Source organism: Trachypithecus francoisi, unplaced genomic scaffold (genome assembly GCF_009764315.1).
Source record: "Trachypithecus francoisi isolate TF-2019V2 unplaced genomic scaffold, Tfra_2.0 Lachesis_group11, whole genome shotgun sequence".
Lineage (NCBI taxonomy): Eukaryota > Metazoa > Chordata > Mammalia > Primates > Cercopithecidae > Trachypithecus > Trachypithecus francoisi.
The window spans coordinates 41,147,973-41,220,061 of NW_022681456.1; the positions used below are offsets into that span (position 1 = coordinate 41,147,973).

Genomic DNA, 72,089 nt, shown 5'->3' on the forward strand with positions numbered 1-72,089 from the left:
CAAAGTGGAGCTCTGGGTTGTGGTTGAGCTCGGGAGCAGATGCCCTCATCCCTCTTCCCTCTGAGAATGCAGTGGGGAAATATCTGGGCTGCTCCAGTGAAACTGTGGCATTTGGGTTTGATCTGATCGATCTGAATGTGCCTACTTTGAATCCAGACGAGGTTTTGGCCTGATGTTTTTGCCCAAACCTCAAGTGTGTATAAGCAAGGGAAGCCAAGTTCCCACTTGTATCCTCTGACTCATTCTACTAGAAGTCCGTTGCCCTTGTAACAGTTCGTGTTGTTTATTGGCTTCTGCCTTAAAAAAATTTAAAATATAGTTGAACTGAAAATTGATAGGTTATCATTTGAAGGAGGAAGTGGAAAGTTCCAAAACAGACAACGAAAGAAGCAAAGCTTTGATTTTCATTGTGGCTGTTAGGACCCGCCCTTCCTCCTGAATTTTCAGTAGATCAGAGGGATTTTTTGTTTGTTTGTTCAATTTAATGCTTCAATTTTCAGGAAGGAGCCAGATGAAGCTTTTTAGGCATTATCTGCCTGGGACGTGATGAATTAATTGCAGGCCTCATTTTGTAGCAGTCGGTATCAATGGATGGGGTGCTAGCTCAGCCCTTTTGAAAGTATGTAGCAGACGGAGGTGGCTCCAATAATTACATTAAGACCGTGGATACACACTTGCCTTAGGGATTTGGAGTTGTGCTTAATCAAATCTGGATTTGACATTTCACAGCCCACATCAAGGATTTCTACAAAGGAACAGCAGAGCATTGCCAGCTCTTGCTCTTCCTTAGCATCTCCTCCTGAGTAACTGAACAGTCCTTGTGCTAATCTTATTGATGCTTTGGCTGTATTTCTGCCCTGCTGCACAGCACACAGCTTCTGTAGACCATCTTTTCTTTCAGTCAGTGAAAAAGTGTTTATTACGTGCCCATCACGTGCCAGGGTCCTGGGTTAGGAGCTGGGGTAGGATAGATAGGGTGGTGAAAAAGGCTGGATTCTGAGCTCCTGCATTCGTAAAAAGTTACACCTAAGGCCAGAAGCAGTGGCTCATGCCTGTAATCCCAGCCTACGCAGGTGGATCTCTTGAGCCCAGGAGTTCGAGACCAGCCTGGGCAACATGGCAAAACCCTATCTCTACAAAAAAATACAATAATTAGCTGAGCATGGTGATATGTACGTGTAGTCCCAGCTACTCGGGAGGCTGTGGGGAGATCACTTGAGCTGTGATTATGCCACTGCACTCTAGCCTGGGTGACAGAGTGAGACCCTGTCTCAGTTTTTTTTTTTTTTTTTAAAGGTTACACATAGCAGGAGTTACAGAAGGCTAACCCGTGGCTCAAAAGCAATGAACTGTTTTTCAGTTCATTACCTACCATGTGCCAGATAGAGGTAATACAAGGAAGAGTAATAGATGATGCCTGCCCTTGAGGAGTTTAAAGTTCAGTGGGGTGGTTTCCAAACTTTAGTAACCCCAGAGGACCCAGGGATGCCTATTTAAAATGAGGACAAGGAACCCGGGAGGTGGAGGTTGCAGTGAGCTAAGATCGCACCATCGCACTCCAGCCTGGATGACGAGAGCCAAATTCCATCTCAAAAATTAAATAAATAAATAAATAAAAATAAAAATAAAATCAAATGAGGACAAAGAATTTGCATTTTGATAGGCAGGTATTTCTGAAGTAATTGTGCTTTGAATCGTATTTGGAGAAATACTGATAAAAATATAAGTAAAATAAACAAACAGTTGCTTAAAATAGCCCCCGTCACAGTAAAGGTGCAAAGGTAGAAGAGCTCAGTTCTCCTTGGGAGGAGGCCATAGACGGCTTCCAAGATGAAGATCTAGATCAGATCTTGTAGAATGATGTACAGTTAAATAGGTAGACAATACCACAGGTAAAGCAGTCAAGGGAGAGAAAGAATTTCAGGCAGAGACGAGAGCAGGCGCAAGACACCAAGGTAGAGAGAATGTACCTATTTCGGTGCCCTGTGAATACAGAGCAGAAGTACAGGGGAGTTAGGTGATTAAATCTGCATTTTAGGTAGATCATTCAGATGGCAATGGGATATTTGGTAGGAGACAAACAGGATAGGGGGCAGGGAAAAGTTAGGAGTTTCTCTATTAGTGTTGTTAATGGTAAAAATAATAGGTTTGTTGTCAGGATAAATATGCAAAGTATTCATTGACTGTAAAGGCACCTGTGTATTGAGCTCCTACTGTGAGTTCAGTATTCAGGTGGGGAGAACCACGTGTGAATGGATAATTACAGAGTGATCATAACAATGATAGACATCCACACAGGGTATTTGTGTGGAAACCCAGCCACAGGAAGAGCTGGAATCACAGAGGAGCCAGGCTGCCAGCACCTTCACTTGGGAGGTCCACCATCGGCATTTCATCGGCCTGTTTCTGCACCTGCTTCTCACCTTTCTTCTCATTCACTGGCTTCCTCTGTCTTCTGTATCTCCCTCATAACTTCTTCCAACTCAAAATTTTTACTCCCTTAGAACTTCACTTTCCCATCATTCCTCCGGGCCATGATTCTGTCTCACAACATTCTTTTGCTTTAATTCCCACTCTATTGCCTCATCTTCTCAGTATTTACTATTTGGAATTCCAAGAGAAAGAGTCCAATGGGCCCATCCCATCTCGTCATGCCATGCTTTCTAATAGGTCACTGGCCAGTCCATGGGTTGCTGTGCATGTGGAAGGTGGCAATCCGTGGCATAATCATCTGTGGCTCAGTAGAAGGGGTTTATAGGGCACAAAACATGACTGCTGAGGGCTGCTCATGTTGCGAGGGACATAAGAATGTTATATTCCCTTAGGAGAATATGTACTTGTCATGCTTGGGAAAACAGACCAGTGTGATCATCGAGGTGACACTGAGCTGTGTAGGGTTAATTTTTTTATAAGACATATTTAAGTTTTGTGACGTGGCTGATCAGAAAGATAATGCAAATATTTCCAATTTGAATAACTAAGTGAATGAAGATACCATTAATCAGGAAATGACACACAAGAAGAAAAGTTTGTTGTGATCATGTGTTCAGTTGAAACATGATGACTTTGAAGTGTCTACAGGTTCTGCAGCTGGATGTAAAGACAACAGTGATTTTGCACAATTATCTGACCTCACATCTCTGCCCAGTTCCTCTATCCCTAAAGTCTCACCAAACCAGGTGAATTCCTTCTGGCATGCTCTGAAAAACCCTGTGTGGTATCTACTATTGTAATTATCACTTTGGAATTATTCATTCAGATGTACTTCTCCCCAACTAAATACTGAACTCACAGTAGAAGCTCAGTAAATGCTGGTTAGTTGTATCCTAGTTGTATACAGAAGCAGACCCAAATCAATGGCTCAAGTATGAGAAGTTTACTCTGGAGATAAAGATGACAGTACAGTAGGAAAGTGGGTTAGTGAGCACAGAAGGGAAGGCAGTCAGGAAAGAGTGGGCCGCTGGAGCTCAGTCTTACTGGGTAACCAATATTAACACACACTCCAGAGTTATCCCATTCAGTGGATATTTACATACCAGTTCCATCTCTCACTGCTTGAGGGCTTCTAGGGTAGGGTGGGAGGATGCTAATTCTCAGCGCTTTCAGCCGTTCCATGGAGCAGTCAAGCAACTTTGGGGCCAGAGAAAGGACTCAGGCAAAGAAATGCAGGTTCTGACAGTTAGAAGTCCCACAGGCATGCACTCAAGTGGCAAGGACAAGGGGATGTGGCCAGGCATCAACAGCATCTATATAAGTTGAATGAATGAAAGAATGAGAACCCAGTATAGTGGAAAGCAGTATACTTTGGACCAATTGTGAATCCATGAAATCCCTCTGAATTGTTCTGCCCTAGGTGCAGAGCCTGCAAGTTACCCAGTCAAGTTACATGATCAGGAGAGGACAGAGGAGGACCTGATTCTCCATAAAATAGGTATTTGGATATTTATATGTATAAATTTTAAAATAGAGCTTACATTGAGATCCTGGCACCGTTCTTTAAATTCATTGTCCACTTGACAGCTCTTTATTTCACCTGCAATCACTTTCTCCCTCCTGTTATAACCACTCTTTTAAAAAATACATGAATGGATACATGAAGTATTTCTTTTTAAAGATCTTGGCCGGGCGCGGTGGCTCAAGCCTGTAATCCCAGCACTTGGGAGGCCGAGGCGGGCGGATCACAAGGTCAGGAGATCGAGACCATCCTGGCTAACATGGCGAAGCCCCGTCTCTACTAAAAAAAAATACAAAAAACTAGCCGCGCGAGGTGGCGGGCGCCTGTAGTCCCAGCTACTCGGGAGGCTGCGGCGGGAGAATGGCGTGAACCCGGGAGGCGGAGCTTGCAGTGAGCTGAGATCTGGCCAGTGCACTCCAGCTTGGGTGACAGAGCGAGACTCCGTCTCAAAAAAAAAAAAAAAAAAAATCTTTCTTTGAGAATTATGGAGACCCCAAGAGATACTATACCAAAAATCAACTTACTGCCAGTGATCAAATTTGCTCACTGATTTTTGAGGAAAACCAGCATTCTTTGTGGAGAGGAATTGGTAATCATCCCGGAAACCTAGCTTCAGCTCCTGGAACTGATAATTATTTTTTAAGTTTCTTTGTGGATTCAGTCCTTCAGGAAAGGTTGATAAACTCCCTATACTGACAAGTAGAGTCTAGGGTGGCATGAATCTGAATCAAAAGTCAGCTTAGAATGCATGCGAAGCGGGTGAAGGTCATTACTGGAGTGCAGGGTTACCAATTGAGGCCAAGCAAAAGGAGAAAATTCAGGTAAAAGCCAAAGAAAATGTTTATGACAATTTTCTTTTCCCTTCTCCTTCTCCTCCTCCTTCTTCTATTTTTTTTTTTTTTTTCCAGAGACAGGGTCTTGCTTTGTCACCTAGGCTGGAGTACAGTGATGTAAAAATAGTTCACTGCAGCCTCCAACTCCTGGACTCAAAAAATTATTCTGCCTCAGCCCCTTGAGTAGCTGGGACTACAAGGAGCATGCCACCACACCTGGCTTTTTTGTTGTTGTTGTTGTTGTTGTTAGAGACAGGGTCTCACTATGTTGCCCAGGCTGGTCTCAGATTCCTGGGCTTCAGCCATCCTCCAGCCTTGGCCTTCCAAAGTGGTGAGATTACAGATGTGAGCCACTGTGCCCAGCCAATGGCAGTTTTTAAATCCAGCTTCTGTAATCCCTAGTGTGGGCATGAGAGAACTAATGAAAGGAAAGGATGGTAATCAAACACATGTGACATACTGGGGCAAGTGTAGGAGAATATCCGGAATCCATTAAAGCTGCCCCTTCGTTCTGGTGATGGCCCTGAACAAGGTCTTTTACACATTAGTGATTCATTTGTTAGCAGACTTTAAATTTGTTTATACAATGACAGTCACTGACAATTTGAAAAAAAGTATCCTTTTTCTAATGGAAAAGCCTATATGTGATGAATTAATGCCAAGTAATTGGTTTTGTGAGCCACAGCTGGAAAGGACTACAAAGATATATAAATGCAGGCTCATTTCTCTAGTGAGACTTCATCAATTCAGAATGATTGGGAGAAAACAATTACCAGCATAATATGTGAACATTCGGAATTGGGGAACATTATAAAGCATTCATTTTTCTTTTCAAGTATAAGAATTCAAACTCGGTCCCTGTGAGAATTAGACCCTTGAGGGCCTGCTTAAATAAATTATGGAGAGTAACTTGTAATTGACATATCAATTTCTTCCTATGTAAACAGTCTTTCCACATTTTGTAGCGTATTATTCTACCCAACTGTAATATTCTCCCAGCTACAGTTTAAGGCATCATTCATTTCTTTGGCAAACTCATTGCCCCATGAAGGGAAAGATAAATTTAAAACTCTGCCTAACACCAACTGTTATAGATTGACAATCTGTCTTACTACCTAAAATTAAGAGGAGCATATCTTGTAAACCAAAATTCCTAAAAGACGGAGTAAGTGAGGATTTTCTGTGTTCATGATTACCTCTTTCCACAGGTCATTATCTGTGTCACCAAGACTTTAGGTCAGCTTTGAAATCAGATTTCAAAAGCCTTCAGTTCTGCAAACATCCAAAAGTCATGAAAAATTCCCATTAGCCCATTGGCAGTGTTCCTTGTAAACAGCAACTTCCATTCCTTCCCACACACAGAGCTAAGAAAACGGAGGAAGCTGCCTGTGGCAACTACACACCCTGAGTTCTCACCATACACACATATTCCCATGAAAAACAAGTAAGAACGGGGCTATCAGGAGAGGCAGACACAGAGATGTCTACTCATTCCCAGTGCTTCTTTGGCCCAGTTCTGATTTTTTTTTTTTTTTTTTTTTTGGTAGGCTAGCGTTGATTTTCAAGCATTGGAAGCAATTGGTGAGGGCTTTTGCTAATTAGCAGGGAGGCCAAGCATACCGCTCTTGGCTGCGCCGCAAGGAGGTGGTTGCCTGTGGTTTGAGATATTCTTTCCTCTCCACTGCAGCCTCTGGGATGGTGGGTCTTGTCTCTATGCAGCTGGAATGAAGGCAGAATGTATATCCAATCATTTGGAAGCAGCATACATTCAGGTTCTCCTAAATTATCTCTAATAAACATCAAGGCGGGCCCCATTCCTGCGATGTGTATCAGTTTGGGTAAATAAATGCATGTCCTTCAGGATTTCATAAATTTTGATCATAGCACTTCCTGGGTTTGTCAAACCTAAAAGTTTTAATTATTCTTTTCTATTTTTACAGGGCTATCTCTTCATCCACTTCATCCATGTAGTGACCATTTCCTGTACTTTTCAGCTCTCTTTGATGAGTTAAAGTGAGAGGGCAATGGAGTATAATGGGTAACTTCAAGATCCTAGGAATATGCAAGTTCAGAGCTTGTTTCCTCATCTTTAGAATCAGAAGAATAACAACATGCTCTTTACTGGATTGTTGTAAGGATTAAATAAATTAACACGTGTAGCTATTAGAAGAGAACCTAGTCTATACAAGCATAAGCGTGATAATCTGAAAACACAAACAACTAGATAGCTGAGTTTTTCTCCTCTTTATACAAACGTTTGGGAAACTGTAATCTATGTATTTGATAGAAATGTGATTCTAGAATCACATTTTCTGAATCTAGGTGCAGTTGATCCCATCTTCCAGGAGGAGCTATAGTAACCTCACCGTCTAGCCTTAAAGTGGTAGCTGCTCTAACATGTTGACTTTGCACATCATATGTAAAGAACCACATTATAAATCTTACCGAAAACACATTCATTGTTTATTTAAGCCTGCTGTCATCCAGGTACTTCATTAGGCAGTGAAATTTCAAGAACAAACCAAAGTCTTCACCTTTAGAACCTTACAGTCCTGTTCATAGTAATGTACTATTTATTGCTGTGTAACAAATTACCCTAAAACTTAGCTACTTAAAACAACAAACATTTATCTCACACAGTTTCTGGGGGTCAAGAATCCAGGAGCAGTTTAGCTAGGTAATTCTAGCTCAGTGTTTCTCACAAAGTGGTACTCAAACAATTTACTGGAGCTACAGGATCAACTAGGCTGGAAAATTTTTTTTTCAAGCTTCCTCATCTGATTATTGGCAAGCCTCAATTTCTTGCTGGCTGTTGGAGGCAGGTCCCCATTCCTCACCATGTGAGCATCTCCACAGGCTGTTAGAGTGACCTCAAAACATGACAGCTGGCTTCCCCCAGAGAGAGTAATCTAAGAGAGAGAGAATGAATGAGAAAGCACCCAAGATGAAAACTGCAGTCTTTTATAGCTCAGTCTTGGAAATAACATCCCATCATTTCTACCATATGTCATTGGTCACACAGATCCTGGTAGCATGTAGGAGGTGGACACACAAGGGTATGAATACCAGCAGAGAGGGACCATTGGAGATTGACTACCACACCATGATTAAGAGTCATAGTTTATTGTGAGTCATTGGTCAGAGGAGACAGATGGGTCAGAGACTCTGTTCTATGCTTTTTATTCCAAAACCCAGCCTCCCATCATCAAGAGGCTCCTCTAGTGCCCTTGATGCTCTCCACCTGATCCTCTGTATCTTGCCAGAATGTCAGGAGCAAGGGAAAAGCACAAGTATAGGGAATCGCACCATAGTTTCAAGGGGCTAGACTTGGATGGAGATTGTAAGCATTATTTTGCCCACATTCCATTGGCCAGAAATCATCTAATTGCAGAGGAAGCTGAGCAATATGGTCTGTATGTGTCCCCAGATTAAAAAGGAATGAAATTTGGTGAATGCACAACACTCTGCCACACCCTGTAGCTGAAAAGAGGCTGTACATTTAAGCAGTTCAGATTTTTTTTTAAAAAGGATCCTGTTCAGTTTTAATACAACAAAAATATGATTGCTTGCCATTCTGCAACAAAGCAACTGATTGATTGCATATTTTCACTTTTTCAATACATTGTAAATGCAGCCCCTGTTAGGGGCCAGTAAGCAGGTGGTTGAGAGTAGTTCCTGAACCATTAAGTTTGCTGCTTTTTCAGGAATACTATTAAGATGCTGGCAGAAACAAGTCTTGCCTTGTTTCCCAAGTGGGGAAAGAAGAAAGTCTTTGTTCCCAAGCAAATGAAAATACAAATCACAAGACTAAAATTATGAATGCAAAACAATATATTAAAATGTGGCTTGTGTGTAGCATTTGCATGCATTTTAATATGCATCTGTCATTCCCTTTGCTAAATTCAGTAGGCTCTGAAAATATTAAACAATGGAGTACAATTAATGATTAGAGGAATTGTTTTGGAATGTATTTTAACCTATTTATGTTCCTATTGCCAAACCTCTTGCTCTTTAAAGGCTCTGAGATGTCCAATGAGATCGTTTTATTGGTCAGATCTCATATCACTGTAGCCTAAAAACAATTCACAAAAATACTTTTTATAAACTGACATGATAACACTCAAATGATTGTAACATGATTAAAACCAGTCCCAGGATAGAAAAATCAAATCCAAATTTGGAACCTGGAAAAGGCTTTAGAGATCCTTTGGATTGGATATTCTCATCCCTCCTACTCATTCCAAAGTCTGGCTATATTTATTTCCAAAGAACCCATAAGAAGTTTAAGATCACTTTTTTTTTTCCCCCCAGAAAACCCAATTTGCTGCGCCTTCTGCTCCAGTTATCTTTGCAGCTGAAGTTTTCAGAACTGGTTTTGCCCTTTTCTGGGTTTGTTTTCCTTGCTTTCTATTTGAGCAAACCCCCAAAAGGGAAATCACTTTTAGGGCAGTAGCAAAAATGAGCCAAATTTCAACCACACTCAGAATTCTTGCTCTCTGCCCATCAAGGCTTCTGGATCAGAGGAGAATATATTTCATGAGAACCCAGCTCAAAGCCATAAACTTGAAATACATCAAGCTCTTTGTTGTTAATTGGCGCTTACCTCACCTGAAGGCCTTTGCCAAGAAGAGCAGAGGGGTTTAATGGGGAAGGAAGAAAGGAAAAAGCCTGAAGTCCTGGAAAACACTCCAAGCCACATGTGATTTTAGCTGGGGGGGCTCTCCACTCCCCAGCATGCTGGCGCAACAAAGTGGCCTATGTGCTCTCTCAGCCCTGGGCTGTTTGTTTGGGGGGCAATGCGCAGACTGGGGTCTGAGTGATAACTGCTTCGTGTAATTACGAAGACAGCTTGAAAACTATGCTCCTCTTTGTTTCAGCCTCCAGATGACGGCTGTCTGACTGCTGTTTGTGCCAGTTTTATTTCAAAGCGCTTTTCTTTCCATATTTCAAAGGTCAGTGTGTTTACTGTGGCCAAAAAGAGCCTGTGTGTAAGAGAAAGAATCCATGTGGCTGAGTTGCTGGAGAACCAGAAGAGGAGTCAGGGAACTGGATTCGAATCCTAGCTCAGCTTCTAGGTAAGTCAGAGAACTAAATGAGTTGATCTCTTCTCCATTAGCATTGAAAGGGGAGGAAGGAAGTAGTACTAGTGGCCTTATTTTAGATTTAAAAAAAAAAAAAAAATGCCGGGCTTGGTGGCTCACTCCTGTAATCCCACCACTTTGGGAGGCCGAGGAGGGTGGATCACAAGGTCAGGAGATCGAGACCATCCTGGCCAACACGTTGAAACCCCGTCTTTACTAAAATCGCAAAAAAAAAAAAAAAAAAAAAAAATTAACCGGGCGTGGTGCCGCGGCACCTGTAGTCCCAGCTCCTGGGAGGCTGAGGCAGGAGAATGGCGCGAACCCGGGAGGCGGAGCTTGTAGTGAGCTGAGATCCGCCACTGCACTCCAGCCTGGGTTCCGTCTCAAAAAAAAAAAAAAAAAAAAAAAAAAAAAAAAAAAAACATAAAACAGAAACAACCTACAAGTGTGGTTTTCGAAGAAGACATGTAGTTAATTCCAGTAAAGAAACACTATCAAACACTCAGCTGAGAAAATGTCCACTTCATCTCCTTGAGATGCAAATATTTTCTCCCTTAGAGAAAGCAGGCTTGATATTTTGGCCACCCTTTGAAATCTTGAGATTGTTTTTGGTGCAGGAATTTTAGCACTGGGAACTAATAGCAAACCCCAAACCCTTTCTCAGGACTCTCAGTTGGCTTTCTGACGCCATTACTTAGAAAAACAAGGCTGGTCAGAGTGAGTTACCTCTCCATATTTAAGACATTAGTGTTTCTATTATGAGTATTTGAAAACAGCATCAGATTTCAATGGTGTAAGCTCCATACCTGTTTCTCTTTTTTATTTTCTAAATTTTTTTTAATTAAGTGGGGTCATTTGATCTCTTATCAGTTGGAGACTTTTTTTTTGTTGTTAATTTTTTCCTTTAACTTTTTTTTTTTTTCTTTCTTTCTCTTGAGACTGGGTCTGGCTCTGTCACTCAGGCTGGAGTGCAGTGGTGCCATCTCGGCTCTCTTTTGCCTCCACCTCCTGAGCTCAAGTCATCCTCCCACCTCAGCCTCCCAACCCACCACACCCAGCTAATTCTTGTATTAATGTTTTTTGTTGAGACAGGGTTTCACCATGTTGCCCAGGCTGTCTCGACCCCCTGAGCTCAAGCAATATGCCCACCATGGTCTCCCAAAGGGCTGGGATTACAGGCGTGAGCCACTGTGCCCGGCCCATACCTATTTCAGATGCTCTTCATGATTCATTTTCTTCTAATATGTGTTTTTCTCATCTATCTTGCTCAATTTTTACAGAATGAGCTCCTGGGAAAAGGAGGTAAATAAGTTTTTGAAGTGTTAGAGAGCCTGCGTTCTGAAGCTACATTTGCCTAGGTTCAGATCTTAATACTGCCACTTTGCTATGTGACCTTGGATAATTTGCTTAACTTCTCTGTGCCTCATAGTTTTCTTGTCTACTAATATAAGTACTTACTTTAGGGTGTTGTGAGGACTAACTGGATTAACACATGTGAAACACATGGAACAGTGTCTGGGACTTCATAAACATTAAAACGTTGAGCTAATTATGAAAAACACTCCTTTCTGAAATGAATTCTGCACTGGGAAAATTCTTCTCTTTTGTGCTACCATTTCTCTTCTTGAATCGATCCACCTACATCTGCAGAAGTGAAAAAGTAAATTTGCAAATACCAAGGGAACAGTGCCTGTGTTGTAAAAGAAAGGAGAAAGTAAAACAGAAAAAAAGGACAAAGGAAATATCTTAAATGTTATTCTCCAATTACTGTGAATTTTCAGCCTCCTACGAAATAACAATACTTTCTGCCTTGAGTTTGCACAAGACAAAAAGAATTTTCACTCTTTGACCAGAAAAAAAGCATGATCATCCTTGGCTGTGACTCCAGAAGGAATGGAGGAAAGCACAGGAAGAGGAACTAAAGTGTGTTGAAGACTTTGTCTATACCCTGAATTTGAATTCATGAGTTGAATATCATTGATTTTATAATCAAATCAAACTTTGATTTTATAATCAAAGAATCAAAGAAAAAAAAGGTTCAGGGAGGTGAGGAGACTTTTCAAGGTTGAGCCAGTCAGTGGCATGGCTGGATTTAAGCCCACTTCTACATGATGCCAAGGCCCCTCATTTTGCCTCCTTCTTACATCCTGTCCTTAGGAGGAACCTGGCTAAGATGGAGTTCTGAGAGGCTCCTGGGAGTGTAGGCTGAACCTAGACTCAAGGTAATCCATTACTACACATGCAGTATTATAGGCAAGATGCTCTTGTATTTGTTCTAAGTCATTTGTATGCCTGTTCAAATGAGAGACTCATAGGAATCTTTGTTTTGAATCATGTAATTTTAGGCATCAAGGAGAGGATGACTTTCAGAAAGTTCATTTCCATTCACTGCTAAAGTTAGAATAGTTAAGTTATACCCACTTTAAAGATGCCTTCTAGCTCTCACTTAAAAAATTATATGTTATCCAAAGTAACTTATGAATAAGGTACTGCCTCAATTTCTTATTGCTGCTATATAAATTAGTTCAGACTTAGTGGCTTAAAACAACACAGATTTATTACGTAAAATTTATGGTTCTGGAGGTCAGAAATCCAGAATGGATCTCCCTGGACTAAAACTAAGATGTCATCAGGGCTGCATTTTTCCTCTAGGCTTTAGGGGAGAATCTATTTTCTTGACTTTCCTAGCATCTAGAGGCTGCCTGCATTGCTGGGCTCATGGCCTCTTCCCATCTTCAAAGTCAGCAATGGCCAGTCAAGGTTTTCTCACATTATACCACTCTGATATTGACTCTTCTGCCTCCCTCTTCTACATTTAAGGAACCCTTGTGATTCCACCCAGAAAATCCACATTAATTTTATTGTAGGTCAGCTGATTAGCATGCTTAATTCCATCTGCAACTTTAATTCTCCTTTGGCGTGTAATATAGTATATCCACAGATTATGGATATGGAAATCCTTGAGGGGCCATTACCCTGCCAACCACAGGTACCTACGTGATGTTGTCAACAGGATGCATTCTTAGTATTTGAGCTCTGCCACATTCTAGTGGCCTAATGTGGACAAATTACTTAACCTCTCTGTGCCTCAGTTTCCTCACATGGGGATAATAGCAATATTTATGGGGTTGTTATGAAGATTAAATGAATGAATACTTTTAGGACACTGCTGGACACTTAAGTCCTAGCTCTTATTATTATCTTTGTGATTATTGTTTTGAAGATGATGTGGACAACCAGGACATAATTTATGTAATTTATGCAGCTAGCTGATACATTGATCTCAAGATAAATTGTTTTGCTATGTGCCAGAGGCAGTTGCTATCTGTGACTTCTCCTTGTCTCCTCTTTCCTTCTATTGGCCAGCAATCTGAAGGCCACTCCCTCTGAGAACTTCTGCCATTGATTCAGCCACTGGAGTGGCCCAGAGAGGACAACAGTCTAAAAGCATGCAAACATGCATCAGAGATGTTATGCTAACAGAAATAACAGTAGCAGTGACATAGGCATTGTCTTTTGATTCATTTGGGAGTTTCAGTCTGAAGAAATGTAGAGGTCAGTATCAGACTAACTTAATGTCAATCCTCTGGTTCAAAGCTTCAACACAGAAATGCTAACATTGTCTCCTCTCTACTACAGGCAGCGTAAGCTTTAGATTGTCACCAAATTGGCTGGAGTTCAAATCCAGGCTCCAGCTATTGATAAATTTGTGTCCTGGTGTAGATTAATGTGGGCAAGCCCTTAAGTATAAGAGAACAAAACATTCCCATAGAGATTTCTTTCTTTTTTTTTTTTTTTTTTGGAGATGAAGTCTCACTCTATCTCCCAGGCTGGAGTGCAATGCCACGATCTCAGCTCACTGCAGCCTCCGCCTCCCGGGTTCAAGCAATTCTCCTGCCTCAGCCTTCTTAGTAGCTGGGATTACAGGCGCACATCACCATGCTTGGCTGAATTCTGTACTTTTAGTAGAGACAGGGGTTTCACCATATTGGCCACGATCTCGAACTCCTGACCTTAGGTGATCCACCCTCCTCAGCCTCCTAAAGTGCTGAGATTACAGGAGTGAGCCACCGCACCTGGCCAAGAGTATTTTTATATGAAGAAGTTCTCTTCTGTCAATGTGAGGGGAGTTAACTCAGGTGGGTTATGAGTCAGTGCCATGTCTAGTCTTACAAACCATTATTTTCTTTAGGGTAAAGCCCATAGGGGGTTACACTTCAGGTTTTTTTTGTTTGTTTGTTTGTTTGTTTTTTTAATTCAGCTGATGGATTCAAAATGCTCCTTGTGAAGTTTTGGGGCTCACCTCAATTGCGACCCGGGTAAGCTGCAGGTTTGATAGACTACTAAAGTTTGGCCAAACCCTATGTAAGCCAGAACCGAGCCCAAACTCTAAGTAAGCTGCAGGGATTCTGCTGTCCCGTCTTTACCCTCCCATAGTCTGATGAAAAGCTCTTCAGATTCAGTCTGAGTCCATTTTCCTCATCTCTAGTTGCGGAACTTCTTCATGGAGATAAAAAGAACTTGGGCACATGAATTCCATCTTGGTCATGACCTTGACACCACCCCTACTCCCTTCTTCACTGCCTTGGAGCAAATGTGGGCCATATGGATAAGAACCTCATAAAGAAGCCCTATTATTTTCCACATCCCTAATTATTTCATTGAATCAACCAGGTTTTCTAAACCTGTTTGTGTGTATTTAGGCATACGGTGTAAGTAATTTGTGAGCATTTACCGAGAAGTCTTATCCAAATTCCTTTTAAGAAAGATGCCAGGACCTCATTCTCAATTCTGTTACTGAAACTGTGATTTTTCCCATTTTAGAGTTGAGATGCTAAAGCTACACAGGAATACGAATTTCACTTTCAATAAAATCACTGGCTGGTAAAACCCAAATTAAAACAGAGCATTGGAAATCAAGCTGCCTTTTTCTATTAGAATTAACAAGAGCTGTTTCATTTTCTAAATCAAAAGTTTTGGAGTCTGAAATCCTATTTGTAGAGAATACTAGGCGTTATGAAAAATGCAGATAGTTGTCATGAGCTGGTCTGTTTTCCAGTGGTTGCCAGGATGCTGTAAGGGCAGGTACACATAATACATTAACATTTTAATCAAAGAGTAAAGAACAAGGAGAACACATGAAATGCTCCAAAGCATTTAGGAAACATAATGCCTCCTCTTGAGACTCAACAGTGACTTCACTGTTAGAAAAAAAAGCTGTTTGTATAATGCACCCCTGTTTTAACTAACGTTTCCTACCTGTATTTCCCTTCTGTCTGTAATTCCCCATCTTAAAATAACTATAACAATAATAATAATGATAACAATAAAAACTTTGTTGGGCTTGGTACCCCTTTTAGTTCCTCTAAAAAGAGGACATTCTAGCGTGGGCTCCGTACAAAACTTTATATGTACGTTTCTAGTGGTATTTTTCTGAGAATTAGGTCCAAAGCTTTCATAAACATGCAAAGAATTTATAACCTCCAGTAGAAATTAAACAAGCCAACAAAACAAATGTGGAGTATATGGCGTCCTCTTAGTTCATCTTTTTTCACTAGCAATTTGTTTCAGCTGGGCTTTGAACAAAGCTAATGAATAGTCAACTCAAGGGTTATATTGACCCTTGAATTGTCATGATCAATTATGTAATTGTAATATAATGTAATTGTAATTGTAATGGTGCTGCCCATTACTTTGTAAAGCGATAGAATCATTCAGATATCCTACTATCCAATTCAATTGAAAACCATTTTCCTCCTTAAAACCATTTGCTGTCCACCATTTCCAAGATTTCTGTCATGACTTTGCCATTCTCTCAGGCAATCTCCCTCCTTAGTTTGTTGTAGAGTCTTTCTTGACCTTTCTGTCTCCTATTTAATTAGCTGGCAATTTTCTTAGTGGAACTTCAGAAGTCTCTTACATACAGTTTTTTCTTTTAGTTGTTAAAACAAAAAGAAAAACTACACTGATGGTTTTTACCACTGGATCACCATTAGGATCACATGAAGAGCTTTTTGTACTGAAGCTTAGACCCTAGACCCAGACAGTTTCGTATAACTGTTCTGGGATAAAGCCTGGACGTCAATTAAAAAAAGAAAAAAATCTCCTGAGGCGGCAGCCAGTGCCGAGGGTCACTTGCCTACCCTACCTTATTCAACTACGTTTTTGCTATGGAAACCTCTAGTTGGCGATCTTGTATCCAATCTTCTTACTCTCCGCTTTATTCCATATGACTTTCCCCTCCCTTAGATTAAGCTCAGCATCTTCATGTCCCCATAATTTCCATTGGTTAAGAAACTCCATTGCCTTCCATTGTAGTAGACTTTAAATTGTTCTGTGGGGCTTTAAGGGTTTCCCAGAATCCCATTGGAACCTTTGACTGGAGGAGGATGAGGAGATAGTCCTCTCAATCATCTCTTCCTTAGTTTTACAACTAGGGCCCTCAAAAATAAAGTGAAATGAGTTTCTTAAAGACCAATAGTAAAGTTAGATTAGAACTCAAATCCCCTTACCCTTGGCCTCTTTTTCTAATTCAGAAAGCTACCTATCCCAGAGCTATACTAGTTGGTGCTGGGCCTTTGCCATTTTTTTCTATTTGCTAGCTCTATCCTGCAGTCTTGGCTTTCTTGCCTGGAACATCTTTGGCAGGTATATCTGTGTCTTCAGGAAAATCAGATGTGACTGAAAGATTTTTCTTGTTCAATTTGTCATGACTTGTTGACGGTGGCCCTAGGAACTGTGGGACCAGTAGCACTAGAGCTTTGATGCCATGCCTGTCAACCTAATAACATTGTGTTTAAGCACAGTGTGTTCCACTTTAGCCCCAAGGTCTGTCTATAACCCTATGTATTAAACAGTTAACTCTAGGACAAGCTCTGTGGGTTGTCCAAATAGCAGCTTATCTGTGATTCACGGAGAACCAAATATCCGACCTGCCCCAAAATATCATACCTACTCACCCTGCATGTTACCTATTCAGGTTTGTGGCTTCTCCTGGTAATAAGGTAATCTTTATTTTTAAAATGAACATGGACTATCTCAAAAGCATAACATTAACTTGTCAGTATTCATTAATACCTTCAAACAAGTTTGATTGATATTTTTTTCTCATCTGATTCAGAGCAAAAGTCCTCAGGGAACAGAACCGGCATGGGTGAAAGTTGATTGATGAGGGTAGGTGTGAAGGGGAGCACAGAAAATAATTTTGAGCTTGGATGCAGTGTTACAGGAGGAACTTGGACACTCACAGGAGACAGCAAAATGGAGAGAGAATGCCAAAGAATCTGAGCTACCTGATTCCCAGTTTTGCCAAATTCAGCACTTTCCCCAGAGTTTTTCTTGGTTAGCTCCCTTTATTTATTGATTTTGCCTTTACTTTGGCAGAAGTGCAAAAATTTGGGAAAGAATAATAGCGTCACTATAACAAACATTTATGGAATACTTACTCTGTGCTAAGTGTTGTTCAAAGCGTCTGATGTGTATCAACTTGTTGTATTAGTCTCCTCAACATGTAGAAATAGATGCCATTATGATATCCATGCCACAGATCATGAAACTGAGGCCCAGATGTTTGAAGAATTTCCCTAAGATCATCCACCAAGTAAATCAAGGAATCAGGATTCCAACCCAAGCAGTCTAGCTCTAAAGCCTGTATTATTTTACCTTATTTTATTTGTTTTATTTATTTATTTATTTATTTATTTATTGTATTCCCTAGATCTCATTGTATTCCCTAGGCTGGTCTTGAACTTCTGAGCTCAAAATATCCTTCTGCTTCGGCCCCTCAAAATGCTGGGATTAAAGCCGGCATTCTTCCAGGCTGGAAGTAGAAGCTCATGCCTGTGATCCCAGCACTTTGGGAGGCCGAGGCAGGTAGATCAGTTAAGCTTAGAAGTTTGAGACCACCCTAGGCAACATGGCGGAAATCCTCTCTTTACAAAAAAAATACTAAAATTAGCCAGGGGTGGTGGCATACACCTGTAGTCCCAACCACTGGGGAGGCTGGGTGGGAGGATTGCTTGAGCCCGGGAGGTTGGGGTTGCAGTGAGCCATGATTGTATCACTGCACTCAAGTCTGGGTGACAGAATAAGGCCTTGTCTCAAAAAAAGAAAAGAAGAAAAGAAAAGAAAAATAAAGGAAGGGGAGAGAAGGAAGGAAGGAAGGAAGAAAGAAAGGAAGGAAGGAAGGAAGGGCGGGCTGTATTCTTAACCTGTCTCATCTGTTGTTTCTCAAATTTACAGCATTTGTAAGTGGTAGGAAGATTCTTCAAATCCAGAGAGTCTGATTCTAGTTCATCCCACTATAATGTCTCGGGAGCTACAATGCGTTTTTCAAATATATTAGACTTTTACATTCATGGTCCAGAAAAAGTTACTTGGTTTAGGATCTTCTTGAAGTTGTAGCAGTCTGATGTCTCGATAACAGTGCTCTATTGGTTTAATATAAAATAGCAATCTGAAGAAGGAAGTTGAGTGTAAACCTCACAAAGTGTTCAGCAAAATCCCTGCCCAGCTGTTAGTGTCCCAAACTGAAACAGAGAATTCAAACAAAATCACTTCTTGTCTCTGTAAAGGTCAGCTAAAATAAAAATGGTTTAATATTTTCCCCTCCTCTATATGACCAAAACATTGCCAGTGTCCAGAGAACATCAAACAAACAAACAAACAAACAAACAAAAAACAAAACCAGAAATCTTGGATATAGGAAATCACTACATGGTCTTTACATGTGTTTTTTAGGTTTTCTAAAGGGCTTTTTGGATATCAAATGAATCTTCCCAGCTTCTAGGAAATAAGCAGATGGCAGGTATCATATTAATTTTAAAATGTGGTTATAATTTGAAGAAAGATCTGCTCAGGTCTTCTCTTTCCCCATCTCCTCCAAAGATGGAACTAATTCTAGTAAGAGGGTCCATTTTGAAGCAGGGGAGAAAAATAAAATGCCTTTTAAGGCCAGTGTTACTGGATGAAGATCAGCTTTCTTTTTTTTTGAGACAGAGTCTTACTCTGTCACCCACGCTGGAGTGCAGTGGCGCAATCTCAGTTCACTGCAACCTCTACCTCCTGGGCTCAAGCAGTTCCGCCTCAGCCTCCCGAATAGCTGGGATTACAGGCACCCACCACCATGCCTGGGTAATTTTTGTATTTTTAGTGGAGACGGGGTTTCACCATGGTGGCCAAGCTGGTCTCGAACTCCTGATTCCCTCTGATCCTCCTGCCTCGGCCTCCCAAAGTGCTGGGATTACAGGTATGAGCCTCCACACCCGGCCCTGAGCTCAGCTTTCTGATGACTTTTTAGGAGCTGAGAGTATGGAGAAGGAATTGCTGAAGAAGGGGGGATGGGATCAAAGGCAAGTTCACACAATGTGTAAGCTATGGAGGCGGGGTGGGGGTGTGGCTCCATCTTAGAAATCCTTTCTTCTTTTCATCTAGTAATTAGCTATTCTCATACCCAAATTAAAGTATTTCTCCCTAACATTCAGTAAATAAATGTGAAACAAACAAAATCCAACAAAAAGATACTGTTGGTTTGTCAGAAAAGGTTCTTTTCTGCTATTCTCCAGTTTTCAGGAGGGAAACGCCTCACCCACTCTCTTAATAGATTTGACCTACCTTTGCTTGAGAACATCTTTCATTTCCATGGAAGCTTTAAAGAAACAGTAACACATCACAGCAAGGGTTCCTAATCTTTTTGTCAAAGAGAAGCTGCTTTTCATTTTCCTTAAAGCTTTAAGGTCAAGAGATGGGGGTGGGGAGTTCCCAGTAGATTATTCCATTCCTCCTGGGGGAACTTATCAACCCCAGGCCACTGACGTGAGCACTGTCAAATCAGGTTTCAAGATCTACCCACATTTGCTGGTTAAGAACTTCCATACAAGAATTCTTCCTTTCAATGAGAAATGGAAAAACTCATTAAAAAAAAAAAAAAAAAAGCAATTGCTTGCTGTTTCACTTTCCCAGAAGATGTTCTGAGCACCAGTTAACCTCATTTGCCATCAGAATCAGCCAAAACAGTGAAAGTGACATAGTTTAGCCTCTGAAAATTCTTTCTTCTTAGCTGGACACCATCCATGTATATTCCCCAAACCAAGTTTCCTGTGAATGCCCTTGTTGCTCTAGGCAGAGTTTCCAGGCTTGCCCTTCCCCATTGAATGGGATGTTCAGCCAGGTTTCTATCCCTTGGAGGGCCACTTTCCTGCTAAGATAAGAATTTGTCTGGAAATAAAGCACTGACTATAGGTGCTCACAATCTCACTATCCACTTACTCTTAAACCAACTCACAATTCTTGAGTTTTCAGAGTAAAAACTATGCTTCCCTTCTGGGTTGGAGGACATGCAGTGTGGAGATGAAAAAATTATTTAATCTATCTACATGGCCATGTTAGGATGGCTCCCTAGGACTGTCCTAGGCAGGACCCTATAGGCAACAGAAATCAACCTTGTAGAGTTGTAGATTTAATAGTTGAAAGAAATTTCAATGGATCATTTGATCCAGTTCAGACATCTTGGGTAGAATGACCCCATTTTACTGAAGACAAAGTAGAGGGCCTGAAAGGTGAAAAGCATATCCAAGGTTATCTGGTCACCTTGTGGAGCTAGAGAAGGCAGGATACTTAGGGCCCTTATCTACTGCCTCCTACTTCATTACACTGCTTTGCAAATGCTTAAAGGACTGTAGGATGCCAATACCTAATGACATTTTCATGCCCATGAGGTGTTTGCAAGGGAGAAAGAGTAGAATACTTCATAATACAATATAGGAGGTCCTATGGTATCAATTCCTTCTGAGGTCTAACTTAATCTGACCCAAACCCAGCTGGGCATGGTGGTTCACGCTTGTAATCTGAGCACTTTGGGAGGCTGAGGCAGGAGGATTGATTGAGCCCAGGAGTTCGTGACCAGCCTGGGCAACATGGTGAAACCCCCATCTCTAAATAAAATAAAAAATAAAAGCCTGACCCAAACTTGAGCAAAGAAATGCCCTGTAAAATATTCAGTATTTATGGATTTATGGACTATTTTAATTAATTATTTTTTTAGAGACAGGGTCTCCCTCTGTTGTCCATGCTGAAGTGCAGTGGCATAATCATAGCTCACTGCAGCCTCCACTCCTGGGCTCAAGTGATCTTCCCATGTCAGCCTCTGGGGTAGCTAAGACTACAGGCATATACCACCATGCTCAGCTAGTTTTTTAATTTTTTGTAAAGTTGGGGTCTTACTGTGTTGCTCAGGCTGGTCTTGAACTCCTGGGCTCAAGTTATCCTCCTGCCTTGGCATCCCAAAGTGTTGGGATTACGGGCATGAGCCATGGCACCCATGAGGATTGATTTAGATGCCTGTCTTCATAACATAGTTCCTTACCCATTTTTGTGAACTTTATTACAAACATTGTCCTCTGCTAATGTCTTCTCTTGTTTTTCTCATGTCTTGCCACCTTAACTCAGTTTTTTGATATTGTTTGGGTCTTTCTTTCATCACAGAATGATTCTTCCAACATCAGATAGTTGGAGCTGGGAGTGGGGGCAAGTGTCAATAATTTGAGCTACTTGGAGGCAGAATCAGGAGAATCACTTAAATCCAGGCATTTGAGAACAGCCTGGGCAACACAGAGAGGCCTATCTCAAAAAACAAAACAAAAAACAAATAAATAAACAAAAGTCATATAGGTAATGCTATTCCCGGATCAACCAGATTCCCAGGGCTTCCGTTTTATATGTTGCTTGTAGATAGACACCCATCAGACATTGAGGAGTGGTGAAATGGTTGGTACAATTGTTATGTCTGTGGTTGTGGTTGTTACTAGCTCCACAGCTATATACAATCTATACAAACTGCTTTTACCATAACTGTAATAAAGATAGGCAGAATTTAGGAAGAGTGAGAGGGGAAAAAAAAAGAAGCAGGTAGTAGGGGTTATTTGTGGAGTTCCTATTTAGTGCGTGTCGATGCAATAACCAAGTACTATCTGGAGCTCTAAATATACAGTGGAAATACAGATTCTGCACTTGACGTATGAATTTTGAATTACTGCAGGCTGAGATACCAAGAATGTTCTGCAGTTGAATAAAAATACCCATTCCCACACAAACAAATGTGGGAAAGGGAACCATATGGAACCTGAGAGAAGATGGTCATATTTTAGAGAACTAAATGAAAGCAAGGAAAGGATAGAAATAGGATTAGGACATAGACATTTTTCTTAACCTCAGTAGCTAACGATTCCCCCAATTGCTTTGTGGAAAGGAGTAGCAGTCCATTTTAGATAATTATCATTATCTAACATTATAAATTTATATTATTCAACATTATTGTGAATTTGGATTTAGAGAGTTATTTATACTGTATTTGATTATCTATTGCCATGTAACTGATTATTCCAAGATTTAGTGACTTAAAACAACAAACTATTATCTCACAGTTGAGAGTCAGAAATCCAGGAGTAACTTAGCTAGGTGGTCATGGGTCAGGGTGTCTCATGAGGTTATAGACAAGCTGTCAGCTGAGGATACATCATCTGATTTGGATGGGCTGGGAAGTCCTGCCTCCAGAAAGCTCACAAGGCAGTTAACTCGAGTCCTCAGTTATTCAGTGGTGTTGTCTGAAAGTCTCAGTTCCTTGTCATGTGGGCATCTCCACAGAACTGCCTGGGTGGCCTCAAGACACGGTAGCTGGTTTCTCTCAGAGTGAGTGGTCCAAGAGAAAAGGAGCAGGGTAGATTTAACATGAAAGCTTAAGCTTCAATCTTTTTTATTTTTTTTGGAGAGGGGGTAATTTTTTATTGCGGTAAATATATATATCATACACACACACACATATATATGTGTATATATAACTTACCATTTTAACCTGTTGTAAGTGTACGATTCAGTGGCATTAAGTACATTCACACTGTTGTGCAACTATCACCACTTCCTATTTCTAGACCCTTTTAATCATCTCAAATACAATTTCTATACCCATTAAACAGCAATAACTCTCCATGCACCAAATCCCCAGCCCCTGGTATCTTCTACTCTACTTCTTGTCTCTATGAATTTGCTTACTCCAGGTACCTTTTTCTTTTTATAAGTGAAATCATACAATATTTGCTCCTTTCTGTCTGGTTTATTTTACTTAGCATGTTTTCAAGACTCATTCATGTTGGCCAGGTATGGTGGCTCATGCCTGTAACCCTAACACTTTGGGAGGCTGAGGCGGGAGGATCACTTGAGTCCAGCAGTTCAAGAACAGCTTGAGCAACATAGTGAGACCCCACTTCTAAAAAAAAAAATTAAAAAAAAAAATTTTCAAGATTCATTCCCGTTGTTGCATGTGTCAGAATTTCATACCTTTTTAAGGCTGAATACTTTTCCATTCCACGTGTATACCACATTTTATTTACCCACAGATGGATTGATAAATAAAATGTGATATATATATGCAGTGAAATAGTATTATGTTGTTTCCATTTTTTCTGCAGTCATTTCTAAGCCTACTATGGAAGTGGCACCCCATCATTTCTACTGTAATCTATTCCCTGGAAACAAGTCACTAAGTCTAGCCCACACTGAAGGGATGGGGTAGGACAGAGGTACCAAAGAATTTGTGGGCATATCTCTAAAATGATAGCAGATACCTAAGTTAATTTTAGTATTTGCACAAAATTCTTTTCAGAACGTGGACTCAGTCATTATTAATTCTCTTGGTGAATTTATAAAATCCTGAGTTTAAGAATCTTTCAGCTGGGCATGATGGCTCATGCTTATAATCCCAGCATTTTGGGAGGCTGAGGTGGGTGGATTGGTTGCGCCCAGGAGTTCAAGACCAGCCTGGGTAACATGGTAAAACCATGTCTTTACTAAATATTAAAAAGTTAACCGGGTGTGGTGGCATGCGCCTGTCATTCCAGCTACTTGGGAGGCTGAGGTTGGAGGATGGCTCGAGCCCAGGAGGCAGAGGTTACAGTGAACCAGGATCATGCCACTGTATTCCTGCCTAGGTGTCAAAGCCAGAGCCTGTCTCAAATAAAATAAAATAAAAAGAGTCTTTCCAGGGACTATACCTGAAGTAACCCCTACCACAGTATAGTGCTGAAAATGGGCAAAACAGAAACATGACATGACTTATAAATATTACCCTAACAAGGCTTATTTTGGTACGCAGGCATTGTAGATACAAACCTGATTTATACTCTGCTCTTAGGCCTGGGTTTCCTAGCAGCAGGAGTGAGAATAGACCTGCCTCGTGTGTTATTCTCCTGCATGTAGTGGGTGCTATTTCAGTAGTGGTAGTGGCTGTGGCATATGTATTTAAAGCATATTCAGTTATTCCTGCTGGAGTCTGTCTTTATATGGAGTTGACAGAAGGCTTAGTCTGTAATGACAAAAATAACAACAAAAAAGAATAATCCCCCAAATGATTATCCTTTTTATTAATTCCGTCACCATTCTTATTTCTTTCTTTCCAGATTAGGACCACAAAGCTAAACCCTTTTGCCTTTTTAATTTATTACACTAGTTCAATTTTCTATTTTGGGATGAATGTAAGGGATTTGGAAGTGGTTTGTGAAGATGAAGGCAGGAAGTATGAAAAAAAAAGCAAAACTATTACTTCATGCCAGTTACATCAGGAAATAGTGAAGGTGCCTTCCTCTGGCATTTCTGCCCACTTTTCTTCATTACTATAATGGCGGCTGCTCTCCTCATTACCAGCATATTTCTCTTCATTACCAGTGTGGTGATAGGGGGATGATGAGTGCTATTTACAACCAGCATTCTGTGAAAGGTCCAGCAGATGAATAATAACTGTTTGCACAGATATGCGGAGGCCAAAAAAGGCAAATGGTTAAAGTGAGGCTGTTGTGTTTCAGAAAGGCAGGGAGGCAATTTCCTGTGAAGAGAGAGGGGGCTCATATTCCTCAGTGAAGGGATGGAAGGGACTGCCTTACAGAGCTGGGCTGGAACAGTCCAGGCACTTGAGTGTGTTCTCATAAGAACTGGCCAGAAAACAGTGATGTATTTAACCTTTAAATGTGTGTATATCCATCAATACAGACCCATCCTGTTGGTTATGTTTCTGGAGAATCCTAATGCAGGTAGATGGATGGATGGATGGATAGATGGATGGATGGATGGATATATAGATAGATTGATAGATAGACGGATACACACATACATATGTAGACACACAGATGGATAGATGATGGTTTTTATCTATCTGTATGGAGAGAGAGAGAGAGATTTATTTTAAGGAATTGGCTCACATGGTTGTGAAGGCTTGGCAAGTCCACAATCTGATAGGGGAGGCCAGCAGGCTAGAGACTCAGGGAAGAGTTGCACTTGGAATCCAAAGGCTGTGTACTGACAGAATTCCTTCTTACTTGATGGAGATCAGTCTTTGTTCTATTCAACCCTTCGACTGATTGAGTGAGGCACACCCACATTATAAAGTTTAATAAGCTGTTCTCAAAGTCTACCATTTTAGATTTTAATCTCATCCAAAAAGCACCTTCCTAAAGACATTCAGAATGGTGTTTCATTATTCTGAGCACTATGGTATAGTCAAATTGACATGTAAATTTAAAAGTCACACTATTTATCTGTCTATCAATCTATCATCTATCTGTAATCTAGACTAACAAGGTATAAATAACTTGCAAACCACACATAAAGATGCTAAATTGGATTCTTACCTAATGACAAGTCTTTGAACTGGGCTGTTGGGATTCTTTGTAGGGTGTGGCCAGTGGCAGCTAGCCAGGAGTGGAGCATTGCGTTTCATCAGGCATGCTTTCAGATGCTTGAATTGTGGGCAATAATGACTCCAAGGGCAGAAGAGGGTCTGTAAGTGGGTTTGGAGGAGAGGCACAGTGTAGATACGATTGGAAAGTGAGGTGAATTATTTATTAAAGGGCACTGTTCAGTTTCACTATCTAATTGCTACTATTGCTTTTTCTCGCTAGCAATGGCTCTCACACTTGGCCCACAGCTCCCCTGCTCAACTCAAGAAGGTGTTGAAATAGGCTGCAGAAGTTCCCAGCCAGGCAAGTAGAAGCAGGCCAGCTTCCCAGAGATGGGCTTACGGGTGGAACTCTAGTTAACCCCTGCGGGCCTGGAGCATTTGGGAAAGAGGCCCTGAGAAAAGATTTCCACTAAAAGGGCACTGTCATTTGCCGTACTCTGAGGGTGTGTGCAGCCTGTTAAGAATGATAGAGGCAGCATTCCAGCACAGCAAGCTTGCAGTATGAGACAGAGGGATGAAAGGAATACAATATGAAAGCAGCAGGTGAGAATGGATGTATCACACTGGGAAAAGATGTTAGAGGAATATTGAGGTATATTAATTCTCCCCAGGTCCCCTCAAATTCAGTAGCTTTAGTGAAAGCAAAGATATGCTCTTGAATTAGGCCCAGGCTTCTAACAAGTGCCACAGCACCATCTGATTTGTAGAAAAGTCACAGGACGTGGGAAAGACAGACCTGCATGCTATCTGATGATAATTTCTTTAATCATCTCTATTTCCTCAGGAGCCCTCACAAGCTGTTGTATGTGGACAAACTCAGGGAATTTGATGTCCCCCAAGTGATGCTTCTCCAGGGTTGGGCGACTCCTAAGGGCAAGAGAGCATTTGCCTGGTGGCCTTTGGGATAATCTGCACATGTTTAAGGGCTTGAAACAAGCAACAGAAGCAACTACTTTGCCCCTAGCAAGTTTTTCCTAACAGGGTCAGGAGAGGCTTTTGAACTTACTATCGGAAAGTTGTCGGATTCTGTCCTTGAAAAATCATTTGCCATTGAGAAAGGGCACGGTCTTGTACATTCACATCTATCTCACTGTAACTTCAATGAAGCAAAACAAATTAAAGTTAAATATCCTGTAGGGTGTAAATCACCTAGATTCCTGAGAGATAGAATGTGGGGATTTCCTCAAATATCTAGCTATAGGCTTTTGGATTGGGTCCTTTGATTTATTTTCCTTATTGCTGGAGCAACTTGCTATGTCTCGAAACCAATTTCCCGAACCCCTGAGCAGAGCATGTTATGTCAGTCTCTCATATCCAGACCCAATTAGCTTGAAGCCACCTGGATTTTGCCCTAACTTGTCACCAGACATCCATTTGGAAAATTTGGACTAGCTAATCTTGCCATGCTTCTTCCTGTTGTCCCCGGGTAACCTTCCCCAGTTTCAGAATTTCAACTACCCGCTGTAGTCTGATGAACTCCAAATCTCTATCTGTAGCCCCAAGCTCTCTTCTGAGCCTTGGCCTAGACTTCTCAATCTGAATGTATGGTGGACACCTCAGACAACATGCCCCAAACTGAAGTCAACATCTTAGCCTACAACTTGCTCTTCTCTTTGATTTTCTAGCTTTGTTAGTGGTGCTACCTTCACCAGTCACTGGAACTGGTTACCTTTTACTTTTTCATCTCCACCCACCCTCACACATATCCAATCTATCACCATGTTGTACTGATTTTACATTCTAATTAGTTTTTCTTTAAATATATCTGTTTCCTTTCATTTCTACCCACTGCTATTACCATAATCCAAGCTCTTAGAGTCATCCTGGTTTGCCCATAACTAGTCCTTCTGCCTTCTGCCTTAACTAGTTAAGACTGTACAAGACAGCTTGAATAATCTACTTAAAATACTTAAAGTCTTCTAAAATTCCCCATCATTTACAGAACTAAAGACTAAACTAATTATCCAGCCCCTCCTTGAATGCCATCTCCAATGTTACCTCCCAATAACTCCCTCTTTCCCTTTATAATGCTTGTAATACTCTTTTAATTTCCCACGTGTGCTTCCAGCCCTATGCCTCTGCAGGAGTTATTCCTTCAATCTGGAGTGCTCATCCTACCCTTCTTCACAGGCTAATTATGTCTGACTCATCTTTTAATACTTAGCTAAAGCATTATCTCTTCCAGGAAACCTTTTGTGAACTCCCAGAACAGAACAAGTACCATTCCTCTCTATTATTCTCCGTAACATTATGTAGATATCTCTGCTATTATCCCCTTTGTTTATTTTTCTCACTGGACTTTAAAACTTTTTTTTTCATCTTTGCCCTTAAAGTGCCTAGACTAGAAACTAAAATGGATGCTTGATTTTATTTTTCACTGAATTCCTATGTCTTTATATTTTTGGACCCTCATCTATGGAATATTGATTCTACCAGCAAATTTCTTTAATTCACTAAGATGCCATAATGTATCTAAACATTTTTAAAAACTATCTAAAACCTTCCAAGGGTTTTTGAATATCGTGTCTTTTTTTTTATTATTATTATTTTTTTTGACAAAGTCTCACTCTTTCACCCACCCAGGCTGCTCACTGCAACCTCTGCCTCCCAGGTTGAAGAAATTCTTGTGCCTCAGCCTCCCAAGTAGCTGTGATTACAGGCGAGTGCCACCAAACCAAACTAATTTTTGTAATTTTAGTAGAGACGGGGCTTCACCACGTTGGCCAGGGTGGTCTTGAACTCCTGACTTCAGGTGATCCTCCCACCTCAGCCTCCTATTGTGCTGGGATTACAGATGTAAGTCACCACACCCGGCCGAATATCTTTATTCTTGAAGACCCACATCTTCTCTATAACCCATAACACCTACTTCTCCAAAACCACTGACCTCTTGGAAACGTGACTTGTGGACCAGGTATCTTCTGAGGTGCATGTTTCTAGTGACTGGCATGTTGGTCTTACTTTCTTGACTGCAGTTTTGGGGGTCCTCAGACAATCACAACCACATTCAACAAGCCAGAGCAAGCTAGCAAAATAGCATCACAGGTTAGGTTAGAGACCCAACAGAGGCATTGCTGGGACACAAGGAAGTCTCTAGAGAATATGTAAGATTCAGGCAGAGATTCTCTGCCACTTTACCTATTTAGAAATAAATGCCTGGCACTTCATTATCTCAATGAAATCTTTTCGTCCGCTTGCTGGATACATCACACTATTGAAGATATCATTGTGATTAAGATATCAGTCTCTGTCTGTATGTCAAGGCTGGATATGGTGGCTCACACCTGTAATCCCAACACTTTAGGAGGTCGAGGTGGGTGGATCACTTCAGTTCAGGAGTTGGAGACCAGCCTGGCCAACACAGTGAAACCCTATCTCTTCCAAAAATAAATAAATAAACAAATAAAATTAAAAATTAGTCAGGCATGGTGGTATATGCCTGCAATCCCAGCTACTCGGAAGCCTGAGGCAGGAGAATCACTTGAACCAGGAGGCGGAGGTTGCAGTAAGCCGAGATCACACCACTGTATTCCAGCTTGGGCAACAGAATAAGACTCTATCTGGAAAAAAAAAAAAAAAAAAAAAGAAAAAGGAAAAGAAAAAGGATATAGTAGTCAAAGAAAGGAATTTGAAAGATGCAAATTTTCTTGGAAGCATGATCTAAATACACAGATTATGTTTTGTTTCTGTTTTAAAATTATTCCTATCTCCCCTGGTTACCTTTGGGATCAAAATCCTTACGACACAATATCCCTGAGAGTCATTACAGCACAGAAGATAAGAGTATGTGTCCTAGCACCAGACTGGGTTGAGATTCCAGCTCAGACTCAATAAGTCAACTCCCCATCTTTCAGTTTCCTCATCTGTAAAATGGAAATAATAAAATAATAGTATTTACTTCACAGGGTATTGTGAAGATGAAAGCAAAGATACGGCAAGAGCTTAGAAGAGTCCCTGGCACATAGTTAAGTATTCAGTACAATTCAACTATTGCTGTTTGATACAAGACATGCTCCTTTCTCCATCTGCATTTGTCCATGTACTTCAGCTATATTGAACTTGAAGTTCCTCTCTATTGCATCATTCTCACATTGCTTTGTACCTGCTGCTAGGAAAGTTTTTGCTTTTTGTTTTGGCTGATTCCTACCACTCCCCACTGCCCCCACCCCATCAGTCTCTGTCAAGGGACCCTCTCATATATCCACATAGATCTCTGTGCTTCCTGCTCCCACTATCTGTCCTAATGTTCCTGTGCATGTCTGTCCCCCACACTGTACTCTAAAGCCCTCAGTAGGAAGGATTTTTTTCCTTTTATCTCCCAATGTATATGCAATCATTGGCTCATAAGACATGCTCAAATATAAGACATGCTCAAATATATCTCCTAAAGGATCTATAGACTACACACCAAACGCATGTGAAAAGTGAAAATAAAAATGTATCTAATAACCAAATGGAAAAAAAAATTTCTAAATAAGTATTGTTATCTTCAGTGCTTATAGCACATACTTTTGAATAGCCAATGATTAATATGTGGCCTTAAGAAGATGGATTTAATTTTTTGGCAACTCTCAAAAGGAAACCAAAATTAGGTTTTTGGTAAAGATGAGCAATGAAACTTGTTAATACCACTTTAGATCAAAAATAGATACAGCTGGATAAACAAAATTGTACATCTATAGAATGAAATACTATTCAGTGACTAAAAGAAATGAGCTCTCAAGCCATGAAAAAGCATAGAGTAAGCTTAAATGCATATTGCTAAGTGAAAAAGGCTGTCTAAAAAGGCTACATACTGTGTGATTCTAACATTCCAGAAAAGAAAAAACTATAGAGACAGTAAAAAGATCAGTGGTTGCCAGGGCTGGAATAATAAACAGGAAAGGGATGAGTAGGTGGCAGACAGGGGATTTTTAGGGTGGCAAAACTATCTTGTATGGGACTGTAATGCTGAATGCATGACATTATGCATTTGTCCAAACCCACGAAACTGTACAACACAAAGAGTGAACGCAAATGTAAAATATAAACTTTAGGCTGGGTGCAGTAACTCATGCCTGTAATCCCAACAGCTTGGGAGGCCAAGTCAGGTGGATTACTTGAGGTCAGGAGTTCGAAATCAGCCTGGCCAATATGACGAAACCCCATCGCTACTGAAAATACAAAACTAGCCAGGCGTGGTGGTGCATTCCTGTAATTTCAGCTACTTGGGAGGCTGAGGCAGGAGAATTGCTTGAACCCAGGAGGTAGAGGTTGCAGTGAGCCAAGATTGCACCACTGCTCTCCAGCCTGGCCAACAGAGTGAGACCCCATTTCAAAACAACAACACAACAACAACAACAAAAACTATGAACTTTAGTTAATAATAATGGACCAATATTCGTTCATCAATTGTAACAAATGTACTACACCAAATCAAGACGTTAATAATAGGGGCAACTGGGGCTAGAGAAAAAGGGATATACGGAAACTCTTTGTACATTCTGCTCAATTTTTCTGTAAACCTAAAGCTGCTCTAAAAAAATGTCCAGTAATTTTAAAAAATAGATACAGCTACCAACAAAGAGTTTGATGATTTCCTTGTGTGATCCTCAGGCAGTTTCCAATAGCAATTTCAAATGAAAAATTCCACAGGAGTTTTCAGCAATGACAGCATCATTAGTGTAATAACAATAGTTAACATTTACTGAGCACTTACTATATCCCAGTCACTTTTCAGAATGCCTCACATGTGCTAACTAATTTAATCCTTGTGACAACTGTGTGGGTAGGGACTATTATTGTTCTCATTTTGCAGATAAGGAATCAAAGGCACAGAGAGTTTAATCACATTACTAATGATTGCAAGGTTAAGAGGTAGCACTGACTTTAAACCCTCACAGTATAACCTGGATTCCAGATTTTTAACTGCTGTGCTATTCTGACAATTAATCCAAGTAGCATTTCAAGCAAAAGATTTTGAATGGCTAATGCTAATTGGCTTATGAATTGTAATGTGTTTGGCTGAAAGTTACAGAATGCATAATTTTTTTTAAACAGTCTTACTCTGTCACCCAGGCTGGAGTACAATGGCACGATCTCAGCTCACTGCAGCCTCTGCCTCCCAGGCTCAAGTGATCCTCCCATCTCAGCCTCCCAAGTAGCTGGTATTACAGGTGCATGCCACCATGCTCAGCTATTTACCTTAAATTTTTTTTTGTAGAGGTGAGGTCTCACTGTATTGCCCAGACTGGTCTTGAATTCCTGGGCTCAAGCAATCCTCTGCTTTGGTCTCTCAAAGTGCAAGCACTACAGGCACTAGCCACAGAGCCTGGCCCAGAATGCACAACTTACGTTGGGCTAAAACATGCAAACCATTCATTTTCTCACTTAAAAATAAGTCCAGGGCTGGTAGTTCCTCGGTTATTTCCAGTGACTTTGGGTTGGCATTGTTGAGACTTTTTGGCCTAACTCTCATGGTTGCAGGATGACTGAGGAATCCTAAGCATCACCTCTCACATGACAGTGTACAAAGCATCTCTCTTCCTGTGACGAAACACAACATTTCCCAGGAGTTTCACTGTGTCACGTGGTCACCTCTAAAGAGAAGTCAGGGAAGCCAGTAGCTGGCAAAAAACACCAACATTTTAAGCTGGCTGTGTTGTCTCCTGAACAAGGTTCTGCTAACACTGAGGATGGGCAGATGATTTTGAGGGTGCATTGCAAGTGTCTGCCACAACGTCTTTAAAAGAAAACCAATCGGTGCTGCTTTATCTTAGTATCTTGAGTAAGAGCACAAGGATGGTTGCCTAAGAGGCATCATTTCTCCAGTTTTATACACCCCACCATGCCAAGGGGTATGACACATCCCTATCTGTAACAGTGGCCCCCGATGGCAGTCATTCCTGGGAACCTGCCCAAATCCCTGAGTTGAGGACTTGAGAATTGAGGGAAAAATCATAATCCAGACAAGGAGACAGGGTCCCACATCAAGTAGACCAACTCCTTTTTTCTTACTTATTTGCTGTAAGACTTCCATTGAAATCTGGGATCCTTGTATGCATCAATTTCTTTAATTATGAAATGGTGATAAATCTATGATCACAGATATGTAGAGGGGCATATAATATATAATCAAATCATAGTATTATTTTAGAAGCAAGTATTTTGGTTTATTAGATCATCCAAACAAATAAGATATACATTTTTAAGTTTCATAAGCATAGATGTTTTTTAAAAAATCTGAAACCTGGCTGGGCACAGTGGCTCATGCCTGTAATTCCAGCACTTTGGGAGGCCGAAATGGGTGGATCACTTGAGGTCAGGAATTTGAGACCAGCCTGGCCAACACAGTGAAACCCCATCTCTACAAAAATCACACAAAAATTAGCTGAGAGTGATGGTGCGTTTCTGTAGTCCCAGCTACTCAGGAGGCTGAGGCACGAGAATCGCTTGACCCCAGGAGGCAGAGGTTGCAGTCAGCCAAGATCGCACCACTATACTCTGGCCTAGGTGACAGAAAGAGACTCTGTCTCAAAATAAATAAATAAAATTTAAAAATGTAAAACTTGTCAATTCCAATCTAAGTATAAAATTCTAATGAGTTCCACATTATGCCAGAAGGCTTAAACACCTTGATTTTCTGTAGAAGAGTGATTTGAAATTTCATTTCTGTGTAACCAAAACAGTGATTGAAAAGAAAATGTTAGGTCAGTCTGAGTGAATTACAAGTATATTGAAAGCCAGTTAGAATGATTTTTATATTATATATTTTTGCCTTAGCAGAGGTAGCTTAAGTCTACTTCTTCCCATTTGGTTGGGGTGTCAACTGTCCTGACAATAAGCTCCTCTCTTATGTAGGTCAGAGCCCTTTAAAAACATGTAAGGATTTACACTGAATGCTATGGGAAGATGGCTGTGGTTTAAAGATAATCCTTCTATTGATCTACAGTGCTGTACGATAGCTACAGCTTGCCTTAATTAGATTAAGTCCATGATTGCGTTCCTTTGGAAACAGGGTATGATGGCAGATCATTTGGATCAACTCAATGGTAAAATAAAAGTGGTAAAATAAAATCACAAACTATTAGAGCTGGAAGGAATCTTAGCAAACACCTGGTCAATATCCTCATTCAATGTAGATGGTCCTTCTTAGTATCTTGTGTTGATCTCTTCAGGGATGAAGAACTCCTTTCTTTCAGAGGTAATTCGCTCGATTTTTAGATATTAATAGTTATTAGAAAGCTCTTCCTCATCTGAAATGATTTTAATCCTGTTTTCTGAGGCTCACATGATTAGTTCTTACACCTAGCTCATCAGTTTTTAAAAGTTACCTTTTCAATTTAACCACCCCAGTTCTTCCCAGTATTCATATAATGTGGTTTGCCTACTCCTTGTTATTTTTTTTATTTTTCATTAAAACTATTCTGATTTCTCAATATATCCCTCTTACAGCATGCACACAGACTTATGCTAGGTAATGTTTCTTTCCATTATGTTCCTGGGGCAAGAAAGGGGGTGTTTAATTCTAGAAAATATAACAACTAACTGTCAAAAGTTTATGAATGTATAAAATTAGCTATGTATTTTATATGGTAAAACATAAGAAAGTAGCTATATAAATAGTGAAACATAAGCTACTTACTTATTTGCTCTCCATCACTGTAAAAATAGAAGAATTTTCCAGAAAGAGAATAAGAGAGAAACAAAGAAGGAATTAAAAAATAATTTTATACACCATGCCTTAAAGGGACTTGCCACTATTTTGTCTAAGAAATCCTGCTATCTTTTAGTCATTCTATACCCGTGGTCCCTAAACTGAACCCAAAGCCCAGTGTGGATTAATGAGCTGAGACTGTAGTGCAAATATTATTTATTGTCCTAGAAACTCGGTAACAGTGATTCCCAAGTGTGGTTCATGGACTTAACCTTTTTAAAAATGGAGACTCCTGGGCCCCACTCTTAGAGATATATCTGGGATAATGCCAGAAAAAATTGTAGAGTGATGTCTGTGTGCATTCATGTGTGTGCTTCATTTTCCAAGTGATTCTGATAGGTACTCAACTTTAAGAATCATTGTTTTCATCTTATTATGCAGCCCAAAACTCCATTAGAATTTTGAAAACAATTAAATGTTGTCTCAAACTGGTCAATAGTTAACCAATGCCTGTCTTTTTCCTGTAAATCCGGCTAAACCGGATTCTGTCTACTTATACTAGACTCATGAGACTTTTTTTTACACCTAAGCTCAAAACTTTATGTTTATATCCTTTTACATTTCATCCACTAATTTGGGACATTACTTCCAGACTTCTCTTACATTATAAATCTTAAATCTTCCATAGAAGACCTTAACTAAGCTGTATGTACTAATTTAATCATTAAATCCAATATTCCTGCAGAGTTCTTATCTGAATTTCAGGTTAAAATGATTAGAACTGAATCAAGCTTAGATCCAGCTTTCTCCCACCTCCCATTATCATTGATTTAGCCACATAGCAGTCTATGATCTTTTAAAATAACAAATCAGTGACTACATAGGCACAGAATTAATAAAAAAAAATCAGGTCGCATCATGCTCCAAATTAAAATTCTCTGTTGAATGCCCTTGCATTCACTATAGCCTTCAATATTGCACTGACCTGGCCTCCTGGACTTCATCTGCCTCTTTACTGTTCTGCCAACATGTCCACCTCATATTTCCAGCCTCAGGTCTTCATATACCTGCTAGTTCCTTGGTCTAGAATGCTCTTACATCAGATCCCTTCATGGTTACTTCTGTCTTAACAGTCAGGTCTCTGGTCAATGTCAACACCTCAGACAGGCTTCCCTTCCCACCCTAGATAATGTGCATGCTTATTTTTATTTAACATCTGTAATTGTATTTATTTGTTTTGTTGTGAAATTTCATGAGAGCAGAATATTATCTTGTTTGTCACTGTATCTCCAGCACCGAGAAGAGTACTTGGATTATAAGAAGTCCTCGATAAACATTTTTGAACAAATGAAAGAATATAGAACCATTTTGTTTGTTTGCAATAATTGATTAACCAGCCTCCTTTGGATAGAATTATTCCATTAGCTACCAGTCCTCTCCATGGGTCTATGTTATCCACACGTGCATCATGACTTTACCAAATTTGATTATTGATGCTAATATCCATGTGTGACATAACTGTGATCATTTCCTGATATATATGTGACAGTCCAAAAAAGAAATCAGGTTAATTTTATAGAATGCTTTTTTTGTTGTTGTTGTTGGCACAATCTCAGCTCACTGCAACCTCTGCCTCCCGGGTTCACGTGATTCTCCCACCTCAGCCTCCTGAGTAGCTAGAATTACAGGCGCACACTACCACATCTGGCTAATTTTTTGTATTTTTAGTAGAAACGGGGTTTCACTATGTTGGCCAGACTGGTCACGAACTCCTGACCTCGTGATCTGCCCGCCTCGGCCTCCCAAAGGATAGAATGCTTTCTTAATGAACCCACTTTGGTTCTTTGTGATCATTTTGGAATTTTCTAACCTGGGACTTGCCATGAGTTTATATCAGTTACACTGGTTTTTAGCCTGTTGATTCCTCCTCCTTTAAACATGAGGACAAGCTGTTGAAAATCCTGTTTTTTGTCTGTCACTGATTTCCTTCTACCCGTCTCATACTTGATGATTCCCAAAAGGTTATATGCGAGGACCTGCTCTCACATTCACTGTTCTCTAGTGTGATGGAGGTGGCAAAGCATATGATTGCAGGTCAGTGTATGGGCTCCAGGACGGTGCTTCTTCAACCACGGTATACATAAGAATCACCTGGAGATCTTATTAAAATGGAGCTTCTGACTCCATCGGCCAAGATTCCACAATTCCAACATGCATCCAGGCAATAACAATGCTGCTGACCTGTGGCCATCCACTGGCTAGAAGGCTCCAGAGTCAGACTGTCTGGGCTCAAATCCCAGCCCTGCCATGAGCAAGCTGTTTTAACTGCCTGGGCCTCAGTTTTTTCATCTGAAAAATGTGGATAATAGAATCTACCTTCTAGGTTTTTTTCCCTACTATATCTACATATATATATTGACACTTAAAGCCCTTGCATCTTATAGTCAATATTTGCCATGATTATTACTATCTTGGAATGTAATTCATCCGGACTTGAGCTCATAAAATGGTCATGTACTTCCTTATCTGCACATCTATCTCTAGCTTTTGCTCCCTCTTTAAACTGACCTCCTATTTTTTATATTGTCCCGTTTAGTGTTTTTGATGGTAAAAAGGAAATCATATAGGAATGAATGACTTTTACTTGTTTTTTTCACAGGTGAACAATGTGTTATGTACTCCAAGTAATCAGCTTATCTTTCCATGTTTTGCTTCTTATTTCAATATACTCTGAAATATCCTATTTAATATTCTTGGCATTTTGGTAAGCTTCAGTTTATTCTGACACTATGTCAGGAATCCATTTAACAACAATAACAGAATCATTTTCCATTAGTTATTCAGCATAGCTAAGTGATTCATTCAAATGAGGCGGTGTGGCTAAGCAAACAAGAGTTTCTCACACTCAGTCTTGCTTTCCAGTTGAGGAGACCAAGGTGATAACAGGTGAGCCTTCAATAACTGCCGAGGTCGGACAAGTAGGACGGGTTGTGTACTTTATTATCAGTTCTCCAGGAACTCACCACACCCTTGTTTAAAGATAATTTAGAAAATTGGAATGGTGATGAATGGGATAATTGCTGAGGTGCAAATTACATCAATTTCTATAAACTTGTTGCCAAATTTCAGTTTATTTGGATAAAAAACAACTTAGAGTTGTAATGTTACCAACATGCCTGATAAATCACATGCTATATTGAGTATTATAAAAATTAAAATGATAAGCCTGCACTTCTCATAAGAAGGCCATCATTAGACTAAATGATAAATTAGAAATGATCCACACCTTGGCCAGTGGCAGAACACAGGCAGAACCCAGGGCAAACCATGCTTTATGAACTTTAACTAATGACAACTTGCACTTGCATTTCATTTAAGAAATTATAACATCTTCCCACATATTTTCTTTGTTCCTCTCCGTCAAATGTCAAATAATCCCACAGAAATACTTTTTCTCTTTTTCCCACGTTCGTAGTGGTGTTCAATAGCTTGGGCTTTTACATCAAATTACCTGATTGTATTAATCGGGTCCTCCAGGAAACAGATGATAAGATGGGATAAAACATACAAGGATTTTTTTTTTTTTTTTTTTTTTTCCAGGGAAAATGCCAGTGTTGGAGAAAATGCGAGAGGAAGCTGGAAAAGGCTGGGGGAGTCATCATCAGTGATGCATGTCTGACTGCAGGTGAAGGAGGGAGGGAGGGAAGGTTGGATTGAAGTGTCCTAGACTATAGTAAAGTCCAGGAGAGATTTGGCAAGGATCTTGAGGAGTTCTTAAAACAGTTAGCTGTCAGAGGACCCTGCGTTATCAATGAACGAACTTATCATAATATTCCCAGCAATGGGTTTCAGTGAGCAGTAGCTGAGTCCCTTAATCAATAATGCATCCTGTAGTTGGAAGTCTGTGAGGCATAATCTCAAAGGTACCCCATGGTTTCTATCCTAGCTCTGCCATTAATTGGCTGTTATTCTAGCAAGTTACTCTGCCTCTCTTTAAGTCTCATCTTCTTCATTTGTAAAATGGTAATGCTAGTAGTACCTTCTCTGTGGTGTGGATTAAATAAGATAAAGAATATATTGTTGTTTTTCTCTGGGGCCCCTGGATCCTCACTATACCAACTGCTTTCAACTGATTGGTCTGTGTTTGGGCTGAAGTCCTGGGCTGAAATTCATAGATGTTGTCTTCTAAAAGGAAATGCTTACTAATCTCATTCATCAGAAAGAATCTGAAATATGTTATGTTTTGACTTTTGTATATACATCTCTCATTTTAAAAATGAAAGAAATAAACTCACAAAGAACAAAGATATAATAGATTGGAAACAAAATAAACAGAGCCTCAGGAACATGTGACACTATACCAGAAGATCTAACATTTGTGTCATTGGGGTGCTAGAAGAAGAGGAGAAAGAGTTTGGGGCTGCAAAAGTACCAGATATAATGGCCAAAAACTTCCAAAATTTGGCAAAAAATATAACCTATAGAATCAAGAAGTTGGGTTAACCCCAAATAGGATACACTCAAAGAAATCTATATCTAAGGCACACCATAATCAAACTTCCAAATATTAAAGACGAGGAAGAAGTCTTGAAAGCAGTTACAGAGAAACAAAAACTTACCTAAGGAAGAAAAACAACTCAAATGACAGTGGAGTTCTTATCAGAAAGCATGACAGAAGGAAGTGGTACAACATCTTTCAAGTGCTGAAAGAAAAGAACTGTCAATTCTGTATCTAGTGAAAATATCTTTAGAAATGAAAGGGAAATCAAGATATTCTCAGATAAAGGAAAACTAAGAGAATTTTTTTTTTTTTTTTTTTTTTTTTTACCAGCAGGCCTTCTCTAAAAGAATGGTAAAAGGAAGTTCTTTAAACAGAAAAGAAGTAATAAAATATGGACCTTAGAATGTTAGGAAGAAAGAGAAAACATGAGAAATATTTATTCATAAAATGTGTGCAATGAGCAAAAATATGGTTAAAGACAATGGATTGCTTCTTTTCTTGAGTCTTCTAAACCTTGTTTGATGGTGGAAGCAAAAATTATAACAGTGTCTTATGTGTTCTAAGTGTATACTGATGAAATATTTAAAATAGTTATATTTTATTTTATTTATTTATTTATTTATTTTTTGAGACGGAGTCTCGCTCTGTCACCCAGGCTGGAGTGCAGTGGCCGGATCTCAAGCTCACTGCAAGCTCCGCCTCCCGGGTTCATGCCATTCTCCCGCCTCAGCCTCCCGAGTAGCTGGGACTACAGGCGCCTGCCACCTCGCCCGGCTAGTTTTTTGTATTTTTTAGTAGAGACGGGGTTTCACCATGTCAGCCAGGATGGTCTCGATCCCCTGACCTTGTGATCCGCCTGTCTCGGCCTCCCAAAGTGCTGGGATTACAGGCTTGAGCCACTGCGCCCGGCCAATAGTTATATTTTAAACAGGTAGTGAAGGACATACAGCTCAGAAAGGAAGAAATAACACTTCCCCTATTTCCAGGTGACATGATTTCCTGCGAAGAAAATGCCATAGAGGCCGGGTGCGGTGGCTCACTCCTGTAATCCCAGCACTTTGGGAGGCCGAGGCGGGTGGATCATAAGGTCAGGAGATCGAGACCACGGTGAAACCCCGTCTCTATTAAAAATACAAAAAATTAGCTGGGCGCAGTGGCAGGCGCCTGTAGTCCCAGCTACTCAGGAGGCTGAGGCAGGAGAATGGCGTGAACCCGGGAGGCGGAGCTTGCAGTGAACCGAGATTGCGCCACTGCACTCCAACCTGGGTGAGGGAGCAAGACTCCTCAAAAAAAAAAAAAAAAAAAATTACTTATGTATACGGAAGTTATGTGTTGAAAAATACAAAATGCTGATGAAAGAAATCAAAGAGCTAATTAAATGCAGAGACATACCATATTTATGCATTGAAATATTTGACATAGTCAAGATATCAGTTCTCTTCAAATTGATATAGAGGTTTAATGCAATTCCTATCAAAATCCCAGCAAGAGTTTTGTAGATTGAGACAAGACTATTTCTAAAATGTAGATGAAAAAACATAGGAATTAAAATAGCTAAACCAATTTTGAAAAAGAAGAATAAAGTGGGAGAAATCAACTCCCTGATTTTAAGACTTACTATAAAGCTACCGTAATTAAGACTGTATAGTACTGGCAAAGGGCAAACACATAGATCAATGGAACAGACTAGAGAATCAAAAAATAGACCCACACAAATATGCCTGATTGATTTTTGACAAAGGTGAAAAAGCAATTTAATGATGGAAAAATAGCATTTCCAACAAATGATGCTGGAGCAATTGGGCTTTCATGAGCAGAAATTCAATCTTGACCTAACTCACACCTTATACAAGAACTAACTCAAAATAGATAATGGACTTAAATGTAAAACACACAAAAAGTTAAGTCTTAGACTTGACACCAAAAGCAAAGTCCATGAAAGAAAAAAATAGGTAAATTAGATTTAATGAGACCTACTCAGAATTAAGCCTTTTTTTTCTTTGAACGACTCTGCTAAGAGGATGAAAAAACTAACTACAAACTTGAAGAAAATAGTTGCAAAACACATAGCCAACAAAAGATTAATATGTGGAATAAAGAAATTTCAAAGCTTAACAGTAAAAGACAAACAATCTAATTAGGAAATTGGCAAAAGATATGAAGAGACACCTTACTAAGAAGATACACAGATAGAAATTAAGCACATGACGAGATCTTCAACACCATTAGCCTTTAAATGAAATCAAGACCTCAGTGGGATATCACAACACACCTATCTCCTTATATGTCACATATCAACTCTTAGTCTAATAGAGAAATAAAAGTATGGAACATTTTATAAGATGTATAGCATATGATAAAAGACAAGTACATAAGCCTGCACTAAGCCTGTAGTGAGTGTGTACTATTTGCCAGATATCCTATGTGTTTTATCTCAGTTTACCCTGACAATCCCTTGAGGCAGTAATGTAGAAGATACATACTCAATATTTTCTGGTTAACTGATTAAATAATTTCATCTTTGAATGGTTGAATGAGTGGATAAGTGAATGGATGTTTGGAATCAGTAAAGGGTGGAACAATATAAAACATTTTAAGACATAACACAGGCTGGACATGGTGACTCATGACTGTAATCCTAACACTTTAAGAGGTTGAGGCAGGTGGATTGCTTGAGTTCAGGAATTCAAGATCAGCCTGGGCAACATAGTGAAACCTCATCTTTACAAAAAAATGCAAAAAAAGTAGCCAGGCATGGTGGTGTGCACCTGTAGTCCCAGCTACTTGAGTGGCTGAGATGGGAGGATCACCTGAGCCCAGGAGGTTGAGGCTGCAGTGAGACATGATCGCAACACTGCACTCCAGCCTGGGCAATGAAGTAAGACCCTGAAAAAAAAAAAAAAAAAAGACATAAGGCATTTAGAAGTATGAGGCTAAGGGAGCTTATTTCAAGAGATTTCTGATCATAATACCAACACCATAATACCAACTTACAGGACCAGGGAAGAAAGATGCAGGAAAGTCAAACAAAATCAGAAAAATTAGTCATCCCTTGAAGTTGTACATTGTAAACAAGAACTCCTCAAAGTAGGATGCATCCTTGAGAATAGCACATGTCCTCCTGGTATAAGTACATGATAAAGACATTTCAGTTAGAACGTTTCTGTTAACCGCTGCGTGATCATTTGCAAGGCTGTGCATCTTTGATCTCTCAGATACCTGGCTAACCTCCCCTAGGAAATCAGCTATTGTTTCAGGGTAGCCGGGAATCCACAATAAGCTTCCTGACAAGGAAGGCCTCTAATGGAGCTGTGCGTCTACTGGCATGACCATTTGCCTGCCTTTGACCCTTGGCAGGGATTTAACTTTCAGCTTCTGAGGTTTCTATTCCCTAGCTTTTGACCAGAGGTAACCACACTTGACCTGTGGCCTCAGTGTAATCTCTGACTCCCAACCCCCAACTTGGCTTTCATTGTTCTGCACAATCTGTAGTCCCTCAGGGTCCAGAAAAATCGCTTCCACTAGCTCCCACCAGCTGTTACCACCTTTGTTCTCTTTCTCTCCTGCAGTCCTGGCCAACTGAAATCTTCAGCCCCTAACAATGGAGGGGCCCCTCCACAGTGCCTTGTGTGCTGTCTCTAATCGATTGCTAATAATTATCATGATGAAGTCCCCGTTTTTCAAAATCCTAACCATGCTATGACATGCACTATCTCATTTAGCACTGAAGAATCCCATGGGGAAGATATTATTTATCCCCGTTTTTGAAGATCAGGACACTGAAGCTCAGCAAAACTGAAAGTAACTTGTCCAAGTTCACATTGCCAGAAAGAGTTAGGACCTGTTCTTTTTATTCCAAATCAATTTCCCAAGCTTTCTATTCGTTAAAGATCCTCCTTTGGATATCCAGTATTGGTTTGGGTACTGAATATACTCACTGTGGAAATCCTCTGATTATTTTAGTTTCTGTTATATTTTTCAATATACCAGAAAATTCTTGGGCAAACTTTAAATCCTTTCAACCCTCTTATCTAATAAGAGCTGTGACAACCAGTTCTATGAAGTTTTGACCAGCTTTAGCAGGTGCAAGCTGGCATAATTCACCTCAACTTTCTGACAGTCAGCTTTGGATGTTTGTGGGAGTCCACATCACTCGCACTTGCACAGTCCAAAAGTACTGGGGATCTAATACCCACGAGTTCACCCTTGACCACTGTGGGGTGGGAGCCAATGAATACCACTTGCCCTTACATCACCCAGTGGATAGCTCCCAAACACATCTGCTAGGCCTACTCAAACGATCCTGCAACAAAGCTGGAAGCATTCCCCTTGAAAATTGGCACAAGACAAGGATGCCCTGTCTCGCCAGTTCTATTCAACATAGCATTGGAAGTCCTGGCCAGGGCAATCAGGCAACAGAAAGAAATAAAGCACATCCCAACAGAAAGAGAGGAAGTCAAACTATCCCTGTTTGTAGACAGCATGATTCTGCATCTAGAAAACCCCAATAGTCTCAGCCCAAAAGCTACTTAAGAGGATAACAACTTCAGTAGTCTCAGCACACAAAATCAATGTGCAAAAAATGACTAGGATTCCTATACACAAACAACAGTCAAACCAAGAGCCAAATCAGGAATAAACTCCCATTCAAAATTGCCACAAAAAGAATAAAAACCTACAAATACAGATAACTATGGAGGTGAAAGATCTCTACCAGGTGAACTACAAAACACTGCTCAAAGAAATCAGAGATGACATAAACAAATGGAAAAATATTCCATGCTTATGGATAGGAAGAATCAATATTGTTAAAATGGCCATACTGCCCAGTGCTGCTGTTTGTAGATTCAATGCTATTCCTATTAAACTACCATTGAAATTCTTCACAGAACTAGAAAAACTATTTTTAAATTAATGTAAAACCAAAAAAGAGCCCAAATAGCCATGTCAATCCTAAGCAAAAAAGAACAAACTCGAGGCATCAGGCTACCAACTTCAAACTATACTACAGGGTACAGTAACTGAAACAGCATGGTACTGGTACAAAAACAGACATCTCAACCAAAAGAACAGCGTAGAGAACCCAGAAATAAGACCAGAAACCTACTATCTGATCTTTGACAAACCAGGCAAAAACAAGCAATAGGGAATTCAATAAATGATGCTGGGAGAACTGGCTAGCCATATGCAGAAGATTGAAACTGGACACCTTCCTTACAACAAATACAAAAATTAACTCAAGATGGATTAAAGACTTAAATGTAAAACCCAAAACTATAAAAACCCTGGCAGTACAACCTAGGCAATACTATTCAGGATGTAGGCACAAGCAAATATTTTATGATGAAGATGCCAAAAGCAATTGTAACTAAAGCAAAAATTGACAAATGGGATCTAATTAAACCAAAGAACTTCTGCACAGCAAAAGAAACTATCAACAGAGTAACAGACAAACCACAGACTTGAAGAAAATTTTTGCTAACTGTGCACCTGACAAAGGTCTAATACTAGCATCTATAAGAAACTTAAACAAATTTATAAGAAAAACACCCAATAACCCCATTTAAAACTGGGCAAAGGATGTGAGCTGACACTTTTCAAAATAAGACATACATGTGGCCAACAATCATATGAAAAAAAGCACATCATTAATTATTAGAGAAATGCAAATCAAAACCATAATAAGATAGCATTTCATGCCAGTCAGAATGGCTGTTATTAAAAAGTCAAAAAATAACAGGTGCTGGCGAGGGTGTGGAGGTAAAGGAAGGTTATACGTTGTTGGTGGGGTGTAAATGAGTTCAACCATTGTAGAAGACCGTGTGGCAATTCTAAGACCTAAGGACAGAAATACCATTCGACCCAGAAATCCCATTATTGGGTATGTACCCAAAGGATTATAAAACATTCTACCATAAAGACACATGCGTGTGTATGTTCACTGTAACACTATTCATAAAAGCAAAGACATGGAATGAACCTAAATGCCCATCAGTGATAGAATGGATAAAGAAAATGTGGTACATATGTACCATAGAATACTATGCAGCCATAAAAAAAGAGTGAGATCATGTCCTTTGATGGAGCTGGGAAACCATTATCCTTAGAAAACTGCTGCAGGAACAGAAAACCAAATACTGCATGTTCTCACTCATAAGCAGGAACTAAATGATGAGAACACATGGACACATAGCGGGAAACAACAACACACACTGGGGCCTGTCAGAGTGTGGGGGGTGGGAGGACGGACAGGATCAGGAAAAATAACTAATGGGTACTAGGCTTAATATGTGGATGATGAAATAATCTGTACAACAAACTCCCATGACACAGGTTTACCTGTAGAAACCAACCTGCACACGTACCCCTGAACTTAAAAGTTAAAAAAAGAAAAGCTCCTGCAGCAACAAGCACCAGCTAACCATTTATCTGTGAATGATAGTTTTCTATCTTACATGTCTGCATGCTTATGCTCAAGGATTAATCAAGTTTTATTTGGTTTCTTGGCTTCGACAGTGGTTTATAACATGGCAAGCAGATACCCTTATGCAATGTATTACCAACATATTTATGTGAAACTTACTTGTTTTGCATTCATAAGGGAACTTGAGTTAACTGCTAAGTAAGGTGGCTCAAGTTGGTTCAGAAGTTTCCTGACTGACTGTTAATGATTCTTACGTAAATGGTCAATAAAACTCCATCTGATGATAAAAATCTATACTAAAAAATTCCCAGCTAATCTTTTCCATTCCTGGACTTCCTTCCTGCTCCCTATAAACACAATTTTCGACAAGATGTGTAATGTTGACATGGGAATGGTTTAAGCCCTGAGCTCTATTTAGAACACACCCATAGGTCATTTTAGGCCATTTGTCTATGAGTTCTGCAACTGATTGGAGTGATGAGGAGTGCTAAAAGTGATGTACACTTTGGGAAAATTTCCTGGTGATTCAGGTACTCAATCCATTTACCCTCTGTCCACTTATACCGCTTAAAATCTCAAACCTGTGGTATAGGGCAGTTGTAGACGCTAACAGTACAATGGAACAGTAAAATCATTTCTATGGGGCACTGCCTTTAGAATCTCTATGGCTAAAAAGTCAAAATCAGATATCAGTGGAGGGAGCAAACCCAGAGATCTAATGCCTTTCTTTCATTTTATGTAAACTTAAGAGGCCCAGAGTTAAACTGCCTCTTATGAAATCTCCTTAGCAAGTAAATCTGTTTAGGAGCAGATAAGCTGAGAAATTCTCACATCTTCCACAGAACCAAATATTCCAGTGATTATGATCTGAGGATCTGGAGAATTGATGGTTGTGGTTTATTCTGAATGTCAGACAATAAAAATATAGGAACACAGACGATGTACAGGTTATAAACCATGGCTGATTTTTATTTTATTCTATTTTAGTTTTTCTTTACATTGAAAGGCAGTAGGTCAGGCACAGTGGCTCACACCTGTAATCCCAGCAATTTGGGAGGCCAAGACAGGAGGACTGCTTGAGCCAGGAGTTTGAGACCAGCCTGGGTAGCATAGCAAGATTCTACCCCTACTGATTTTTTTTTTTTTTTAATTTGCCAGGCATGCTGGTGCATGCATGTAGTCCCAGCTACTTGGGATGCCAAGGTGGAAGGATGGTTTGAGGCCAAGAGGTCAACAATTCAGTGAGCTGTGATCGTACCACTGCACTCCAGCCTGGGTGATACAGTGAAGCCCTGTATCGAAAAGAAAAAAAAAAAAAAAAGGCAATCATCTAAGCTGTATAAATTATATATTACAGCTGCTTTATTTGACTGAACAGCAAGATTAGTCACATCAAAACTAGTTATATCTTTGAAAGACAGGATTCCATTAGCTGCTGTGTCGCCTTTTGTGATTGGTATAAAACCTAGTATCAGTGTTCATGTGGGAGTTAAGTCAGTGAGCAGCAAGCTGCAAGAAAAGACTTTCCAAATTATAAAGTTGACAAATAAATTAGAAAAAAATGCAAAAATACACACGTAAACACATGCATGCATTGCACATATACATACAGGGATGGCGAGATGATTCCATGATAGCTGAATCCTTTTGTTTTTTAATCTTTACCAAGATCATTTATTAAATATCTGCCTCTATGTGACTTTTCAGGAACGAAACAAATTTCTTCCTCCCATACTTTTCTCCAGTCTGTTATAGTATTTATGATATCATATTAACATTTGCTGCATATCATCTTCACAAGTAAGTCAGCCTTAATGTGCATATAGCACATGATAGGCAACAAAAGATGTTTTATTGCATGAATTAGTGAATGATTAAAAATTATTTGGTTGTCAAATTATACTAGCAGTAGCAAAGCTTTCTTTTTGGTGTAAAGACACACTCTTGGCTCATGCCTGGGAAAGCTGAGGTTCCATATATATCCAGAGTCTCCTTGCAGGATGCCTACTCTCACCACTTGTATTTTAACATAGTATTGGAAGTTCTAGCCAGAGCAATCAGACAACAGAAAAATAAAGGGCATCCAAATTGGTAAAGAGGAAGTCAAACTGTCACTGTTTGCTAATGCTAATGATGTGATTATATACCTAGAAAACCCTAAAGACTCCTCCAAAAAGCTCCTAGAAATGATAAATGAATTCAGCAAAATTTCAGGATACAAAATTAATGTACGCAAATCAGCAGCTCTGCTGTACACCAGAGGCAACCAAGCTGAGAATCAAATCAAGAACTCTACCTCTTTTATAACAGCTGAAAAAGAAATAAAATACTTAGTAATATGCCTAACCAAGGAGGTGAAAGACCTCTACAAGGAAAACTACAAAATACTCCTGAAAGGGATCACAGACAACACAAACAACTGGAAACACATCCCATGCTCATGGAAGGGTAGAATCAATATTGTGAAAATGATACTGCCCAAAGCAATCTACAAATACAATGCAATTCTCATCAAAACACCACCATCATTCTTCAAATTCTTCATCATTTTTCACTTTTTTTTTTTTTGAGATGGAGTCTCGCTCTGGTGCCCAGGCTGGAGTGCAGTGGCATGATCTTGGCTCACTGCAAGCTCCGCCCCCCGGGTTCAAGCCATTCTCCTGCCTCAGCCTCCTGAGTAGATGGGACTACAGGTGCCCACCACCACGCCAGCTGATTTTCTGTATTTTTAGTAGAGACGGGGTTTCACCGTGTTAGCCAGGGTGGTCTCGATCTCCTGACCTTGTGATCTGCCCGCCTCAGCCTCCCAAAGTGCTGGGATTACAGGTGTGAACCACCACGCCCGGCCCATCATTTTTCACTTGAAAAAACAACCCTAAAAGTCATATGGAACCAAAAAGAGCCTGCATAGCCAAAGCAAGACTAAGAAAAAAGAAAGAATCTGGAGGCATCACATTACCTTACTTCAAACTATCCTATAAGGGCTTAGTTATCAAAACAGCATGGTACTATTATAAACATAGGCACATAGACCAATGGAATAGAATAGAGAACCCAGAAATAAACCCAAATACTTACAGCCAACTGATCTTCAGCAAAGCAAACAAAAACATAAACTGGGGAAAGGATGCCTTGTTCAACAAATGGTGCTGGGATAATTGGCAAGGCACATGTGGAAGAATGAAACTGGATCTTCATCTCACCATACATAAAAATCAACTCAAGATGGATCACGGACTTAAACCTAAGACCTGAAACCATAAAAATTCCAGAAGATAACATTGGAAAGACCCTTCTAGACATTGGCTTAGGCAAAGACTTCATGACCAAGAACTCAAAAGCAAATGAAACAAAAACAAATAGATGGGACTTAATTAAACTAAAAAGGTTTTGCTCAGCAAAAGGAGCAATCAGCAAGGTAAACAGACAATCCACAGAGTGAGAGAAAATCTTTGCAATCTTTACATCTGACAAAACACTGATATCCAGATTCTACAAGGAACTCAAACAAATCAGCAAGAAAGAAACAAACAATCTCATCGAAAAGTGGAATAATGACATGAATAGACAATTCTCAAAAGAAGATACACAAATGGCCATGAAAAAATGCTCAGCGTCACTACTGATCAGGGAAATACAAATCAAACCCGCAATGCAATACCTCCTTGCTCCTGCAAGAATGGCCATAATCAAAAAATCAAAACATAATAGATATTGGCATGGATGTAGTCAAAAGGTAACACTTTTACACTGCTGGTGGAAATGTAAACTTGTACAACCACCATGGAAAACAGTGTGGGGATTACTTAAAAAACTATAAATAGAACTACCATTGATCCATCTATCCCACCAATGGGTATCTACCCAGAGGAAAATAAGTCATTATACGAAAAAGATACTTCCACACGCACATTTATAGCAGCACAATTCACAGTTGCAATATGGAAGCAGCCCAAATGCCCATCAGTCAGTGAGTGGATAAAGAAATTGTGGCATATATATATATATATATATATATATATATATATATGCCACATATATATTTTGAGATGGAATCTCGCTCTGTCGCCCAGTCTGGAATGCAGTGGAATGCAGTGGCACGATCTCGGCTCACTGCAAGCTCCACCTCCCGGGTTCAAGCCATTCTTCTGCCTCAGCCTCCCGAGTAGCTGGGACTGCAGGTGTCCGCCACCATGCCAGCTGATTTTCTGTATTTTTAGTAGAGATGAGGTTATATATATATCACAGACGGGATATATATATATATATCACAGAATACTACTCAGCTATGAAAAGGAATGAAATAATGGCATTCACAGCAACCTGGATGGAACTGAAGACTATTCTAAATGAAGTGACTCAGGTATGGAAAACCAAACATCCTATGTTCTTACTCCTAAATGGGAGCTAAGCCATGGATGCAAAGGCATAAGAATGATACAACAGACTCTGGTGACTCAGGGGAAAGGGTTGGAGTGGGTGAAGGATGAAAGACTACACAGCGGGGTATAGTGTACACTGCTCGGGTGATGAGTGCAACAAAATCTCGGAAATCACCACTAAAGAACTTATTAATGTAACCAAACATCACCTGTTCCCCAAAAACCTCTTGAAATAAAAATGAAAATAAAAAAAGATTCTCCTTGCATATAATATCTACACTGTTAGTAATATATAAACAGAAGTATGGAAAATCTTGCAAAATACACAGCATACTGTAAATACTTTTATACTTTATAAAATAAAGTATAAAAATATAATAAAAAATAAATACTTTTATACTGTAAAAGAAAAGTGCATGGACCATTCCTGGGCCCTGTATTGTGCGTGTACTATCTGCTGGATACTTTTATGTGTGTTATCTCACTTTACCCTCATAAACCAAAAGTGGCCTTCATTTCTAGATCAGGAAATGGAGATTCAGAAATCTCAAGTAATCTTCTCAGAGAAACAAAGCCAGATACAGCCACAGGTTTTGGACTCTAAGTTGAGGGCTTATTTTACTGAAGTTCAGCTGCTTTCTTCCTTTAAGAGTATTTGTTTAGACAAATATTCCAAAGGAGGAAATAGCCAAACCAACTGGTTGGCATTGCATCAGTTTAACACGAAACAACCTGTTGATAAGCAGAATTATTCACTCTTCACTTGATTATTTTGTCATCTTGTACACGCAGGCATACTCTGGTTAAAAATGAAAAATGTCTTTCATAAGACAGTTGTTCAGTTCTGGCCCCTGGCATGTTCTGTTCAGTACAATAGTGTTTTTATTTTTCTTTTAAAATTTCAGACTTCTTCTTCCAAATGCAAAAATGACCGAAATTCCCTTGTGTTTCTATTCTGTAATTTATTTCTTGGGTTTATTTCTCATGTTTTATTTAAAAAGTTGGGATTTTTGCTCTTAAAATGCAATTGTGATACGTGTATGAGTTTTAATATGTGGCGATCAGTATTTTCTGCCTGAAAAACATACATTTAATTTTATAGAAGTAAATAGATTACTGTGGTTTGCTACAAAGAAATTCATATAGGCAACATTTTAAAAACATGACTTTTCTGCAAAATACACCTGTCCAGGGAAAAGAAAAGGTGCAATTACATAAAAATTCATCTTCGAGCACTCTGAATTCTCTGATCAGTCATTTCTTTTCTCATAGCCGTTTTCTCCCATCACGACATTTCTGAGACTCCAAGCGGGGAATTATAATTCTGGAAAGTGATGGAATGAGCTAAGCTCCACAGATGCTGAGATGGCCAGTTTACTATTATATTTCAAAGGCAACCATCCCAAACTGATGCCTGTGGAGATTCATTTTTATTTGGATAACATCGTACTTGAGATGAATGAAATGATAGCAGTTCAAGTGCTATTGAGAACTACCATGTAAATAAGTAGCTTACACAGCCAGACGTAGGGATAAACAAAGGAACACATCCACTGACATTCAAATCTCGTTATGGTATTAATGGAATCTTCCTGGGTATGGGTGAAATAATTTATATAAGTGTGTATGGAGGAACAGAAAAATAAACCACCAAATACAAATTTTCAGCGTGTTATCCAACAGTAGAATGCACAACAATACATGCTAAGAATACCTGTTAGGGCAACTTTTCACCCGATGCCTTTATTTGAGCAACTAGACAATCTGATGACTTACTCATCTCATCAGACTGTGGTGCAGCTGACCTCATCCAGCACAACCAATTGTTCATAATTGGGTTTTGTGAACTGTGCTCAGTGTTAGGTTCTTTCTATTGAAAGTGTCTTCGTGATTCTTGGCAAGTCCTATCCATTTCAGCTTTTCATTTCTTCCAGTAAAGTGACCGTGCTCAAGAGCTTCAGAATCTTTACAACGTGAAAGAGGATGGAGTATTGCCATTACCGTGTATAAGAACACGCTCCACTCTGGATGGGGATCTGTCTGCTCTTAGACGCAGGGGTTGAAATGGCCTCCCTAGCTATGTGCATTTAATTCACATAGGAAAGTTTGGTTATTATTTAAAGCAGCTGATGCCAAGTACTGGTCCCCACACTGGTTCGGTTCTGTGATCAGATTCTCACCCGTCTACTGTGAAAGAGGAGAGAGAAGATTAAAATAGTGAAGTTTAAATAAATCTGAATTGTTTTAATTCTAAGATTTTACTTTTTGGTGTCATTTGAATAAAATGATGGGGTTAGTAGATGGAAATATTTTGGTTTTGAAGTCACTAGGTGGATAAATTAAAGACTGACAACTGTATGTCAGCTCTACAAATACTTAAACTTTGCTGGTCTATAAAATCCAAAGGACTGAGGCGTGTTGGTAATACAAGTTATTCTTTGGATGAACAAACAAAAGTCTTCTAATAAAAAAATCCTCTAACAAAATTAGAGAACTATTAGTTGGTGCCAAAGTAATTAGTTTGCCATTCAAAGTGATGGCAAAAACCACAAAAACTTTTGCACCAACCTAATATATTTCACAGATTAATCCCAGATTAAGTAAATATCTAATTATAAAAGGCAGAACAAGAAAACCTACTGGAAAAAATAAATATGAAAATATTATTGCCAGGCTGGAAAAAAACTAAGCATGGCAGGAATACCAGAAGACATGATGGGAAACAAATTGTAAAATAGTAGATTTTACTCTAAGGGTGCCAGTTTTCAGAATATTCATTACTGAAGTTCCTTTAGTTTCAGGAGGTCTCAGTGGTCATAATTTTAAAATGCTCATTTCTACTTCTGTGATTAACACCTATTTTAACTCATTGTGTTAATGAATTAATGATTGTCTAATGTTGGAAACAATGAATAAACAATGCAATTTAAATTTCATATAAATTTTACTTGTGAGGTTACAAATCTCATAAATATCTCAGGATGTCACCAAGTTGATAGCAATGATCATGGAGAATTGTTTTTATCATTGAAAAAGTCACCAACAAATGATCCAGAAAAGGTGGGCCAATTAACAACTGCTATACAGGACCTTAGACAGAAGAATAAAGTCCTCTCATATTATTGCAAAATATATAGTAATGATTATACTGGGAAAGCATTTATATTGTGTCAGTCTTTTTAAAGTGCTGCAAAACAAATTTGAACTATATCATATTCATTATCAAACTAAAATAGTTGCATTTGCATGTTTTAACAGTTAACTAAGTTTTAGAATTAATATAAGACAAAATCAACGTAATTCCTTGTTTTCCATTTTATTTTACAAGGTAAAGAGTAAATGCGTTGAAAAATAGATTTATTATGACATTTTGTTCCATTTTAAAAGCAGACTTACTTAAAATAGAATTATTGTATCAGTTCTCCTTGGATAATTGAGACCACCTGTTTTTGAAAACACACACACACACACACACACACACACACACACACACATACACGAAGGAGAAAGACAAAGACTAGGAAAAAGTGCTTGTAACGTCCTCTACTGATAAAGAGTTGTCATCTTCAATATAAAAAGAACATATACTAATTAATGTGTTAAAGATAAATATCTTGTATAAATACTAATGAATATTATAAATTCAGAGGCAATTCTCAGAAGAGGAAATATAAATGATCAATAAAGTAATGAATATATTACCAATTTCACTAGTTATCAGGGGAAAGTAAATTAATTAAAGTAGTAAGCTAATAGTTTCACCCATCAAACTGGCAATATGGCCGGGCACGGCAGCTCACCCCTGTAATCCCAGCACTTTAGGAGGCTGAGGCAAGTGGATCATAAGGTCAGGAGTTCAAGACTAGCCTGGCCAAGATGGTGAAACCCCATCTCTACTAGAAGTACAAAAATTAGCCGGGTGTGGTGGCGGGCACCTGGAACCCCAGCTACTCAGCCTGCCCAGCAGGCTGAGGCAGGAGAATTGCTTGAACCCGGGAGGCAGAGGTTGCAGTGAGCTGAGATCGCGCCACTGCTCTCCAGCCTGGGCGACAAAGTAAGACTCAGTCTCAAAAAAAAAAAAAAAAAAAGGCAAATATGTATTTACATATATTTTATTCTTAATATATAAAATGTAAATATATACTATATTTAAATATTTATAATTATATAATTAAATATATAGTCACTATATAAAATATAAATGCATGTTACATAGTGGCAAATAGATTTAAATACACTATGTATATTTTAAATATACATGTTATATATTTTTAAAATATGTGTTAGCCAATTTGATGGGTGGATACTTGTATACATCTCCAGTTTTGGTAGGAGAGTTAGGATATAGATATTCTTACTGAAATGTAAATTAAATATCTTTTTGTTTAAGTTATTTGTAATCTATATTAAAATCTTAAGTAAACATACTCCTTAAGAATTCCATATCTAGGAATCTATTTTGTACAATACTAGTAAGGATAGAGAAAAGTATGCATACAGGATGCTCATTGTAGCATTATGTGTGGTGGCAACTAAAAGCACTTACTAGAAAATTTCAATAAATTGAAATTCTACAAAAGAATACCAGGCAGTCATTAAAAAAATAAAATGTAATCTGGAAACAAGTCTAAAGTATAGTATTAAGTGACAAAAAGCCAAGAGTAAATGAATATGTTCAATATCATTTCATTCTTGTTTGGTGCACAGGCACACACACACACACACACACACACACATTCACACACATCTATTTTGCTTTTTAAATCGTGCATTATATTCACCAGTTCTTAACAGTGATCATCTTTGGGAGGTAAGGTGGTTGGAAAGAGGTGATTCTCACCTGGTTTATAAATTTTTTTAATGATGGAATCATATGTGAGCTTCTTTTGTGTTTCTTTTCCAGTATTTGAAATACAAATGAATAAATGACACCAGTAACTGAAAAAGGTCTTGGATCGTTTTCGAAGTGGCAGACTATATCCAAGGTGAGCACCGTGGCTGAGAATGCACTTACAACCACGATGCACAGAAATGCACACTTGAACACATGCTCTCTCACAATCAGTTCAAGTCCCTTCACCTGAGGCCCAGGGACCCACAAAGCCCTGGGCATAGAATCCAAGAGGTCTATCAATGTGGATGAAAAAATATTATATCTGCATTTTTATTCACCGTGCACTGAAATTTGTCAGTTTCTTTAATTAAGAAGACAGGCAACAAGCCCCAGAAGTGGCAGCAGTACCTGTGACTTTGTCACCAGCAGAAATCATAGATATGTTTATATCTTATTACAATTGTTACAGACATCTCAAAATATTGTTTATGAACTGCTATAGTCTCAAAATAACAGTCATTTTAGGCCCTCCACTAGAGCTTGTTCTTCAACACAGTAATAAAGAAGCACTGAAATTTTTAAGTATTTTGATAGCTGTACATGAGCAGTTGCCCTCTTTTGTCATCCTGTTTTTACAAAATTTTATGCATTTAAACATTATTTAGAAAAGGAATTCATAGGATTCACTAGACCACTCAGAGTGGTTATCGCACAAACACAACAAAGTTAAAAACCAATTATTGGGCTTTGGGAGAAAAACATCGGAATGCAGTAAACATGGTGCTAGGTTGTAAATTAAAGGCTTGCAGCTTACTCTTTACATCCTGCCTGAAGATGGCCTTGAAGCCTTTTGAAAGCTTCTGCCCTGTAACGGGCACTTTTCCAGGAGCTGAGAACATAATGTTCAATGAGGAAACAAGATTCCTGCTCCCATGGAGCTGAAATCTGCAGGAACAGTGGCAGGAGGGGAGACTGAAAATAAACAGGAGAGCAGATAAATAATTACAGCTAGACATAAGTTCTCTGAAGAAAATAAAAGCTCATGGATAGGCATTTGGATTATTTTCTAAGAGCATCAGGAAGGCATTGGATGTCTTAAGCAGGGTGGAAAATTGATTATAAGAAGACAATAAATAATGGCGATTTGGAATATGGAGATGGAATAATGGAAATAGAGAAAAGTGGAAGAAATGAGTTATCTTTGGTGGCTGACCAATAGTTTTCTCATTCCACTTAAGGAATAGAGCATTCATTCTAGAGATTCTAAAACCTGTGTCCCCAAATCACTAATATATTCTGTATATTTGACTACCTGATAACTAAACAATTTCCATTAAGACATGAATCAAACTGGTTACTTGACATGATATAGAGATGCAATAGTATGGTTACATAGAAGCTTAAGATGATAATTACAAGTCCTGTGGGAGATTAAAACCATATTCCGTTTGCACACAAAGAAAAATGAAACAAAATCAGATTCTGTGAAAAGAATATGTTGACAGAGCATGCCATTTCAAGCCACCAGGAAAAAAAAGTAGGAATCATATCATATTCAGAAGATTATGGGAAAATGTCTCAGGACAGAGCAGTGTTTTCTTTCTTTTTTTCTTTTTTTGTGATAGAGTCTCACTGTGTCACCCAGGCTTGGGTGCAGTGGCACGATGTAAGCTCACTGCAACCTCCACCTCCTGGGTTCATGTGATTCTCCTGCCTCAGCCTCCCAAATAGCTGAGAGCACAGGCGTGTGCCACCATGCCTGGCTAATTTTTGTATTTTCAGTAGAGATGGGGTTTTGCCATTTTAGCCAAGCTGGTTTTGAACTTCTGACCTCAGGTGTTCTGTCTGCCTCGGCCTCCCAAAGTGCGGGATTACAGGCGTGAGCTCCCGGCCTGGAGCAGCATTTTCAAGAGACATGCAGGACCACACTTGCAAGATGGAGGCCTGCTAGTCAGTTCTCTGCAATGCCAAGGAGCTTTCATAATGAGGAGCCTCTGAGCTCAGTGACACACAGTTCTCATCAGCAACAGCTGTGTGATTATTGCTGATGCCTGGAAGCCTCCACAGCTTTGGCAGAAAGCCTTAAGAATATTGCTGAAAGTATCCCCAGGGATATGATATGTTACAATTATGTTGCTGCTTTTGCTGTTACTGTTGTCAGTTCTATAGCTACCATTTACTGAGCACCTACTCTGTGACCTGCAGCTTGCTAAGAACTTTATGTATACTAAGTTATTTAATCCTCAGATAAGCCACCGGTTAAGTGCTATTGTATGATGAGTTCAGAGAGTTTAAGCATAAAGCCCAGCACTGTCCAATAAAACTCTCTACAATGCTGGAATAGTTTTATATTTGTACTGCCCAATAGGGTAACCACTTAGCCAAGTAAGTTATTGAGCTCCCATCTTGTAGGAAGAGTGAATGAACTGAATTTTTATTTACTTTCAGTTTATATAAATACAAATTTAAATAACCACATATGGTTAGTGGCTACCATATTGGATAGCCCAAGTTCATATGGCTAGCCAAGATCAGAAGTAAAGATCCAATCCCAGAAATTATCTGGCTCCAAAATCATGCTTTAAAGATTAAAATACTAGGATAGGCATGGCAACTCACACCTTTAATCCCAGCAGTTTGACAGCCTGAGGTGGGAGGATGACTTGAGCTAAGGAGTTTGAGACCAGCCTGGACAACAAAGTGAGACTGCGCCTCTACAAAAAAAACTTAAAAAAAAAAAAAAAAAGAGCCAGGTCTGGTGGTGCACACCTGCGTTCCCAGCTACAGTGGAGGCTGAAGCAGGAGGATCATGTGAACCTGGGATGTTGAGGTTGCAGTGAGTCATAATAGCACCACCACACTCCAGCTTGAGTGACAGAGCAAGTCCCTATCTCAAAAAAAAAAAAAAAAAGGTTAGTACTAGTTGTGATGGTGTACCCTAAAGGATGTTATCATGTTTGCATCATTAGAGCTTCCCAGTTAGAGTGCTTACAACTCCTTTCTTGTCTATAATCCTAGAAGAACATAATGCTTGTCCTCTAGCAATCTACCACTGAAACTACTATTTGTGTAGGCAGTGCTGTCTACTATGGACATTTTGGTATTAGAATTCCCTGGTGATACTCAGTAAGCTAACCAAATGTGGAGGGAAGAAGCAAAGCTGATAGAAAACTATTGGTGCTGGATATTTTTGATTTGTCCCTCCAGATTCACTCTCCATTGTTATCTACTCTATTCTGGTCTCAGGGAGCTGATACTCTATGGACTGCTTCCTTACCCCCTGGCTGCTGGTTGGATCCAGCCAGTGAAAGACTCTGGTGGGAACTCGAAAGGTAAGAGGAGAGAGAGCTTCAGGTGTTTGTTTGCCCAGCTTTCTCCCTTCAGGGCCATAGCTTAGCAATGACTACATAATTCTATTTGAAAATACAGCTTCCAGTGAATGGTTCTCTCTCTGCAGCTGCAGGTCTCACTATATTCTAGGAACTGTTTCCTCTCTTTCCCCTTCAGCCAGAAGCAGTAACGGCTTCCCACTTTTGCCAGCCCTGGGGTGCTTTACTGACTACTGATGGTTTCCCTTAACCCTGCTTACACTCTCTTTTGTAAATGATTTTACTAAACTCTCTTCTGCTACCCTTTTTGAGAGTGCCATTTGTTTCTTGCTAGGGTCTCTGTTGGATACACTATTTGATGATTTAAAGAATAAGAATTATTTGCTCATTTATGAGCTAGTAATAAAGAGAAATGATATGGTATTTCATAAAATAGTTATCACATATTCTTAGCCACAAAAAAATGCGGCACATTACAAATTGTACACAGCAGGTCCTCAAATGATATCATTTTGTTCAACATTGTTTTGTTATAATGTTGATGAGGGAAAAAAAAAAAAAAAGTACTGGCTGGGCCACTGTCTATGTGGAGTTTGCCTATTCTCCCCAGGCCTGGGTGGGTTTTCTCTCGGGACTCTGGTTTCCTTTCACATCCCAAAGTTGTGTACTTTAGATTAACTGGCACGTCTAAAGGACCCCAGTCTGAGTGAGTGTGAGTATGCATGTGACTGCACCCTGCAACTGAATGGTATGCTGTCCAGGGTTGGTTCCTCCCGCACACCCTGAGCTGCCAGGACAGGCTCTGGCCACGCAAGACCCTGACCTGGAATCAGAGGGTTGGAAAATGGATAAATAAATGAATACAGATTATTTTATTTACTTCAATGTTTAGTATTAGAAGTGTTTAGAGTCTTTATATAGAAACTTGGTGATGTTGTTGGGACCAGAAATATGCCATAGGAACTTAACTCTTGTTTATATCAATTAGCCTATGGTAAAATTGATTTCATTATACGTGGTTTTGCATAAAGTAGCAGTTTCCAGTAATCTATTTACAATGACACTGAGGACTTACTGTATATGAAAGCTTTGCCAAGAAGCAGTGTCTGGTGGCCTAGACTTTATGGTCATATTGAAAGGGCCCAAAGAGAATATATGAGCAGTGATAGTCATTGCAGCATTATTTTTTGGATTAAAAATTGGAGCACTGCCCCATCTCCCCAGCAAATAAATAATTCATTAAAATTGGAACAAAATCACATATACATCAAAATAAGAACGCACTTTGGGAAGCCAAGGTGGGTGGATTGCTTGAGGTCAGAAGTTTGAGACCAGCCTGGGCAACACGGGGAGACCCCATCTTTACAAAAAATATTTTTAAAAAGTAGCTGGGCATGGTGGCATGTGTCTGTAGTCCAAGATACTTGGGAGGCTGAAGTGGGAGGATCACTTGAGCCTGGGAAGTTGAGGATAGAGCTGCAGTGAGCTGTGATTGCACCACTGCACTCCAGCCTGGGCAACCAGAGTGAGAACATGTCTCAAAAAAAATAAAATAAAATAAAATAAAAAGAAAAATGGCCAGTTTATAGTACTTGTTTCATAAGAAAAAAACTACGTAGCCATTAAAAGAAGTAAAGGATATCTTTAAGTACCAAAATGGAAAGATATCTATGATCCACTTTTGAGTATATTTAAAAAGCTGTCAAATGGTATGTATAATAATATATTCCAATATTTCTAAAAATAAGTGTGAATTCATTTATTCAACAAATACATACTGAGTACCTGCTATGTGTCAGGCATTTTTCTAGGCTCTGGGGATTCAGCAGGAATAAAACAGTTTTAAAAAAATCCTTGTTGGCAGAGTGTGGTGGCTCACACCTGTAATCTCAGCACTTTGGGAAGCCAAGAAAAGAGGATTGCTTGAGCTCAATATTTTGAGAACAACCTGGACAACAAAGTGAGACCTTGTCTCTGCTAAAAATAAAAAATAAAAAAAATTAGCCAGGGTGATGGCATATACCTGTAGTCACAGCTACTTGGGAGGCTGAGGTGGGAGGATCGCTTGAGCCCAGGAGTTTGTGCCTGCAGTGAGCTATGATTGCTCCACTGCACGCCAGCCTGGGTAATAGAGCAAGACCTTGTAAAAAAAAAAAAGTCCTGCCTCACGGAACTTCTAGTCCTTGGTGGGGTGGAGCAGTGGTGGGAATGTTGGACAGAGATAGGGCTACAGTGTTGGATAAGATAGTCAGGGAAGGCCTCATTAAGAAGGTGATATTTGGCTGAGTGCGGTGGCTCACGCCTGTAATCCCAGCACTTTGGGAGGCTGAGGTGGGTGGATCACAAGGTCAGGAGATCGAGACCATCCTGGCTAACATGGTGAAACCCCGTCTCTACTAAAAATACTAAAACACAATTAGCCGGATGTGGTGGCGGGCGCCTGGAGTCCCAGCTACTCGGGAGGCTGAGGCAGAGCTTGCAGTGAGCCGAGATCGCGCCACTGCACTCCAGCCTGGGCGACAGAGCGAGACTCCATCTCAGCAACAACAACAACAACAACAAAAACAAGGTGATATTTGAGGAAATTGCTAAAGGAAGTGAGGGGCAAGCCAAGGACATATGTGGGAAAAGAACATTCCAGGTAGAGGGAAGAGGAAGGGCAAAGGCCTTGAGGCTGAAGAGTGTGCCTGATGCATTGGAGGCACAGCCAAAGGGGAAACTGTGTTTTTGTTTTGTTTTGTTTTGTTTTGTTTTGTTTTTTAAATTTCTGGCTGGGTACAGTGGCTCATACTTGTAATCCCAACACCTTGGGAGGCCAAGGCAGGCAGATCACCTGAGGTCAGCAGTTTGAGGCCAGCCTGGCCAACATAGGTGAAACCCATTCCTTACTAAAAACACAAAAAATTAGCCGGAGGTGGTGGGCACTTGAAATCCCAGCTACTCGGGAGGCTGAGGCAGGAGAATCGCTTGAACCCGGGAGGTGGAGGTTGCAGTGAGCCGAGATTGCACCACTGCACTCCAGCCTGGGCTATAAGAGTGAGACTCTGTCTTAAAAAAAAAAAAAAAAAGAAATAGTATTTCTAACTTTTATTTTAAGTTCAGGGGTACATGTGCAGGATATGCAGGCTTGAGAAATTCTTAATTACTCCTGGGAATTCAGGAACATTCCTTCCTTTTTTTTTTTTGAGACAGGGTCTTGCTCTGCCACTCAGGAGTACAGTGGTACCAGCCATCAGGACTCACTGCAGCCTTGACCTCCTGGGCTCAAGCGATCCTTCCACCTCAGCCTCACAAGTACCTGGAACTACAGGCATGCACCACCACTCCTGGCTAATTTTAAAATTTTTTTTAGAGACGGGGTTTTGCCATGTTGCCCAGGCTGGTCTGGAACTCCTGGACTCAAGCAGTTCACCTGCCTTGGACTCCCAAAGTGCTTGGATTACAGGCATGAGTCACCATGCCTGGCCCATTCCTTCTTTTTGAAGAAATATTCAGTTTTAATGGTATATGCTGATATGTTATTTACATGTCAAATTAGATGTGTACATCTTTTAAAATTTTAAACCAATTTGCTTTTTCAAGAAAAATTAGAAAACAAAAGACCAGATCAGTCTAGTACAGGTCAAGAAATTAAATGTAACACTCCAAAAGCACCAACATTTTCCTAGGAAGTGACTCAAGAAATTTTTGGTCAAAATTGCATATTGATATTGCAGGATTATTCAAGTGTTAAAACTAATCCCAGTGGCCTCTCAGTGCAACCTCAGTTTCATTTCAAATGCCTGCTGTCACAATGACAGCCCCACACCGATAATTTATATCACATGTTTTGCCAGACACTATAGCTTCTGACAGCAGATTTGCATTTACTTTTATTGAGTTAGGAGAATGTGTATATGAGAATATTATGAGATGTCACCATTGTGATTCATTGTCCTTAGGCAAACTATCAGCCTTAATAGAAGTGAAGCATTCCTGGAAGCAAGATGTTAGAAAAAATTGGCCAATACTATTTGTTGGCTTCTTCATGTAATTGCATATTCAACAAAAATTCTTCTGGGCTCCCAATGAGGCAGCATCTCAAAGCCTACATCAACTAACTTTGATAAGACTAAACTGAGATTTCCTTCTGTCTGTACTCATTCATTCTGCTCATTTTTACTAACACAGTTAGTCTTTTCAAGAACTATGAGATCTCTCTCCATCCTTCCTTCCTTCCCTCTTGCTTCTTCCTTTTTTTCCTTTTTCTTCCCAACTCATGTCCATATTTACCTTCATTTTTTTTTCTCTGCAGGATAAAGTGTACATTTCTTTCCCCACTACAAATTCCAGCTGCTATCTCCCTCACTTTCTCTCCTGTTTTCTTTTCCCCTATGTTTTCCTTTTTCTACTTTACATTAAATGCTCATATAAACAGGAAGCTGAAATTTATGGTAATAGACTTTATACTTTTTCACCTTTTTAAAAAAATAGACAACAGGGAAAATGGGAATAAAACTGTAAACATACAAATTCATTAAAATACTTTTCACTTAATAAAAAGGGAGGAGCACAGTGGCTTATGCTTGTAATCCCAGCATTTTGGGAGGCTGAAGCAGGAGGATCACATGACAGCTCAGGAGTTTGAGACAAGTCTTGGCAACCTAATGAGACCCTGTCGCTATTAAAAACAATTTTTTTTTTAAAGAGAAACAATGCCTAGAGCAGGTGGATTCCTATTACTATAATTGAGGTGAAGGTGTGCTGTACAAGGACTGACTGTAGGTAAATCAGAGGAGTGTTGTTTTGGTGACCAACAGTTGCATTAATTCAAAGGGAATTTAGAAGAGGCCTAATAGGCAGGGCATGGTGGCTCACGCCTGTAATCCCCGCACTTTGGGAGGCCAAGAAGGGCGGATCACTTGAGGTCAGAAGTTCAAGACCAGCCTGGCCAACATGGTGAAACCCTGTCTCTACTAAAACTACAAAAATTAGCTGGGTGTGGTACTTACCTGTAATTCCAGCTCCTTGGGGAGGCTGAGACATGTTGAGAACTTATTGAACCCAGGAGGCAGAGGTTGCAGTGAGCCGAGATCACACTAGTACACTCCAGCCTGGGCGAGAGAGTTATAAAAAAAAAAAAAAAAAAAAAAAAAAGGCCTAATGAATACTCTAGTGTCAGTCTGTCAGTCTCCATTCCTGGGCCATAACAGACATTATCAACCACTCACAGCCCTCTGCCCACCTCTTCTGGTTGCATCTCAGGATCCTTCTCAACACAACACTCCAGGGAGCCCTACCACTCCAATAAGGGTGAAACTTACCATCCAGATTTCCCGTAAGGGTGAACCTTACCCTGCTTTGGAAGGGTCTCTTCTAGAGTCATCTATCATTGGGGCTGGGCTCTACCACTTTTCCAAAGCCACCAAGGTAAAGACAGGAAGTTCCTCAGAACTACATGAACTGGTCATAACTTTGCCCCAAGGCACCAAAATTTAAAGGGCAGAATTTAAATAATTATTAAAATATGTAATTTTTCTCCTGCCGTCACCCGTCACTGCCTCTTCAGCTGGAGTGGAGATATTCCTCTGTCCAGACATAGAGTCCTCAGGAGCTGATGCGTGGAAATGGAGCCAGGGACTGGAAGTGAAGAGCATGTTGCTCACAGTCCAGTTTCTCTCTTCTCCTCGGTCTCCTCTCTTCCACCCCACAGCCTGCCTTAGTGGATTCTTATCAATTCGTGACAAATTTTATGTGTTTTGCCCCGGATCTCAATTATTGCTAAATGTACCTCCAGAGGTATTTGGTCTTTTTATATCAGATAATGGAACCAGTTTCACTGCATAGTGCCTCCTTGTTGATGTTAATTGGAGGAGTCCTGGAGCTAAAGCACAATTTGAAAATATGAGTCAGAAACCTTAAAAATACCGGTCTTTTTAACCTAGGGATTCCATTTCTGTGTATTAAAGAAATAAATATTTGACCATCCACACAAAAAAATGTTCTTCAGAGCCTTGTTTGTAACAGAAAATAAGAGACAACTTAAATCTCTAATAATAAGGAATTGGTTATTTAAGAACAGAAACTCCATTCATATGGAATTTCATGCAAAAATTTTAATCCCATGATTTATTCTTTAGGTTTGTAATATATTGCTAAGCTTTAAAGTAAAATTGTAAACATCACAAACTGTATCATCTGTTTTAAAAAATATTGTACATGAAAACCAATAATATATATAAACAATAACAAAATATTGCCAATGGTTATCTCTGAAGTGGGCTTATGAAATAGTTTTACTTTCTTCTTTTTACCTGTCAGTCAGTAGGTTTAATAGTTTCCAAAATGAATGTATAAAATGTCTAAAATATCAAAAATACAACAAATGCTTTGTTTGTTTCATATATAACCTCTTTTTCATTAGTGATTATATTAAGTAGGAAAAAGTATTGAGAACGCTTAAGGTGTTATAGTACAATATGAATGCATTTATTTCATTGTTTATTGAGTTTTTGTAGCAATGATTTTGGAAAGAAAAGGAACACAGGAGTTGTAACAAAAATAAGAGTTGCCCCATGGTAAAAACGGGCTGTTTGTCTAAACTCTGCTTATCCTGTGATTGATTTGTGGGGTGGAGACGTTTTTGTTTGTTTTTATTGCTACCAAATATAAGAATATTGCTGTTCGGTACAATGCAATACCTACGGAACAGGGGGTTGTGAGGAACAAATGGGTCCTAAATGGAAAAGTGTTTTTTGAACAGTATGGCATCTGGAGTGTTACTAAGGCATTGTCTTATAGACCAGATTCTTCACTGGTTGGATCTTTAGACTGGTTCATTAGCAATGATGGAGGTACGACACATGTAGCTGTAATTTAAAACTTACATCAGAGTAAGGAATAGAACGACCACATCAGAAACACATTTCTGACCATGTGTTGTTCCTCACATCTCCTGAGCTTAAGCTAGCTTGTTGTTCCATTGACTTCCTTTCCATTGCAGGGGGCTTAAAAACTTTATTTCTTCTGAGTAAAAACAGCACAGAGTCAAAAGAGTTCAGAATGAAAAGCAGAACACTAACAAATCTCAAAAAATCAGTGAGTTCAGAGCAGCGCTTCTCAACATATGCCTCCTGCAGCAGCAGTTGCATCAGCCCAGCCCACATCATGACTTCCATGGACCAGGGACATTTTTGCCTTCACACGTCCCCTCCTTCATTACAAATAAATAAACAAATAGAATTAATATTTTTATACTGCATTAATATAAAGATGAATATATTCTAGGTTAGATTCCTCATATACATTCATTATTGTCATATTCATTATTTTATTCTGATTTGAAGAGAGATAAAAATCAAACTATTTTCATGGTCCACTAAAAGTAAACTGGACCACAGGCACTGTGTTTACTGTGCCTAATGGATAAGTTTGCCCTGGCACCACCTGGGAACTTTTTGAAAATGCAAATTCTTGAGCCCTACCCAAGACTTAATGATCCAGAAACTTAGCAACGTGCATTTGACAAGCGCATCAGGTGATTCCAAGGCACACTCAAGTTTGAGAACAACTGGTTTAGACAGTTCAAAGCTAGACAGATAGAACCTCTCTGCAGAAGCTGAAAATTCTCCTTATCAACTATAAATTTACTGATAGAATAGGCAAACAGCCTTCACCGTCATGGGTTTGTTTTTAGAGGTTAGATTGGGTAATCATCCTTTTGACTATTTTTTAAACTTGGTTTTCTCACATAGAAGATGTTTAAAGCCCTGAAAAACAATGTCACACCATGGGCTCCACCACTCAGACTTTAAATAATTTTATACTAGTAAATTTTAATCTTTGGAGATAAAAAGTCATATACATTCTTTTTATAGTCTACATAAATCTATGCAACATGATGTGTACATTTCAAAAAAACTCACTGCACTATGCAAAATTGCACAATAAAAACCACAGGCCTTACAGGGTTAGGGCATACCATTGTCACTGACACATAAAAAAAGAGACAGAAACCAATTAAAAAAAAGTAACACAATTTTTTTCCATCTTAAATGGTTAAAAAATGCACAAATAGTATAATAAATATGTGATTTTGCCTTGAAAGGGACCTGATATTTGCTTGTGGAAGAAAGCATCTGAAGGATTATAGCTTTCACTTGTTACGAAATTGTAAAGGGTTATCTAAAACATAACAGACAGTTATCAGAATGGGTGTGGACAAATATGGCTCAGGATATGCATGGTGAAATAATGTGGCTGGTAAAGCTTTGAAGTGTCGGCATTTTGTGTAGCCCTGTGCAGCTTGGTTCACCTGGGTGCAGTTTTCTGCACATACCTAGTGTTTCTCTTGTGTGAAATTGTACTTACGCAAATGAAAATTTGAACTGAGCTCAATTTGTTCCCTAATAGGACAAATGCATATTCTCAAACAAGCATTATAGCAGAACTGACTTTGTGTATATATGTTATAATTATAATTCAATGTGTAAATTCCATATGTAAGCACTATTTCTACACCTGTATTCTGATCTTTGTACATTCCATGGATTCAATGTCATTGTTTTATGTGCATCATTAAGTATGCATGGATGAGTAAGAGATTGTGTGTGTGTTTATGCTAGTGTAAGATAAATTCTAAAAGAACTAATAGTTCATTACTCAAATATGATCCTAGGAAATTATTTTGCATGTCAATACAAAATATTTTTATTGTGAATTTGATCAATAGTTACATTTATTAATTCCAAGGAGTGAGTGGCAATAAGATTAGCCTTAAAAAACAAACAAACAAACAAACAAACAAAAAACACTTCTACACTGGAAAAAAGGATAAAATTATATTTTTTATTAATGATTTAAAATTGAGGCAGGTGCTTTGTTGGTACACAAAAGTAAATGCTTCACGTTCTCTTTTTGTGACACCGATGATGGCAGTTTTAATCTTTTCTCTAAGAACTGTTTTAAGAAATCAAATGCAGACAGTTCTTGTTTCTCATGGTTCTAAAATGCGCAAATTTCAGTTACTATGGTTGAGTTAAGTAACACTTAACTCATTTTTTTTTTATTGTGAATTTGATCAATAGTTACATTTATTAATTCCAAGGAGTGAGTGGCAATAAGATTAGCCTTAAAAAACAAACAAACAAACAAACAAACAAAAAACACTTCTACACTGGAAAAAAGGATAAAATTATATTTTTTATTAATGATTTAAAATTGAGGCAGGTGCTTTGTTGGTACACAAAAGTAAATGCTTCACGTTCTCTTTTTGTGACACCGATGATGGCAGTTTTAATCTTTTCTCTAAGAACTGTTTTAAGAAATCAAATGCAGACAGTTCTTGTTTCTCATGGTTCTAAAATGCGCAAATTTCAGTTACTATGGTTGAGTTAAGTAACACCAGTTCCAACAACATGGTTCAAGTTTAGCTATCATGGTATATTAGCTGTGAGTAATTGCACCAAGTCTAAACTTCACGGCTAGCTCTTCAGTCCACAAATCACTGAGTAACACATGTGTATCATCATCAGCAACTAATCACGTCACATTTCTCAGCGTTTGTCAGTGAATGGTCACTGAGCATCTGTTACTCAGTTCACACATACACAGCAAAGCATGCAGTTCTATTGCCTCCTTGTCTCCCAGGGATAAACTTTTGTGACATTTTACAACAGTGAGTAATTGAGAGAGGGAATTGGCCAACAAAAGTGAAAGTGCGGCAAAGAAGCAAAAATGATAACACTGAAAGTGAATGTTGACTTTCATGTAAACAGAGTTATAGAAGAAATAGCTGATTGTGGAAAGAGTGACAGTGTTGCCTTTGGAAAGACTCAATCTGTAGACAGAGGAACTTAACGAAAGGGAACTTAGCAGCATAAATGAGGAAATGGTTGTGATGAAATGGGTGAAGATGTCCCAGAGGAAGACACCAGCAAAAATCTTGACATTAAAGGATTTCTCACAGATATTTTATGACATTGGAAGTGCAAAGGATAAAATGTTAGAAGCGAATCCAAAACTTAGAAAAGTGTTTGACAATTAGTTGAGACATAGAAATGCTACTTGCTCCATATTATGTTCGGTAATGAAAATAAGACAAGTACTGTTCAAACCACTGGGTTTTTTTTTTTTTTCTGAGACAGTCTTGCACTGTTGCCCAGGCTGGAGTGCATGGTGCAATCACTGCTCACTGGAGCCTTGATTTCCTGGGCTCAAGCAATCCTCCCACCTCAACCTCCTGAGTAGGCAGGACCAGAGGCACATGCCACTATGCCCAGATAAGTTTTTATTTTTGTAGAGGCAGGATCTTACTATGTTGTCTAGGTTGATCTTAAACTCCTAGGACCAAGCAATCTAAAAGTGAGTTTAATGTTACATTTACAGTAATACTAACAGTAATGTTAATGTTTTGACAAAAACAACTTTAAAGGTCATAAAACTATTGTAATTTTCCCCTTGATTATTATGATAGATTTGCACATTTCAGCTTGCGTGGCTAGTTTTACCGACACATGTTACTGTGAATTGAGGACTGTTTGTATAACCCATGGAAAATGTGAATTTACTGTTACCTCTAAACTATTAATAGTAATGATCAATGTGATAGATGTTAATTTTTTAAAAAACTAGGATAATTTTGTGTTGCTTCGTGCCAATAAACCACTCAAAATGGTTTTTGTGTGACTTCTTGGCACAAAGTAACAAAAAATTATACATAATCACTTGTTCAGACAATATTGGTGATGACCATTATTCATGAATTCTGATCCCATTTGAATTCCTCTAAGGCAATTAAGTATTTTGGTGGGACAGAGCAGGGGAAAGCAGGAGTATGAAGAAGCTGTCCAGTTATTGAAAAGAATTTTCTTTTTCTAATGTGCTATTACTATTGTTTTAATCCCCTATTTTGAGAAGCATTGAAAAGAATTTCATCCTGTCTGTTGTTGGAGGTCTTGGAGCCAAGCCAGTCAATGTTAACTGAATCTTCAGTTAAAAATATTTAATTCAATTATGGCCGGGCACAATGGCTCACACCTATAATCCCAGCACTTTGGGAGGAGAACGTGGACAGGTCACTTGAGGCCAAGGAATTCTAGACAAGCCTGGCCAACATGGCGAAACCCCATCTCTATTAATATAAAAAAAAAATTAAAAAACAAAAATATTTAGTTCAACTGAGTATTTTGGTAACATTGTATGACTTGCAGGTAGCTCTTACCACCTCTGAAGAATAATGTCCAATGTAAATAAGACAGACTTTTTACATCTCCTTAGCAATTGCATACTAGATCATAATTACAAAAGGGGAACAAGAATTCTGCCAAGCTAATAGCTCTGGAATAATCATCTTTTATAGATGTTTTGAAAATCACTACTAAATCTACCTTGGGCTGAGCTCCTTTCAAGAAAAGCACTACTGGCCGGGCATGGTGGCTCACGCCTGTAATCCTAGCACTTTGGGAGTCCGAGGTGGGTGAATCACGACATCAGGAGATCAAGACCATCCTGGATAACATGGCAAAACCCCGTCTCTACTAAAAATACAAACAATTAGCTGGGTGTGGCGGTGGGCGCCTGTAGTCCCAGCTACTCCGAAGGCTGAGGCAGGAGAATGGCCTGAACCTGGGGGACGGAGCTTGCAGTGAGCCGAGATCGTGCCACTGCACTCCAGCCTGGGCGACAGAGTGAGACTGTCTTAAAAAAAAAAAAAAGTATTACCAAGTGATCGTTTAAGCATTACCTTAACAATTAGATTAGCTCCTCTGCATATATATATATACACACACATATATATATGTAACAATTAGATTAGCTCCTCTGCATATATATATACACACACACATATATATATGTATAGTTTAGAAATCTAGTTCCTTTTAATCGAATGACCAAGCTCACCTTCTTAAATCAGTTGGCGGAAGTAGGATTTTCAAATACGTTTTTAATCAGATTTACACACAGCTGCCATCCACTGTATTTCACATTTAAGGCTTGGTGCTGGCTTTTATGTGGAAGTCAAGTTCAGCTGGAAAATAATAAACCTTTGGAGTATAAGCTCCATTCCTCCCACCAGACGATTCCTGTTAGTATGTGATCCAGAACATTTTACTGCATTGAGATAGTGAGAATTTCTCTTTTTTAATGTTTTTTACTGCAAGCAAATGTTTGTGTTCTCTACAACTGTGCCTACATTTATACAACAAATAAATAACTGGAGAAAAGTAAAATATTTAATTAATAAATCAGTTGTTTACCCTGTACAAAGCTAAAACATCAGTTTGATTTTTCCCCTCTAACAAATTGACAGTAAATTTTACTGAAATGATTGAATTACCATGTATTTTGACATTATAGAGACATGCCTTCAGCCAACATTAGACCAAATGTTATAAGAAACCTAAAACTCAGGCAAATTTTTAAAAGATTTCTAAACTACTAGATTTTTGTAGTATAAATGATTGATTGAAATTTGTTGGAATTCCAGAAAAACAAAAGCCCTCTCAATGAAAGCCATACATATTTATAAGATAATTGGCAATTCTGCAATATGTTTGCTTTAGCAGAGGCAATTAAATACAAAATAACAAAAATAGAGAATTGTATACAAGTGCATGGAAAGAATAGACTGAGGAAAAAATAGAAGAGGAGCATATTAAATTACACTGCCATTTGCTTATGATTGTGTAATATCTTCAGAGATAATTAACATAGAATTTTCAGAGTATTCCAAGTGTGGAATGCATTTGAGCATTACTCTTATATTTTCCATATTCAGAAATCTAACTCTGATTTTGAAGAACCAGAGGGAAATTATGATGATAGCTATGTAAAGCAGCATACTTAGGCGGAGTCCTCTCAGGGAACAGTAGATGCTAATGCCTATAATCAGCTCGCCTTTGCTGTGTGGGGCCATTTTTATACCAATGGGAATATTTAGTGGCAAATTGTAATTTGAACATTACAGTTGAGCAAGCCAAGTGGCTGCTGCCTCTCAGATGCCAAATGCAGAACATTATTTCACTAGGTATGAAAAGGGGATGACATTCTCTGAAGCATCTACAAATGTCCTAGATACTGTGCCATACACATTCTATTATTTTGTTTAAGATCTTCACGGCAACCTTATGCAATGTGTCTACTGTGTTCATCTTGCAGATGAAGAAACTAAAAGTCAAAGACATCATATGATAAATAAATCTCCCAAACAGAATGTTGAGTGAAAAATGCAAGTGACAGAGGATATTAACGGTATAATACAATTTATGTACTTTTTTCAAAACATGCCAAATGGTGTTACATACTGCCTAGGCATAAATACATATGTAGTAAATGTTTAAGGATATGGGCAGAAGTGACAAATGTCAAATTCAGGATGGTTCTTTTCTGATGGAGGTAAATGAGGTCAAACCAAAATATACATAGGGGTGTCTGCTCTATTTGTGTGTTTTATTTTTAGGCTAGGAATTGAATATCTGAGTAATCATTACATCATTCTCTATATCACCCATATCATTTCTGTGTGGCTGAAATATTTTGTAAGAGCTTAAAAATGTAAAATAGGTTTGACTACTTGCTGAAAGTCACACAGCCATTAAAGAGGACACACAGCTGGATTTGACCCCAAGCCTGCGAACACTGGAGGCCACACACTCTCTGCTCCTTACACCTTGCACCAGCTGAACTTTGTTGAAGCCTTCTTGTGTTTATGGTTTATCTATAAATGAAGGGGATAGGCCAGGCGTGGTGGCTCAAGCCTGTAATCCCAGCACTTTGGGAGGCCAAGGCGGGAGGATTGCTTGAGCCCAGGAGTCAAGACCAGCTTGGGCAATACAGCGAGACCTCATATCTCCAAATAAAATAAATAAATCGAAATAGAGGGGTTGATGGGTTATCCCTCTATGACTGTGCACCATTGCATGATGGTGATGGGAAGAAGACTCAAGAAGAACCAAATGGGTGTCTGTTTTATGGTGAAGGAACCCATGCTACTTAGAAGAATGATAATGGAACTCACCAAAGTCCCTTTCCTGCTAAATACCTTGGGCCCTTCTGCTGCTACAGCTGTAGCTGCTACTACACTACATTCCAAGCTTCCCTAAACATTGGAATGGGACAGTATTTAAAAACTAGCTAGTTTATTTTAGTATAATAATGAAGCTAAGCAAATAGTCTTTAAAATTTGATCACATTCATAATTCTTTTTAGGAACAATATTTAGAAATAAGTGGATATTGGCTGCAAAATTAATTTGTGATACACTCTTGAAGTACTGCTATTAAAGCTCCTAAAATTGACTTCACAGAATGCTCCTCTTTTCCTCATTCCTTTCCCAAGCACTTACATAGTTCACAGAGAACTATGATTGGAATTGAGCCTGGGAAACATACATTTTTACATATTTTACGTTGCACT

General features: G+C 39.2%; 1 long non-coding RNA gene across 1 annotated transcript; it reads left to right on the top strand.

The window, feature by feature from the left end:
* The first annotated feature begins 9,723 nt into the window (after nt 1-9,723).
* LOC117090993 lies at nt 9,724-58,030 on the top strand. The gene is made up of 4 exons (XR_004440197.1): nt 9,724-9,863; nt 37,826-37,910; nt 54,436-54,517; nt 57,613-58,030. It is a non-coding gene; the product is annotated as an uncharacterized LOC117090993 (long non-coding RNA).
* The last annotated feature ends 14,059 nt before the right edge of the window (nt 58,031-72,089 follow it).